Genomic DNA, 72,089 nt, shown 5'->3' with positions numbered 1-72,089 from the left:
CTTCTTTGGATAAACCACTCTTGTTGCGTTGTCCAGGAAGTCCTTGCGCTCGTATTGTTTTCTCAATAAACCAGACTTAACTTTTTGAGCGAATCTTGGTAAATCCTTTTTGACTAGATCAGTTAAAATCCATTACAATTGGCGACGGGGATGGGATTGGAGGTGGAGATGGAGGTTACCGGCCTGCTTCCCTACAGATGGGCGACACCTGTGGTTCGTGGGATGCAGGGCCAACGCCATGCCACCGACTCGCCGTGAGCGACAGATAAGTATGACATAGGGAAGAGACCATTTTGTCCGAAGCGTGCCCAATACTCTGTCCTCAAATGCAGAAGAGGGAAGTTTTAGATAATTGATGTTTTGTTAATTGTAAATGAAGCAAGTTCATTTTAGTGTTATTTTATTTGAGTAATGCATTTTTTCCCCCATCTCTGTTTTATCCTGACTTCAGGGAATTTTTCGTTTTCACCCTTAGGGGGTGTTGTTTTGTTGAGACGAGAATCTTTTTATTTTATTTCATAAAATCGCGAGAGAAATTCTAGAGCAAAATCCAATTGCCTTGATCACGACTGGGGACTGGGCGTGTTAAAGCAATTCTTACACTGCCCCTGATGTCACTGTAGGCTACTGCAGAGCCTAGGTCCCTGCTACTGTCCAATTCGGTAAATGGACAAAAGCTAGGTTCCCACTGACAAACTACATAGACTGACGAGCCCGACTGGCTCTAACGACACTTGAACAGACACCCTGTTTAAGTTTTTCCTGACTGACTAACACCATTTTTCCCCAAAGCAGGATCATCTCCTGCCAGGAAGAGGAGATGATAGAATGTGATTTGCACTTAACAATGTTTCTGAGTATCTTCAACAGACTGCTGATAACCGTTCCTGACCAAAGAGGGGCTTCCTGACCAAAGAGGGGAACAGGGAGACCAGACCAGACCAGAGGACTCTCCTCTTGCTCTTCTGTTTTGTCTCTGCTGTCTCTCTCATCTGTGGATTCACAGGTCTCTCCTCCCATGTCTCTCAGACATTGCCGACCTGCCCCGTATTAAGTCCCCACTAAGGGAAGGCGACCATTCCGGACGCCAGAGAGGGCTTCTTCTTATCATCTTCAACCAGGCCATTGGGTCCTGATCCGCGACCTGGGGCCGTACCAGATTCAACTCACCACGCAGACAGCTGCCAGAGTAGCTGAGAGAACTTTGTGGGTCCATGAGAGCCGTTGCGTCCCAAACCAAGGAGCAGATGAGCAGCCTGAGAAGAAGAGGCCAGAAGACATGGAAGAGAAGTAGAAGTAGCGGGGTGAACCTACCCGTCAAAGATGGAACAATCAGGACCATGGCATTCAGGCCTGTGTGGAATAGCTGTCAAAAGTAGCTGAGAGGACGGTCCATGCAGCCGAACCAGAGATCTCAAGGGCAAAGCAGTGGGCCGCCACACTGTCCTCTCCTCTGATGAGCAATCGGAGATTGACCTTGCCGGTCACCTCTTTCTCGTGGTTGTTGTTATGACAATGTGAACAAGCTAAACAGCAATGACTGCACCTCTAACCCCGCACACACTGGAAACTACATTGGACATTCAGAGACGCAAACATGGAAGCTACGATCCAGAAGAAATTACATTCGATTGTTCACAACAGGAGTGAATGAACTTTGAAATTATCTTGAAAAAATATCATATTTGTTTACAAGAGTTACAATGGTTGAAACATGAGTTGATAAATGAGTTTGAAGAGTTATTTCTTTGGGTTTTTCCTCTAAATTGACCAAGAGGTTTTTTGCCCTTTTTACACTGGTAACCATGTCATCTTTTTACCTTGTTTCTGTCAAACTTTAAATCAAGGTTTTTGGTGAATGGTTGTCCACTTTTAGACAAGTAATCATGTCATCTTTTTTACCTTGTTTCCTGTCAAATTTCTGAAACAAGGGAGTTTTGGTGCGTGATTTGCACGTGGAAAGAAAATAATCTAATTTTTGTTAAATATTTCACAATAAAGTTCTTTTTTTTTACTCTGCGCCACCTAGTGGACAAGAAGAGATTATTTCCTTTCCACATGTATAGCATAGCTGAATGTTTACACTTTGTGTTTGGATTTTTATATTTGATTTTTATGTGCCTGGTCAGGCACAAATGGGGGATTGTTATAGAATTTACACCTGGCCTCAAGACCTTCCTATTCCAAACACCTTAAACCTTTGTTGTTTCTCTCCCTTTTGTAATTCACCACCTCCTTCAACCGTTCACATAGACAGGGTGGCCTCCAGGAGGTCCACACACCTAGAAATGTCTACTCCAGAATAACCATCCTTTGTCTCCAAGAAATTGCCGCCTTTTCCCATGTCACAGACTTAACTTTTTGAGCGAATCTTGGTAAATCCTTTTTGACTAGATCAGTTAAAATCCATTACACAGTCTTCACGGAGGTGAGGGGTCTGCTCCGGGGGCGCGAAGGGATCCGCTATGGACTGAGCTACCCAGCAACACTGAGAATTACAACGGCGGACGGCCAGGAGGTGAGGTTTCAAGACCCAAGACTGGCCAAGGAGTTTGTGTGGAAGAATGTGTTGCGCACACCGTAATACTCTATACCAAAATAAGGTTTTGCTTGTCTGGTTATGCATGCACAACGGTGTAAGCTAGCTACATCACAGACAATATTGTAGGTGAGAAAGGATACGTGGGACAATTTTGATTTGGCACTTACTAGCTGTAGACTACTAATGTTATTACTGTAGGTTCAGTTGCTCAGATCCCCTAACACCATTTTACATCTGTGACCTGCTTAAAATGCTATGTGATCTGTTGCATACAGCATGGCTAAATCAGTTTGAGTCAAGAGCTGTTTTGGTTTAAAATTAAGTGTTATTGTTTTTCCTGCGTTGAGCTCGCATGGTAAGCAGTAGGAGAAGAGATTAACTGGAAGAGCAAGCAGTCTACATGCGAGAGACGTGTTTAAGGATGATAAGTTCGATTTGTGTGTAATGTTTAATGTTTACGAATGTGTATGTGTTCACGTTTTCACCCAACCATTTCTTTTTCTTTTTTTGCGAGCTACAACCCTATCACCAAGTTCAAGGGATTTTAATGGCAGTTTTTCAGGATGAGATTTCAGGAAAGGACATTGTGTACAGGTCCACTAGATGGCACCAACGGATAAGAACATAGGCAGGGCTGACACCACGTTGGTGAGTTGGAATGTCAGAGGAGTGAACCATCCCATCAAACGAAGCAAGGTATTTTCTCATTGAAAAAAAAAAAATTTTGAACAAATTGAAAACGGAGATAGTATATCTACAGGAAACTCACTTACTGCGTAAAGATCAATCTAAACTGTGTAGACGCGGTTATACGCAGGTTTTTCACTCAACAACTGTGTTGCGACTATAAAATACTAGCTAAGGTGCTGGCAAGTAGGCTTGAGAAAATCATGCCAAAACTGATACATCCGGATCAGACAGGGTTTATCGTGGGCAGGCAGCTATCCAGCAACCTTCGCCGTGTTTTTAATATTATATACCAACCCAATACCGTCGAGCCGGAGGTTGTGATATCCTTAGATGCTCATAAAGCATTTGACAGGATCGAATACTTCGAGACTTGTCAGAGGACGAAGCTCCGGTTTGGCTGCTTATGGAGCAGCATTCAAGTAACCCTGTAGCACTTGGTTCCCTGATTTGTGCCCCATTGCCCCTAAGTAAACGTCATTGGACGAATAACCCAGTTATCCAGGGCTCTCTAAAGATATGGTCCCAGTTTAGAATTCATTTTAAACTTAAACAGGCTCTCATTACTTCCCCTGTTCTGGCGAATGTCAATTTTACTCCATCTCTCACGGACCCTTCTTTTCGACTTTGGTATGGCAGGGTTAAGGACCTTTTTAAGGATGGGCATTTTATTTATTTTGAACAGTTGAGAAAGGACTTTGATATTCCCCAATCAGATTTCTTTAGGTATTTGCAGGTACAGAGTTATGACAAATCCCATTTTTCTCTAACAGCCCCATGGAGTACATGGATAGACGAGTGTTTGAATTTGGATCCAGGTGGCAGAGGCCTTGTGTCAGTACTGTATGAGAGAATTCAGAGGATCGCCTCCCCGTCACTTAACCATCTAGCTAGACAGTGGGAGGGAGAGTTGCGTATTACTATATCAGAGACAGACTGGCAGGCAGCGGTTGCGTGGGTGCACTCGTCATCAATATGCATTAGGCATGGGTTATTACAATTAAAGGTTCTACATAGATTGCATCTATCCCCGAGCAAGCTGGCCAAATTTTACCCAGGCCTTGACCCCACCTGTATAAGATGTATGGGGGACCCAGCTGACCTTAGCCACATGTTTTGGCTATGCCCCAAGCTGATCCGATTTTGGACAGCTCTTTTTGACACATTTTCATATACCTGTAATAAGATTATTGACCCTAACCCGCTGACTGCACTGTTTGGAGTAGTCCCGCAGGAGATATCAATAACAACTCATCAGGCGGAGGCTATAGCATTTTCTACCCTACTCGCTAGACGTCTGATTCTTTTTAGATGGAAGAAAGCTATGCCACCATCTCACAAGTGCTGGGTTGAGGAGCATCTTAAACTTGAACACCTCAAACATACTGCCCGAGGCTCCGCCCAGAATACTACAGGGTATGGCAACCGTTTATCACCTATTTTGAGTCTGAGTTCTCTGCCCACGAGGCCAGGTAGCCCGTCCACCTGTATCCCCGCCCCCCCCTCCTTGATGCACAGCCTAACCACGCAACCTGGAAAATGTTATTCTAATTAGATCTAACGACCCTTCTTGCTGCACAGCCTAACCATGCTCCATGGAAAAGGTTATTCTAATTTAGATCCAACGACCCTTCTTTCTTTTCTGTTCCTGACACTACAACTATTTTTGTACAACAACCCGTTTTTATTTGTATTGAGTGTATTGTGTTGCCTTGACATGCATTTCCATTTCACTTCATGTCGGTAATGGCTGACACTGTTAATTTGTGGTTTTGTTTTGTTTTGTTTATGAAAACGTGAAATGTGTGGTGTGGAGTTGAGCATGTTTTCAATGGCAAATGGCTGTACTATATGGTTCAGTGTGTGAGACTCTAAAGATATTTGGATAAATAATTTTTATGTGATCTTTGCCTAGTGTACAGTGTGAATGGATGTATTAATTGTGCTATGTTTGGTCCTTGGTCATATGTTTAATGTTATGTGTCTCTGAAATGGATACAATCAGGTGACATTACACATTATCCACAGGTTGCCCACCTGTCGAGTCTGGGGGAGGAAGTTAAGGGACTGTGTGACCAACAGAATGGATAGGTGTGTACAAAGGACTAGATTAATTCTGCCGTTTATTATGCAGTCGTAATGAAGTGTTGAGCAAAACATTGTATTAAAGCGAATTCAATTGAGCAAGTGAAGACGGCTTTTCAACTTTTCTGTGTTTCATATTGGGCGTGTTTCTGCTGTTTCAGGATGTTCACAAACAGCATGATGGCCTTGATGAACATGAGAGGAACAGGAGTGAAGATGGCCTAAAGCCTAAAGCTGTTTAACGTTCTTCTAGGTAATTGCATCAACTCTTATTTTCTGTCTGTTTTTCTTAATGTCTCTCTTTTTCTGTCTCCCTCTCTCTGTATCTGTCTCTTTCTCTGTCTCTCTCTCGTGTCTGTCTGAGTCTCTCTCCATCCCTCTGTTTCTCTCTCTGTCTGTTTCTCTCCCTCTGTTTCTGTCGGTCTCTCTGTCTCTGTGTCTCTCTGTCATTCTCTCTCAGGGATGTGATTTCCTGATTAAACAGGATTTCCTGCTTTTCTGACCTGATTGGCTAAATTTGTCTTAGGACAGCCCTGCTCTGCTCCACCATCAGTAATTGGCTACTATGTGGTCACTCAGAACATCAGTGTTCCTCCAGACACAAGTTCTGCCATCTCTGAGCAATCCATCCAGTGCAGAGTACAGTCAGGCAAACGATACTTACGATAGTCTGATGGTGACAGATGTTTCAATGATTCACTGGTCTGATGAGTTGACACGTTATCGTTGCCAGCTGCTGTTCTCTGGCTTCAGTCTCTAGCCCTAGTGGCCAGACCGATGGAGGGCTGAAGAGGTGGTATGTACTTTAGTAAAATTTTCACATATGCACAGGAACTCTGAAGTTCTTAGTGACCATTATGTAGCCTACCTCTCCCAGATGGTGGAGCAGAAAAGTGCTATCCACCTGAAGTGGAGGGTCCTGTGTTGATGTCATCATCAGATCTAAGAGAAATATATAACAGGCCCAGGCTAGTGCTATAAACTATTCAGAAAAATACACTCACGTATGAGTGTATCTGTCTCCCTCTGTCTCTCTCTCCATCCCTCTGTCTCTCCCTTCCTCCGGTCCTTCCTCCCTCCTGTCCTCCCCTCTCTCTGTCTCCCTCTGTCTCTCTCTCCCTCCCTCTGTCTCTCTCTGTCTCTCTCTGTCTCCCTCTGTCTCCCTCTGTCTCTCTCTGTCTCTCTCTGTCTCTCTCTCTCTCTCTCTCTCTCTCTCTCTCTCTCTCTCTCTCTCTCTCTCTCTCTCTCTCTCTCACACACACACACATACCATAGCCATATAACATGATATGATTAAATATAATTACATGTCCTCACATGCTCTGCACTCTTGTGTATTTTTCTGCTTTTTTATACGTAGCCAATCACATGCCTGCTCTCTCTTTCTCTCTGAGACTGTGTGTCTGTCTCTCTCTCTCTCTCTCTCTCTCTCTCGTGTATGTTAACACACACTGTGTGTCCGTCGGTCTCTCTGTCCCTGTCCTTCTCTGTCTCTCTCTGTCTCCCTGGCCTCTGTCTCGTCAGAGGGCCGCTGTGCCTAATCGCAAACAACATCACGCCCCGGCCGCCAGAGAGGCGCTGTGCCTAAACACTTTGATTGATGTGTATAGGCACAGCTTCCCTCTGATTGATGTGTTTAGGGACAGCTTCCCCCTGGCAGCCAGGGCGTCACTGTCGTCCAGCCATATGGACGGCCCAATGGTCAGTTTGCTCCTTTGATTTTGATACTTTATTTTTATGTTTTGCTTGATTGGGCTTAGCTTGAGTGGGCTAAAAAGCCAAGTTTGGTTTTAAAGTTCTGATAATGTTAATTATTATCTATTACAGAGGCGGTGAAGCGTTGGAGCCCGACTGCAAGAGACCGCGACATCGCATACTTCACCGGCGACTACCTGAAGCATGCCCCTGGACGGTCTGGGGGAGGGGGTTACAACCCCCGCAGTGCTGCGAATAGGGCAACATATGCTACGCCCTCCCCACCCCATAAGTCCTCTCCATACTGCCTGGTCATTAGAAATGTAGAGACTTGACACTGGAGATTTTCTGGAGATAATGAGTGATTTGTTTGTAGTGTATAATCCACAGGAATCACTGTGAGACAGGTAGTGAGGAGAGACTTGACACTGGAGATTTTGTTTTTGACAGTTCAGTCCATAAATTAGATGTTGTTCAATCTTGGATGGATGTTCCCTGGGTTCTGAAGGCATTTAGACGAGTTGTAATAAGCCTACACTGATTCAGACTGCAGAGATCTTAAGTTGTGGTTGTGGATTTTTCAACTGTGATAGCCTACTTGAAGTAATTATTTTATTTATTTTATGTATGTGTGTGTGACTGTATACAAATGTAGATTGGTACTCTGGGACATTTCTGTTATCTTATGAATGCAGACCAGAAAAAAAATAAAACATTTTTGTATTGTAAAATGTGTGTTCATTGCCCCCCTCAACGATTTAGTGACCAGTCCAGGTCATCAAGAAGTCATCCTGAATTTGTCCATATCCACATGTGATCTGGCCTATTCTGGGACGTCTCTGAAAGACGTCATGATGGCCTCATGACAACGTCTTTCAGAGACATTCAGGACTAAACCAGATCACGTCTGTTTTGGCGATTTTTTTAACGTCTTTTCAGGGCGCCATCATAACGAATTTTTAATTACCTAAAAAAAACGGCCAGTTCAGGTCATTAAAAAGTCGTTATGATGGCGTCCTGAAAAGACGTCTGACGATGGGGCGGACGATCTGGCTTAGTCCTGGACGTCTCTGAAAGACGTCGTCATGACGGCCAGTTCACGTAATTTAAAAGTCGTTGAGATGAGGTCCTGGAAACTACGTCAAAAAAATCGCCAAAACAGACGTGATCTGGCTTAGTCCAGGACGTTGCTGAAAGGATGAGGATCATCATGACGTCTTTTGGCTTGCTGGGCTCATATTCGCTCATTATTTGAGAAACATGCTAAAGCTCTCATAGATCTACAAACAAAGTCGAATGGTGAACGGAACTGCACTGCACACTGCGAGCACGTCACGCATTGAACAGCCAGACAATGTCCCTTCACCGCTTGAAAGAGGTTGCCTGTCATACAGACGGGCCTTTGAGAACACCGTGCGCTGCTGCGGAGATGCTGGGCGCCTACCTCTCCGCCGTCTCGGGCATCAACGGTTTTGACGTGTGGAGAGATTGGATAACTGCTGTGAGAAGAAAAGGAACGCTCTCTCTCTGTCTCTCTCTCCGTCTCTCTCTCCGTCTCTGTCTCTCTCTCACACGCTTTCTCTCACTCCGACGCAATCTCTCTCCTTCATTCTTTCTCTCTCCAACACACACTCCGACACTCTCTTCCTCATTATCTCTCTCTCTCTCCAGACGCTTTCAGACACACTGATCGCTTGCCATCTGCTGTTACACCACACACAGCCTGGAGGAGCAGGGAGGAGGCAAGCATGTGTGTGTGTGTGTGTGTGTGTGTACAGGTATGTACAGCATGTTTGATTTCTGTGCATTTGTGTGTTTGCGTGTTTGTGTGTGTGTGTGCGCGCTTGTGTGTGTGTCTGTGTGTGTGTGTGTGTGTGTGTGTGTGTGTGTGTGTGTTTGTGTGTGTGTGTGGGTGTGTGCGTGCGTGCGTGCGTGTGTGTCTGTGACACCTGCCAAGTATGGCTATTAGGAAGAGAGAGAGAGAGATCATGTTGTAAAAAGTATTTATTGAAGTCGAAGCCGCTGAACACTTGACACTACTAACAAATATATCAATCACATGATGTCAGTGAGATAGAAAAGCTGTGCATAGGACTGCAAGAGAGGGGGAGGGGGGGGGGAGAGGGGGGGAGAACGCAAGAGAGAGAGAGAGAGAGAATTGGAGAGGAAAAGACAGCAGGAGAGAAGGGAGCAGAGGGTGGGTATAAAGGTCAAGAGAAAAGAGCGTTGAGAGACTCACTTCTCAACTCTCTTTTTCTCTCATTGTTCACTCCACCGTGTTTACACTCAGCAGGTGTCATGACAGTCTCTGAACCGCCTTCAAAGAGGAAACTCCAAAGTACACAACCCTGTATTTATTATTGGTACCAGATTGACATGAGGTGCAGATGTGGTACGTAATCCCACTGCAGGGGTGTGTGTGCCACATAGCTGGAGGTAAGAGAGAGAGGGAGAAGGCGGCCCACCACTATCAGCTCACCACTGTCAGCGGGCTTCTGAGCAGCGAGACAAATTTAATTCTGCAAATGGCTTCTGTGTCAATCGCTCTCCTCACCGCCCCGAGGGTCTGGAAACGGCTCTTTTACCAGAATCGCGTGCCGAACTACGCCTGGGGGCTCAACGGTTTGTTGTTTCAGACGGCCTGTCATTGGGCTTGAAATAACGTTTATTTGATTACTCGGGCTCCCAGGTGAGGACACAATGAAAGATGAGCTTAATTGGCTAGCCGGCAGCTAGGTTATTATGTTCCTACATGATGGAGGGGTCGTCAAACTGGATAAGATCCTATCAGGCAATGGACAGTCTAGTGTGGGATCACATTTTCCATCACTGAGAGATTTACCTGTCTAAATAAAGGTTAAATAAATTTAATAAATAAAAACTGAATGGATCTAGTAATTGATTTAGACTCTGCCATTATAATTTCATGCAGCTGATCAGAGAGCAGCTCGTAACTAACAGCTACATGGTTGGGGGGGACAGATCAGATCCGCTGGCATGGATCTCTGGATTTCAGTCTGAAACCTGGAACCAGCCAGCTCCTATTTTCACACTGACATCCACAAGGACCACGGTTCAGCATCATTAGTCTTGCCTCTGCAGAACTTGGGAACTTAAGACCGATTATAGTTCCTTCCTCAACTTTTCCCCCTCCTTGCTAGTTGATAGTCATTGCTCTACTCTCTCCTTCTCTCCGCCCCCACCCCCACATCCAGGCCGGTGGCAGGGAAGCAGAATGATTAACGACAGAGAATAAGAGATGAGTGGGAAGTGCATATGAACGAGGTGGAAGTCATTCCCCATCACAGAAAGAGAGAGAGAGAGATAGAGAGAAAACATAACTTGTACCCTGAACCTGTCGTCCCCCATCCATAATGCTTGTCTTTAGTACAGTTGTTGAATTAAATATTAAAAGCGAATTCTCAGCTAATCACCATGGACCTCCAGAGTATACAGGAGCTTCGCAGAGCTGGGTTTCAGAACGCCGTACAGAGATCCTCATTGCGCCTGAAGCACAAGCTGCACATACTGTAGCCAATCAGCGATTGTACAAGCAGAGAGCACAGATCTGCATTCTGCGATCAGATCCCAGACTCCCCACCTAGTGGCATGACTAACTTTGTCATGGTTGGAAGGACACATATATGACCTAACCACACTCTATCTCTGATCTAACCAGCATGATCGAGCTACCTAAATAGGAGCAATCTGATCTATGTTGTGAATATAACGACTATAACGTCTTCCATTCAGTGTCCCACTATATTCTGCAATCTAACGGTCGGGGACATTGAGCAAACATCGAGAAGGGGACATTATTCGATTTGTTTCGGTCAACAGAATCCAGCAATTATGCAAACAGCGTAGTCTTGGTGAGCTCCCCTGCCAGCTAGTGGTGTGGCTTCGGTGTGATGAGCTCTTGATGATGTAGGAAGCATTCCTGTTTTACTTTGACTGGATTACAGCAGCTACCTCACCTCTGCTTTCTACCCCCAGAGAGACTTGATCTGAAACACTCTAGTTAAACTGGATACATACTATTTCACACCTACACTGTAGTTAGACAACATAACCCTGTATATTAGTATTTGTCATACCTGCTTTGTGTAGAGCATGAGTTAGTCATGTCAGTTTCAGTATGTCTTTATTATGATTATAATTTGAAACATCGATGGGGGCTTGCTGTAATTGCTGTCATGAGATTGTTGTATAATCAAATCAAACTTTATTTATATAGCACATTTCATACACAGAGGCAATACAATGCGCTTTACAGAGAGCAATGGGAGGGAGGGCATAGGTCCCACCCCTACATATTCCAGAGGGAAGCAAAAAAAAAACAGTTTCACCTGGGGGCCAGAAAAGTGAGCTGTAAAAATTCTTCCCTGACCTCTCTCAACGAGATGATCGAGCAAGCTCCTGGAAAATGTTTGTCTATTGGCTAAGAACAGAGCAGTAAACATGGGCTAGATACGTCATAAGAGAGACATGACTAAAAGGAGAGCGCACAAATAGTTACAGAGAAGTTGCCTACATGGTAGGCCATTATGTGTTAGCTATCCCTGTAGTCTCTAATATGATATTTGAGTTAATCATATAACAAAGCACAGTAAGCACTAAGCAGAACAGGCTCATAGAGAATGCCGCAAAGCAGAGGTGGGAACAGACAGAAAGCAAAGAGCCAAAGGTAAAACATGGTTAGGGTTGGCTGGATAGGGACAGCTGACGACAAAGAGTGGGAAGGACCTAGTCATGGGGGGGCAGCGGGCATAGGGCTGAGGACGGGGGGGGGGGGTCTCCGGAGCCTGCTACAGGGTGGCCTGCAGGAGACAGGGGGAGTCCACAGGACCTGTATAGAGTATAAGAGGGAGAGACTCTAGGGAGGAGGACAGGGTTAGTTGCTGTACTGGACATCCACAGCAGACACAGGGGTATCTATCGGACTCAGGGCGGTCTGTGGGTGACAGTGGGGCATCCATTGGACCTGTATGAAGGTAGGAGGGAGAGAGATAGGAACTAGGGAGAGGGGAGGCAGAAAAGGGTTAGTAGCATGCAGAGCCATAAAAGCAATACAGATATTAAAACATAAAGTGCCAGTTGCATGGCAACCAGCATCTGTATACACGTCTAAATATACACAGTGCAAAACAGGATATACACCGATGTATACAGAGGATTCACAGGCAGGCTGGAGGCTGCCTTTCTGTGTCTCTAGGTCCTGGCTAGTGATTGTAGGCTAGGCTGCAAAGGTACGTTTTGAGATCTTGCTTAAAGATTTCCATTGTTAAATATGTATAATGGATGTTCTTTGATGTTGTGTTATCAATCACAATAGGGATAGTATAGAATCTGTCTATAATAGATATTGGCTTGCGTATGCGAGGTAGCCTACTGTGATTTGTGTTCTTTTATCGCCATCTTGTGGCTGGTGTTTGTCAGAGGAGTTAATGCACTTAAATTAAATGGACTGAGAAATCATCGAGAATCATGTGAGAATTCACAAGAGAACACAAAAAAGAAAAATAGAAGAATAGAAAAAAATAATAGATAAAAAGAAATGTTAGATTCTAAATGAGTAGAGCGCTCTCTCTCTCTCTCTCTTTCTCTCTCTCTCTCTCTCTGCTGCTGCTGCTAATACAATGGAGTCAATTTTTGTGTGTGGCTGGCCTGGAAGTCAGCGCACCTAGTATAGTGTTTGTTGGGTTATCCCTCCCATCCCTCCCTCTCTCCCAGCACACCAAAATCAAGAAGGACACCAAAATCAACCCGCCGATCTCTACTGCACAAGTAGAGTAGTGGTCAGAGCATTGGACTCCCACCCGGGAGAACGGACCCGGTGGGGATGACTTTATGGGACTATACCAAGGGACTATACCAAGGGACTATACCCCTTTCACTCAAACCTTTACCCCATGCTTTATACCAGTGGTCCCCAAACTAAGGCCCGCGCTTCCACATTTGGCCCGGCCCCCTGAACAATACCAGAGACGCATTATGATTTATTTTTCAGTCTGGCCACGCGAATCCTAGACTAGTCCCTGTCAAATAGAACGGAATAATGGCGAAAAGGTTAGGTAAGAGAAAAGTTGATTCAGAATGCAGGGTATTTAACCTGCAGTGGTCAAACGATTATTTTTTTGTTCAATGCAAAGAAAAGGCTGTTTGTCTCATCTGTCAAGAGGCGGTGGCGGTATTCAAAGAATACAATCTGCGCCGACACTATGAATCCCGTCACAAAGAGAAGTATGATAACTTGCAAGGCCAAATGCGAGCAGACAAACTCTCAAAGCTAAAAAGTGGACTGTTAGCTCAGCAGAATACATTTGTACGCCAAGCTCAGCTGAACCAGTCATCCGTTCGGGCCAGCTTTCGGGTTGCTCAACTGATAGCAAGCAGCGGTAAACCTTTCACTGATGAGGGTTTGTCAAGAAATGTTTGAATGCTGTCGCGGAAGAGGTGTGTCCCGAGAAGAAAGATGTCTTTAATGCCGTGAGTCTGTCGGCGAGTACAATCAGACGCATTGAAGAAATCGGGGGTAATGTATATGCCCAGCTTCAGCAGAAGACGAAAGAATTTGACTTTTTTTCATTAGCACTGGATGAGAGCACGGACGTGCAAGACACAGCGCAGCTGCTCATTTTTATTCGTGGAGTTAGCGCAAACTTTGAGATGTGCGAGGAGCTGTTTACGTTTAGGCACCCCTGCGATCGTCACACTTTTTCTGTAACAAACTGACCCCGGCCCCCATCAGAGAAGGGAAAAGTTATGTGGCCCTCACAGGAAAAGGTTTGGGGACCCCTGCTTTATACTGTAGGTCAGATCCTGTCCCAACCCCACCCCTTATTCTAACCCCAACCCACACTAGGGACTGGAAGAAGGACACCAAAACCAATTTGCCGATCTCCACTGCATAAGTAGAGTAGTGGTCAGAGCATTGGACTCTCACCCGGGAGACCGAGGTTCAAGACCCAGTGGGGATGACTTTATGTTATCATCAGTGTAACTGCATTAGCCACTGACCGCTACCATTAATGTTATGGAAGCTGCTGCTAGTTGTTGTGAGCTCATGAGCTTACTGGCTATCCTGCTCTTATTGTGCTGGATTAGCATTGGAAGCATTGGAACTGATGTGTCCAGGTGACAAGACCTATCTTAATTTCAACCCAATATCACGGCTAAACGTAGAATAAATGAGTTGGTCCACCCTGTTAAACGTGTCTATGCTACGTTTGAGCCTTGCTCGAGCGTAGAATACACCTGTGCTGGAGTGTAGAATATGCCCATTTTAAAAAACATACATCAATGTGCCAGTAGTCCACATACCATGCATGCATGGAGGCACTCAGGCAGCGAGCATTGAGAAATTCCCCTGGCGCGCGGGCCCGCGCAGGGGTATTGCGATATGCGGAGTGCGCCCACTAAGCGCTGTCCGAGTAGCTCCACTCCTGGATCCAGTTTTGTATATTAGTCTGATCCCTGTGTCCATGTCTATTCCCTGTGTTGATGTGGATGGTGCTTGTGTACACTGTGAATAGCTAGCTCTTATTCTAACTCTAGCTAATGCTAGTATGCTAGCTAGCTAGTAGCTACAGGAGCGTGTCTATGTTGCCACAGCTCTATGTTCCCACAGCTCTATGTTCCCACAGCTCTATGTTCCCACAGCCCTATGTTCCCACAGCTCTATGTTCCCACATTTCAAATATTTTTTTTTCAAAATTAGGCCCTATGTTCCCACAGCCCTGTTCCCACATTTCTAAGATTTTTTGGGTGGGCTGTGTGTGTCTGGAAGCAGAATTACACGAATACTACTGTCATATTAAAAACTACTGTTCCCAAATTTGGTGGAGGCGTGTAGTGTGAAACACTTCTTGCTCAGATGGCTCCTGTTCATGGAAGCTTGATCCCTGGAAACCGTGGAGGAAAGGTTTAAGTGGTTCAGAACTTCTGTTTCCACCAGCATGAAACGAGGGGCGAAAAGATTCATTGGCATTTCTGGCATAAGAACTGCAGAGCAAAGGTGTAAACAAACCTGCTGAATGATGAGAATGAGGATGTTACATACACTATTTGAGTATGAAAACACAGCTTAATACATTATACGCATTAGCCTATTAATGAAGAACATAACCTATATAAATGTGTTTATTAATTGCTTACTAATGTTTATGAATGTATGAATAATGCTTTGATGAATTACTTAATAAATGCTTCATGGGTGAAAGTTATTATAAAGTGCTACCCAAAAATCTTGGTAATGTGGGACATAGGGCTGTGGGAACATAGAGCTGTGGGAACATAGAGCTGTGGGAACATAGGGCTGTGGGAACATAGGGTGTTTTTTGTTTTTTTTATAAGTCTTAGAAATGTGGGAACATATAGGGCTGTGGGAACATAGAGCTATGGGAGCATAGGGATGACCCCCTAGCTACGTTACATTTGCTAACGTTAAAATACGAGCTAGCTAATGCGAACAGTAGCCTACTGTAGCTATAAGAACAGTAGCTATCATCATCATCATCTTCATCCGCTTATCCAGGGTCGGGTCGCGGAGGCAGCTGCTCCAGCAGGGGGCCCCAGACATCCCTTTCCCTAGCAGCATCAACCAGCTCTGCCTGGGGAATCTTTAGCCGCTCACAGGCCAGTGCGGAGATGTAGTCCCGCCACCTAGTCCTGGGTCTACCCCGCGGCCTCCTCCCAGCCGGACACGCCTGGAACACCTCCCTAGGGAGGCGCCCAGGAGGCATCCTCACTAGATGCCCGAACCACCTCAACTGGCTCCTTTCGACGCAAAGGAGCAGCGGCTCTACTCCGAGTCTCTCCCGGATGACTGAACTTCTCACCCGATCTCTCAGGGAGACCCCAGCCACCCTCCGGAGAAAACTCATTTCGGCCGCTTGTATCCGTGATCTCGTTCTTTCGCTCATGACCCATCCTTCATGACCATAGGTGAGGGTGGGGACGAAGATAGACCGGTAGATCGAGAGCTTTGCCTTTTGGCTCAGCTCTCTTTTCCTCACAACAGTGCGGTAAAGCGACTGCAGAACCGCACCAGCTGCTCCGATTCTCCGGCCAAACTCCCTCTCCATGGCTCCAGGGTTGTTTGACCCTCCCAATCTACCCTTAAAAACGCTCGCAAATGTATACCCCTCTTCTATCACGTGTTCCAATGTGAACAACCAACCACAAAACTCTGTGTACAACCAATCAAAAACTCAGATTTCTGCTGCTATTTCACATTTTGACATACGTGTGTATTCTACATTTAAGCATGGCTACAATGCAGAGACAAATTACGGACCGGGCCAATGGGGCCGGCACCCAGCGGCCCTTGACTTCCAGTTCGCGAAGCCCATCAACAATCTTTTTTAAATATTTTATGCCCATTCTATAGGGCCCTCTGACTAACAGGGCCCCTGGCCGTCTATAGAGTCCTCTGACTACTGGGACCCCTAGCCCTTCAACTACCCGTGTGGCACAGGTAGTTGAAGGTCCCGGGGCCTATTCTAGTCAGAGGGCCTGAGACGGTGGCCCTGCTAGTAAGAGGGACCAGTAGAGGGCCAGGTGCCCTGGTAGTCAGAGGGCTTTATAGGAGGGCTTGGTGCCCTAGTAGTCATAGGGCCCTATAGGAGGGCTGGGGGCCCTGGTAGTTAGAGGGCTTTATAGGAGGGCTGGGGGCCCTGGTAGTCATAGGGCCCTATAGGAGGGCTGGGGGCCCTGGTAGTCAGAGGGCCCTATAGGAGGGCTGGGGGCCCTGGTAGTCAGAGGGTTCTAGTGCTCCTAGCCCTCCTGAAAAGCCCTCTGACCTCTCTCAGTTGTGCACAATGTCTCCAAGCTGTCTACAGCGTTGACGCCAACTAAATTCAGGGAATGCGCTGCACACGGGACATAATGGATCAGTGGGTTTTTTCGTCTAAGATGTGCTTGGACCCCATTGTACTTTCCAGACATGTTACTCGCATATGACTGCCCCAGTTGGACAGGTCCAGCTCCAGACTGTCCACCATAGCAATAAGGTGTTTAGCTAAGAATGGATCAAACTTTGCCAATAGCTCTAGGATGCCCATGAAATTTCCATTGTGAGGTGATCCCAATAGCTCATCATCCCCAAGCAAGCCCTCTCTCCCCTAAAAATTGTATCACAGCCACAACTCTTCTTAAAACATCCCTCCAGTACTGCTTCTCTCCATCAATTTGTTTAACTTGCTTAGCCGGCCTGAGCGCAGTTGTTCGGCGATATGACAATATCAAGTTCGAATTGTCAGTTGTAGGAGAACACCTGATTGCCTTGTTACCATAATGTCAAGCCAAGAGACAACGTTTATTCAGTATCTTGCCAGCGACCAAAAATATTGTAAAACAGTTAGTGCATCCTCCTTTTTATCTTGGCGTTGTATAATAGGCAATTACAAGCAAATAATAATACCAAATATATTGTAAATATATCATGTAAATCCTGTATGACAATGTCTACAGGTGCTTTCTGGACGCATAGGCTGCGTACTGAAGCTGATTTAATATTTATGTTTACGTGATACAAGCAGTTGATTTTCTTGCAGTCACAGGGCTGTTACCTTCAAGTGTTATTACTTTTAAAAAAGTAAGTCGCGGTGCGGAGGGGGGGGCACACGCCCCATAATCCGTCCATGCTACAACGTGAAACTGAGCCATTTCAACAAGTGCCTCTACTTGTCTATTCTACGTTTTCCTCGTGATACCGGGCTCTCAGACAGGCTTTATCAGACATTATTTCATGTAATTTCAATTCACAGCTATTTCAGTGGCATGACTAGCTTCTGTCCTACCAGTCCTGAACAGAAACAAGCCAGCCACGCACATAAGCCTGGCTGGACCTGGCCTGGTTCAGTGTCGCTTGGTTCTCTGATATCAACTTTTCAAATACACCTCGCAAACTGTCAATTTTATTATTGACCTGTTTCTCAACAGTGGACTACATACAGTACAGTCATGGCCAAACATATTGGCACCCTTTGCACTTCTGTCAAATAATGCACCACTTTTCCGAGAAAATTGTTACAATTACAAATGCTTTAGTATTCACATGTTTATTTCTTTTGTTTGCATTGGAACAACACAAAAAAAACACAAAAAAAGCCAAATCTGATTTCATTCTATACATAATTCCAAGAAAAAATAAAAAATGGGCCGGACAAAATTATTGGCACCCTCACCTTAAATATTTGGTAGCACACCCTTTGGAAAACTGAAATAAATCGCTTCCTGTAACCATCAATGAGCTTCTTACACCTCACTACTGGAATTTTGGACCACTGTGCTTTTGCCAACTGCTCCAGGTCTCTCAGTTTTGAAGGGTACCTTCTCCCAACTGCTGTTTTGAGATCTCTCCAAAGGTGCTCTATGGGATTTAGATCTGGACTCATTGCTGGCCACTTCAGAACTCTCCAGCGCTTTGTCTTAAACCATTTCTGGGTGCTTTTTGAAGAATGCTTTGGGTCATTGTCCTGCTGGAAGACCCATGACCTCTGACGGAGACCCAGCTTTCTGACACTGGGCCCTACATTGTGTTCCAAAATTATTTGGTAGTCTTCAGATTTCATGATGCCATGGCATGCATACAGTCAAGGCATCCGGTGCCAGAAGCAGCAAAGCAACCCCAAAACATCTGTGAACCTCCACCATGTTTGACTGTAGGGGCCGTGTTCTTTTCTTTGAAAGCCTCATTGTACACAGTACAATGATGTGCTTTACCAAAAAGCTCTAATTTGGTCTCATCTGTCCACAGGACGTTCTCCCAGAAGGATTTTGGCTTCCTCAGATAAGTTTTGGCAAACTCCAGTCTAGCTTTTTTATGTCTCTCTCTGTGTCAGCAGTGGGGTCCTCCTGGGTCTCCTACCATAGCGACCCATTTCATTCAGATGGCGACGGATAGTGCGATCTGACACTGTTGTACCCTGTGTCTGCAGCTCAGCTTGAATTGGTCTTGAAGTTGATCGAGGTTCTTTATCCACCATTTGAACAATCCTTCGTTGCAATCTTTCATCAATTTCTCTCTTCCGTCCACGCCCAGGGAGGTTAGCTACAGTGCCATGGGCTGTAAACTTCTTGATTATATTGTGCACAGTGGACACAGGAACATTAAGATCTCTGGAGATGGACTTGTAGCCTTGCGATTGTCCATGCTTTTCCACAATTTTGGTTCTCAAATCCTCAGACAATTCTTTGATCTTCTTTCTTTTCTCCATGCTCAGTGTGGTACACACAGACACACAACACAAAGGTTGAGTTAAATTTTCTCAATTTTAACTGGCTGTGTGTGTGATTTCTATATTGCCAGCACCTGTTACTTGCTGCAGGTGGGTTTAATTACTAAATTAAATGAAAGGAGCACCACATGCTTGAAATACTATAATTTTGAAAAGGTGGCAATAATTTTGACCGGCCCATTTTTTTAAAGAAAATTTTATTATGTATAGAATGATATCAGATTTGGCTTTTTTTCCCTGCTTTTTTGTTTTGTTCCAATGCAAACAAAAGAAATAAACATGTGAATACCAAAGCATTTGTAATTGCATCAATTTTCTGGGAGAAGTGGTGCATTATTTGACAGGAGTGCAAGGGGTGTGAATATTTTAGGCCATGACTGTAGCTACGTGTCCATTGTTCAAGAGTCTGGTAGCCTCGAGATACTGATTTTGACTAGCAGGGGGCACAAAGGCCATGGTGGCCGCAGGACCACTGTGTGTGTGTGTGTGTGTGTGTGTGTGTGTGTGTGTGTGTGTGTGTGTGTGCGTGCGTGCGTGTGTGCGTGCGCGCGCGTGCGTACATGTGTGCACGAGAGAGAGAGCGAGATAGATTTTCCCATGCCAATGAAGTCCTTTGAATTTAATTGAATAGAGTGAGAGAAGAGAGAACGTGTGTGTGGGGGGGGGGGCTTGTATGCATAGGTTTTATACCACTTGGGGGCGTCATTGTAGCATTCAAGAACTGTACTGCTCCACTATGCTAAAAAGTGAAGTGACAAGCATCAAATCGGTGGACGTCGCGGTCACCGGGTGGTGCTATCGCGCAACGGTGCCCTGCAACCCTGCTAGTGCTGTAATTTAATCCTTATTTCCCAACCGGTTGTTATGGATCAAGGTCCAGAGAGGGGTTAGCGCCTGTTGCTTATTTCCCAGTGCAGAGTGTTGCGCAGGGGGGGCTCTCACTTCAACCTCGGGGGTGGATGATAAATGGATGATCTGAAGACTGTGCGCCGCTACGAAGGACCAGTTTTGGAGAGTCTGTATCGGCTACGACCGCAGAGCGCCTGGCTCGGACACCGTGCAACACGATAGCGAGGGTCGTTTCTGCGTTCGAGGGGTGCCTTCAGCAGAATTGAACTTCTTGTGGTGGAATTTCGTTAGCAAAAGTGGATTTGTATCGTTTAAATGATCTGTCATTGTTGACAGATACTTTTAGAAGTAGCCTGCGCAGTAGGCACACAGGGATAACAGCATGTTTTTATTGTGAAAGTTGAGTGTCGGTCCATTGTTTTTGTTTCTGTGACAAGCGCTTCGGACTTTTGGAATACTAATTTCTATAAACTGTCTGGAGGAGCAAAACGACGGGGGAACATGTCCAGCGATTTGAAACCGCGGCTTTGTTGCATGGTGAAAGGAGACGGCGGGTATGGTTTTCATCTGCACGGGGAGAAGGGAAAGAGCGGCCAGTACATCCGTAAAGTGGAGCCCGCATCGCCCGCCGAGGCGTCGGGTCTGCGCGCCGGGGACCGCGTCGTGGAGGTGAACGGAGAGAACGTGGAGAAAGAAACGCACCACCAAGTGAGTCGCGCACGGGTAGCCAAGCCTAGGGCTGCCACAGACCAGCCCCATTTCCTCCCCTTCTTTTAGGTTACCCATACATATTTTATAAATGAAATACATTGACCTTTACACGCCATTCATCCAGGTGACAACTTTTTCACATGAGCCATATGGTTTTTAGGCCTACTGGGAAAGCAACGAAACCAGGCAGGCAACGTGATAACATTACATGTTGTTTAGTCTGAACTCTAGAATGTTCTGTGATGAGATGCAGACATGCAGTTGCGCTTTTCAGCGCAAGATAAGGCCTATACGGCTGGCTGCAGGTTCCTGGAATGTACAGTTAGACCTCAACCTCAACACGTCCCCAAAAAACACCTCAGCATTATGCACAAGCATAACACGGCAACATAGCAATACTTAAACAAACTGCACCAACCACTGTTTCAACAAGATAGTTTCACTTATCAGGGGATGCTTGTTGGTTTTATCTCGGAGGCACCGTCTGTTGGCGAGCTGTCAGGCGGTGACAGGAGGAGATAATGATTTTCCCAGCCGCACAGGCATGTAGGCTGCAGTAGGCTATGTGCAGTAGGCTAGGCTACCCATAGCACCCTTATCAACGGGTTTAGTTACAGGGTATCTGCTGATAACTGCTGTTGTGTTGTGTAATGTTGTAGGCTAGTATTGTCATTAGTTTGCAAAGACAACAGGTTTGGGTGGGGTGTCAACATTAACAAAGCCAGAAACACAGGAAAACCAAACGATCCTATAGGCTATTTTAAATGTTTTGCTTTGTTGTATCGATCAAACGTGTTATCTGAGACGTGTAAGTGAAAGAGCATGGGAGACGACCTGAGTTTATAACTGAGTTTATACCCAGCATCCTCTATGAGTTCCAGTCGGGGTGTGTGTGTGCGCGCGTGTGCGTGCGTGTATGAGAGAGAGTTTCAGTCTCTCCAGTGTCTGTGTTTACTATGAGCCATGGACGGCGCCAGGATTTTTTCTCTCCAGGGGCTAAGGAGGGGCTTGACCAATAGCCTACATGGGGGTGCTAAGAAAAAAAGTTGATTTTCATGACAAGGGCGTAGGAATGATTTTGACATTAAACAAGCCATATAAACACGCCGTTTTCATAGCTATAATAAGCCGTTGTTGCTTGTCAGCCAGCTTGGCCAGTTAAGTTAGCTAAAGTTAGACGTAAGTTACGCTAGTGCTAGTAGGCTAAAAATCAGTCGCAAGCCATCAAACGTTCTGATTCAAAAGTCATTTGTTGATTTAATTGTATCCAATGTCTAATTTCATAAATTTAGCTAGTTTAGCCTACCCTCATGACTGAGAGACATTTACCTCATCCAAATGCAATCGTCCTCAAACTCACAGCGGGAGAAAGGGTCACATTAATGCTCCACAAGTGAAAGTGAAGTGAAGTTGGTGGTGATTCAAACACTGTCAAAACGACCTACCCTCGTCCCTCGCGCCTCTCTACCTCTTGGCCCCCTCGTCTAGACCATGGATGTAATAGGTCTAGACTTAAGTCTCTTTTCTTTCGAATTAGAAATTCCATTATGAGCGATTGGCTAACTGCACAATAACATCAGCGCGAATAGTCTGGCGAGGCGAGCTGGTAGGCTCGTAGGCATAACCAGACCAGACCCCACCACGCGCATGTAAATCGCAGGGTACCTGTAGCACGAGCACGAAACCATGGGACCTGATTATGAAGAGAGAATGAATGGCTGATTATGAACTTTTACTTTTTATTTATTTATTTTATTTTAAAATAAAAAACATACCAAAATGTTTGAGGGGACTTAACCGGGGCTAAGACACACACTTTTATTATTATTATTATTATTAGTAGTAGTAGTAGTAGTTGTAGTAGTAGTAGTAGTAGTATTGTTGTTGTTGTTATTTTGTATTGTTATTGTTATTATTATTATTATTATTATTGTTGTTGTTATTTATTTAACCTTTATTTACCCAGGCAAGCAATTAAGAACAAATTCTTATATACAAAAGCAGCCTGAGGAAGGGGGAAATAGGAGGCTGTAAATAAACATGTTATGTGCACATCATTTACAACAACAATAATAAAATACATTAATATACAAAAACACACACATATTCTTGTGTGATCTTCCCTGTAAAAATGCCAGTGGTAGTTGGAGCACAGTGGATGACGTAGGGTCCAGTCCTCCTCTCCCTGTCCAGATCACCATCTGCTCTTGTAATAGGTCATTACCGATGTGTAACAGCACTAACATGGTCAATTACGCCTAATTACTGGCTCTACTTGTGGCTCAATAACGATCTATATCTCCCCTCCTCCTCCTCTCCTCCTTCCTTCTCTCCTCTCCTCTCTCCTTCTCTCCCTCCTCTCCTCTTCTCTCTCATTCTCTCTCTCCTCTCCTCTCTCCTTCTCTCCTCTATCCCTCCTCTCCTCTATCTCTCCTCCCTCTCTCCTCTCCATCTCTCCTCTCCTCTCTCCTCCTCCCTCCTTCTCTCCTCTCTCCTCTCCTCCTCTCTCCTATCCTCCTCTCCTCTCTCCCTCCTCCCCTCCTCCCTCTCCTCCTCTCCTCTCTCCTTCTCTCCTCCCCTCCTTCCTCTCTCCTCTCCTCTCTCCTCCTTCTCTCCTCTCCTCTCTCCTCTACTCCTCTCTCCTCCCTCTCTCCTCCCTCTCTCTTCCTTCTCTCCTCCCTCTCTCCTCCTTCTCTCCTCCCTCGCTCCTCCTCTCTCCTCCTCTCCTCTCCTCCCTCTCTCCTCCCTCTCTCCTCCCTCTCTCTCTCCTCCCTCTCTCCTCCCTCCCTCTCTCCTCCCTCTCTCCTCCCTCTCTCCTCTCCTCCCTCTCTCCCAGGTGGTTCAGCGTATCAAGGCAGTTGAGCAGGAGACACGGCTGCTGGTAGTCGACCGGGAGACGGATGAGTACATGCGCAGCCTCCGCCTCACCTGCACCGAAGACATGGCAGTGCGCCCCGGCCCCGCCTCCTTCTCCTCCTCCTCTTCCCCTCCCTCCCCCTCGCCCTCCTCCTCCACCACGCCCACGCCCTCCTCCGCCCCCTCCTCGCCCCCCGCCAAGCCTGGCAAGAGGGAGAACGGCTCCGTGTCCCGGCTGCCCGTCGGCCCGAGCGCCGAGCTCCCCAAGCCCACCCGCAGGACGCCATCGCGCGCCGCCAGGAAGGTACGTACAGTACAGTAGCACTCCCTTGGGTTTCGCCGGAGATATTTGTGGATTGTTTTTTGTGTTTCGCGACGTGTAACTATGTCAATAGATTGATAAAGTCCTATTGACTCCATGAAAGTACATGCAGTAGGCTTCACCTATAGCCTCTAAGATAAGTGCACACACCCAGCCTATTGAAACACAACACATCTACCTATAGCCTCTAAGATAAGTGCACTCACCCAGCCTATTGAAACACCAAGCTGCTTTCATGTGTCTACAGTAGCAGACATGTTTTCTCTCTCTGTCTGCTGGTATCTGAATGTGGGTCAGGCTGTCGGTGGCGTTCCCATCGGAGGAAGACGTCACCGTGGCTTCCTCACAGGTCCTGGGTCAGATTACCTGCCCCAAAACCAATCCTCTGCAACGACAACACACAACAACACACGACAACCTCAACACACAACTGATCTTCGGTCTGTATTGAGAGGGACACTGTTGTTGTACCCCTAGGTGGAAATCCCCCCCCCAAACACACACAGATACACATACAACCCCCCCACACATTACAACAATATGACAGGAGTGACAATTAACACAAAAACAAACAGCGAAACGAGAGTGACTCGGAGCGCGTCCACATAGTGACGCGCCATCCCACTTCCCCACCTATTGAGTGTGTTGAGTGATGACACACACACATACACACAGGCACACATGCACACACCTCCCCACACACATATGCACATACAGTTCATGCACGCACGCACACACACATCCCACACACATACACACGGATACACACACACCCCCCCCCTCCCCACACACACACACACACACACACGCTGTGATCAGATAAGCTTACCATGGTCTTGTTTTTTCTAGCTGGCAGACTTGGAGAGATCCCAGAAGATCTGATGGTGTTAGACGTTAGATTAGGTTAAATCAGGGCCGAGGCTGTTCAGTGTGACAGGGGAATCCTGATCTGATCAGAGCCAATCAGCACTCAACACTCATTCTATACGGCCGGTGTCTCCCCTGGGAACAGATAACATGACTGGACGGCTTGGTTCCAGATTCCATGTCAGGGGGTCAGAAAGGCTACAGGGGGGGTTAAAGGTCGCGATCTCTCGGCAGGCAGGGCTCGGACCGCAGACAATGAGGCGATTCTGTCGCCGCTGGCTCGTAGAGATCCGGTGGGCGGGGTGAACCCCAGCCCGTTTGGGTTTGAAGTCTTGTCACACGTAGGCACTTTTTCTTCGAAATAGCCTATATCTTGCTTTTCTGGCGAGTGGCGTGCTGAACTATCCATCTCTGAAATCAGATCAGAAATCTGATATCCTCGGGGTGGTGAAGCCAAAAAAAAAAGAGGGGGGGGGTGAATTAAAGCTACGTTCGGCGGTTCACTTTTGGATTTTTGGATTCCATGTTGATTTGCGAAACAGGATGCGTGTCCGTTTGGTGGAAGATGGGCTCTGGTTTAGTTTGAAGTCGGGCCCAGTGAGCAGCACCAGAACCTCTCCCCTCTGCTCTCTGCGTCCAGAGGACATCTGCTTTCACTCAGGCTCTCGGCCCGCCAGTATCTGAACCGACTCAGTCTCTACACGAGCACTGACAACACCGATCAGATCCTATAAAGAGAGAGAGAGAGATAGAGAGCATGTGTGTGTGTGTGTGTGTGTGTGTGTGTGTGTGTGTGTGTGTGTGTGTGTGTGTGTGTGTGTGTGTGTGTAAGATATCCCAGCAGCCCATGAGGTCAAAAAGCTCTGCTAAGCTCAGGAAATGTTTAGATCTCTCTCTCTTTCTCTCTCTCTGCTTGTCTGTAAAGAGACAAAACAAAGCAGAGAAAGTCTGGAGATCAAACTGTGGGGAGCGGAGCAGAGGAGGGCAGCTGATCCTCCACCAAGCCTTCAGGAAGCTTCAGTAACCTCAAAGAGAGAGGATTTGAAAGGCAAAACCCTGGTGTGTAGAAAGGATATAAAGCACTTTTCGGGAAGTTGTGTGTGTGTGTGTGTGTGTGTGTGTGTGTGTGTGTGTGTGTGTGTGTGGGTGTGTGTGTGTGTGTGTGTGTGTGTGTGTGTGTGTGTGTGTGTGTGTGTGTGTGTGTGGGTGGGTGGAACAGTGACCCCGGAAGCGTGGTGTGCTGCAGCTGGACATGCTTGTACTCATCTGTGATTGGCTGGAGAGCGGGGTCTATTGTATTTCCTGTGCTGTTTCTGAGGGATCAGTGCTAACAGACGTTTGTCTCCGTGTCTGTGGGTGTCGGTGTCTGTATGTCATCTAGGCTTCTTTCATTATCAGTTGCTTTCACAAACCCTAGTTTGTAATTAGTTAGCAATAATTCCCGCAAAGCACAAACCCTTACCCAAGCCAAATTGGGGCGCATTAAATGGTCAAACCCCAGAGGCAAAATTTATATTTTCTATAAGTTCTAATTTTCAGAAACCGTGTCAATCACGTGGCCTCTAGCCAACAGGAAGCTGCTCCTGTAATGACCCTCCACAGAACAGAGACTGGCTCTGGGAACAGAACACACACCAACAAACAATCAGGTCAGCTGCCTTGTAGAAAAACTGGGTGGATTTACTGAAGCAAATGCACCTGCGCATGAAGCAGGCTGCGTCTGGTCATTTGAATAGCCCACGGGTTGTTGACCTTCCCTCACAGGGTTAACTAACGGTCGGACTGTGACTCGCCGTTATACACTATCAATCACCGTTAGACAGTACTGTATATGTTTGGGGGATTTTGGGGGGGATTTGGATAGGGGAGCATGTTCTCCACCGGCATGTTCCTATGTTCTCCACCTGCCTGTTCCTATGTTCTCCACCGGCCTGTTCCTATGTTCTCCACCGGCCTGTTCCTATGTTCTCCACCGGCCTGTTCCTATGTTCTCCACCGGCCTGTTCCTATGTTCTCCACCGGCCTGTACCTATGTTCTCATGCTGTCATACGTGTTCCTGCCTGTTCCCATGTTCTCCTGGTGTCGGGCTTCTCACTGGGTGCGTCCGCAGTGTGTTTCTTCAATGAGAAGCGCATTACAATTTACAAATTAAAAACAAAATAGTATAATAGGTCATTATTCATACCATTAGTATTGTTGATTCAGGGCAGACGTGAGTCCTGTCTCTGGGCTGCAGCTCAGTCGCTTCAGTACAGTAGAGGACAGAGCAGAGGGAGAGAGAGAGAGAGAGAGAGGGAGAGAGAGAGGGAGGGAGAGAGAGGGAGAGAGAGAGATGGAGAGAGAGGGGGAGAGAGGGAGAGAGAGGGAGAGGGAGCAGACAGAGTGATTCAGAGCGAGGGGTTCAGGAAATGGGGCCCAGTATACAGGGTGAAGAGGTGGTGGTGGGGGGTCTTTACAGGAGGTGGGGGGGGGGGCATGAGTCACTGCAGGGGAGAGGATGGTGTGTGTGTGCGTGTGTGTTGGGTGGAGGGGGTGAAACATTGAGCAGCAGTGGTGGTCCCTGTAGGGACGGTACGTGTGTGTGTGTGTGTGTGTGTGTGTGTGTGTGTGTTGGACTGTGTCTGCGTGTCCTACTGTGTGTGCGTGTGTGTGTGTGTGTGTGTGTGTGTGTGTGTGTGTGTGTTTGTGGGTCCCTGAGGAACCCTGGACATCACACACCTCCGTTCGTACACACGTGTCTGCTTTGTGGCCCGGGTGTCCTTAGAGGGCAGTAAAACAGCCATTAACAAGCCTGACCGCCAGCTGGACCACAGCCAGCAGAGCCGCTCTCTGACACCGGGCCAACAGGGTCTGTATGCGGGAATATCCAGATTGGATGTTTGTCATATCCGGAGCATATATGGATCATATCGATATGCAGTGTGTTAGGACTCTGTATATGTGTTTGTTCTGAATATCATGAATATACGAAGTCCTAACATGCTGCATACAGATTTGTTCCCATTCCTGAGTTCTCACTTTTCGCCCAGTGAGACCTCATGTCTTCTTGACACAGATGAAGGATGGGACTCATCCTCTAGACATCTCTTAGTTTCTCTTTTCTTCTCTTCTTCTCCCCTCTCCTTTCTTCTCCTGTTCTGTCTTCTCCTCCTCTCTCCTCTACTGTTCTGTCTTCTCCTCTCCTGTTCTGTCTTCTCCTCCTGTCTCCTCTCCCGTTCTGTCTTCTCCTCCTCTCTCCTCTCCCGTTCTGTCTTCTCCTCTTCTCTTTTCTCCTCTCCTGTTCTGTCTTCTCCTCTTCTCTCCTCTCCTCTCCTGTTCTGTCTTCTCCTCCTCTCTCCTTTCCTCTCCTCTCCTGTTCTCTCTTCTCTTCCTCTCCTTTCCTCACGTTTTGCCGTCTCTTCTTCTCTCCTCTCCTCTTCTCTCCTCTTGTCTCCTGTCCTCTCCTCTCCTCCTCTCCTCTCCTCTTGTCTCCTGTCCTCTTCTCTCCTCTTCTCTCCTCTTCTCCTCTCCTCTCCTCTTGTCTCCTGTCCTCTTCTCTCCTCTTCTCTCCTCCTCTCCTCTCCTCTCCTCCTCTATTCATTGTACAGTGAGAGCGGTTTGCCGAGCGTTGCCAGGGCAGCAGGACTCCTAGGGTTACCTGAATTCCAGTACTTCCTGTCAGGGGGAGGAGCTCCAGGCTGTGGCCCCGTGTTCGGCAAGCCTGGCCCTCACAACCCCTGTCCCCACACATAATCACTAACACATTGGCCTAATAAACCTCCCTGGTGTGTATGCGTACGTGTCCATGTGTGTGTGTGTTTGTGTGTGTGTGTGCGTGTGTGTGTGTTGTGCATGTGCGTGTCCATGTGTGTGTGTGAGTGTCCATATATGTGTGTGTGTGTGTGTGTGTTGTGCATGTCCGTGTGTGTGTGTGTGCGTGTCCATATGTGTGAGTGTGTGTGTGTGTGTGTATGTGTGTGTGCGTGTGTATGTGTGTGTGTCTAGGTTATATGACACTGACTGTTGGTTTGGGTTCAGTTTTATGACCTTTTTTCATCCCCCTGGTTTCCTTCCCTACATTCCTCTCATGTTTACTCTCCTGCTGATTTGTGGAGCAGCTAAGATAGTTCATGCTGCCTGACTCAAAACCCCTGCGTCTTTACTCAGTGTGTGTGTGTGTGTGTGTGTGTGTTTATGGTTGTACCATGTGCTTGTGTGTGTGTGCTTATGGTCGTGCGCTGTGCATGCATGCTTGTTAGCGAGAGAGAGAGTGTGTGTGTGTGTGTGTGTGTGTGTGTAGCGGTGCACACGCTCTCCCACAAGAACAATGCCGCCGTCTATCAGTGCCCCGCGGTTACCGTGACAACAACCCCGCAACCACAAACCGCATCCCATCGCTGGTCCGTCTCGCTCGTCATCGGCGATCAGCGCAGCCCGAGAGTCACGGCCCGCTTCTGTTTGAACCCCCTAATAGAGCAGGACAGACAGGCCACTGGGAAGGAGAGAGGGGCTTATGGAAGTCAGTTAAGCAGAGATGGGAGTGTGACTGAGGCCTACTCTGTACACCAGCCTAGCCGTTTCCTCTGTGGGGAATAGATTTAGAATGATGTGGAGAACCTCGGAGGCCCCCGGCGGCCCTGTCTGGGCCCTCGCGTCCGCGCCACAGGAGACACCCTTCATTATTGAAGAGCTCCGTCCTTTTGAAGGCCTCTCCCCTTTATCTGCGCTCTCTCTTTCTCTCTCTCTCTCTCTCTCCCTGTTTCTCTCTCTCCCTGTTTCTCTCTCTGTCTGTCTCTCTCTTTCTCTCTGTCTCTCTTTCTCTTTCTCCCTATCTCTCCCTGTCTCTCTCCGTTTCTCTCTCTTTCTCCCTCTCTCTCTCTCTCATTCTCTCTCTCTCTCCCTCCCTATCTCTCTCCCTATCTCTCTGTCTCTCTTTCTCCCTCTCTCTCTCTGTCTCTATAATTCTCTCTCTCTCTCTCTCTCTCTCTCCCTCCCTCCCTCCCTATCTCTTTCTCTCTCTGTCTCTCTCTCTGTGTATCTCTCTCTCTCTTTGTCTCTCTCTTGTTTTGTCTCTCTCCTTCTCTCTTCCTCTCTCTTTCTCTGCCCTCCCTTTCTGTCTCCCTCACTTGTAGATTTGCATGACAGCCATTACATGTGCATTTACTCCTAGTTCCTGTGTTTGTGTGTGTGTGTGTGTGTGTGTGTGTGTGTGTGTGTGTGTGTGTGTGTGTGTGTGTGTGTGTGTGTGTGGCCTTAATGGTGCACTGAGGAGGAAAGAGAACATCACCACGTGTTTTCTTGAAGTATCCTCTTACCTCTCCACACACCTTAGGTGACAGCTGTCACACACACACACACACACACACACACACACACACACACACACACAGCTCTCTCCTCAAGGCCGGAGCGAGCTCTGCTAGTTTTGCATTGTCACCAGGTCCCAGTGGCAAAGTGTCAAGTGTCACTTTCTCACCACAAAGAAGGTGGCCTCAGCCCCCCCCACACACACACACTCACATAAACACACAAAAACGTGTGTGCACGCGCACACACACACACACACACACACACACACACACACACACACACACACACACAGGGCCTCTAGTCTTCTCCAGCCCTGACACAATGCTGCTGATGTGAATGAGATCACCTGAGTATGTGTAGACAGTTCTATTTACATCACTTTTGTGTGTGTGTGTGTGTGTGTGTGTGTGTGTGTGTGTGTGTGTGTGTGTGTGTGTGTGTGTGTGTGTGTGTGTGTGTGTGTGTGTGTGTGTGATCATGTGTACTCATCCATGCGCATTCACATTCGTGCGTGGGATGTTTCAGCCTATATGACCAGAAGTGTTTGTGTGTGTGTGTGTGTGTGTGTGTGTGTGTGTGTGTGTGTGTGTGTGCATGGGTGTGCGTGTGTGTGTGTGTGTGTGTGTGTGTGTGTAGGTGGGCTATGTACTTCTGAAACAAGCCAGAGGGACCTCACATGTGCATCTCCCTCAGTAACATTCACAAGCAGCACTTTACACAACATTACCCTACCACCCACCATACACACACACACACACACACACACACACACACACTGTACACACACACAGACACACTAAGGAACACCCTACAGACCACCACCGCCCGACACACACACACTAAAGAACACAGTACAGAACACCGAACACACACTTAAGAACACTACAGAACACCGCCCACCGCACACACACACACACACACACACTAAAGAACATACTACAGAACACCACACACACACACACACACCGATCTTAACACCACACTACTCTTAACACCACAGCGTCAGACCGCGGGTAGAACCAGAACCCACAGGAGGATGAGACGTTTCGATTGAAAACACGATGGGTGAATGAACACCTGACTGACCATCACTGAGAACATCTGGAGGAAAGACAGGGGGAGAGGGAGGACAGGAGGGAGAGAGAGACAGAGGGAGGGAGAGAGAGACAGAGGGAGGGAGAGAGTGACAGAGGGAGGGAGAGAGAGACAGAGGGAGGGAGAGAGAGACAGAGGGAGGGAGAGAGAGGGGAGGACAGGAGGGAAGGAGGACAGGAGGGAGAGAGAGACAGAGGGAGGGAGAGAGAGACAGAGGGAGGGAGAGAGTGACAGAGGGAAGGAGAGAGAGACAGAGGGAGGGAGAGAGAGACAGAGGGAGGGAGAGAGAGGGGAGGACAGGAGGGAGGGAGGACTGGAGGGAGAGAGAGACAGAGGGAGGGAGAGAGAGACAGAGGGAGACAGAGAGAGGGGAGGACAGGAGGGAGGGAGGACCGGAGGGAGAGAGAGACAGAGGGAGGGAGAGAGAGACAGAGAGAGACAGAGGGAGACAGAGAGAGGGGAGGACAGGAGGGAGGAAGGACCGGAGGAAGGGAGAGACAGAGGGAGACAGAGGGATGGAGAGAGAGAGACAGAGGGAGACAGAGAGAGACAGAGGGAGGGAGAGAGAGACAGAGGGAGGGAGAGAGAGGGGAGGACAGGAGGGAGGGAGGGTAAGGAGAGGTAAGGCAAGTTTATTTGTATAGCACATTTCAGCAACAAGGCAATAGGCTAGATGGAAGTGATTAATCAGGTGTGCGGCAACCCTGATCACACCTGATTAATCACTTCCATCCAATAGTATAGGACAGGAAATAAATATGCCTGTAGAGTTTCAGGAAGTAGTGGAGCTTGTGCAAAGAGCCTATTCAATGTGCTTTACATTAGACATTAAAGCATTACATTGCGATATTTGGACCTTTACAAACATGCCTGGTGCTAATTCTTCAATTAGATTTACTAAAAGTAAGCTGAATCGTCCAAACAGTCTACTCAGAAAGATAATACATTGACATTTATTACCTTTTAAAACTCGCGCCCCCGGGACGCAGCATTCAGTCGAAGTGCGCATGCGCAACGTTGTGCTTAAACAACACAGTAGTAGCTAACTATTCCGGCGTCTATGGATATCATGCATGGATGTATTAATAGAACATGCAATGATATCATGGCGGAGGTGAGAAAACCGAAGCGAAACATCACGGAGGAAGCCAGAAAAAGAAAAAGACAATCTGATAACTTTACGACAGTGCACTTACTCGCAGAGCCTGTGGGGGCGCAGTTCCGGGAAAACCGTAGAAAACCCTATGTATTGCTTTAAAAGCATCAAGACAAAGTGCAGGTAGAGAGAAAGTAGGAGAGGGAATGCGGGAGTTAGATTGAGATGCAAAGAAAGAGGGGGGGGGGTGCGTGAGACGACCTGCTCTGCACTCATGTCCCCCCAGACGAGGCGAGACAGGGGGCGTGGCCAGGGACCAATGTGGCCGTCCTTCCCACGGTCGGAGGACGGGGTATTTTTGTGCCAGCCTATGAGGATTTGCGACATTTTTGGGGGCAACCTCTCCCTCGCCCACCAATGCCCTCTCGCCCTCCCTCTCTCTCTGCCCCCTCTCTCTCTATCTCTTTCTCTCTCTCTTTCTCTCTCTCCCTCCCTCTCTCTCTGCCCCTCTCTCTCTCTCTTTCTCTCTCTCTTTCTCTCTCCCTCCCTCTCTGCCCCCTCTCTCTCCTTCCCTCTCTCTCCCTCCCTCTTTCTCTCCCTCTCTTTCTCTCTTTCCCTCCCTCTCTCTCTCTGCCCCCTCTCTCATTCCCTCCCTCTCTCTCACTCTCTCTTGCTCTCTCTCTCTCTCTTTCCCTCCGTCTCTCTCTCTCTCTCTCTCTCTCTCTCCCTGCCCTTCCTCTCTCTCTCTGCTGGGTATAAACACTTCACCACCAGCCCAGCTGGGTAGCAGAGCTCCACAACAGACAAACACAAAGTAGGTTTTGTTGTTGTTTTTGTTGCTGTTGTTCTTTTCTTTAATGGGTCACGCTCAGTTGCTCTCTGGGGCCAGTACAAAGACAGTAGTAGTTGCTATGGTTATGGTCAAATTTAGGGATGGCGAGTTGAAAATCATAACTAAACTTTGAAAAATTGACGTATTTAGGAGAACCTAAATATGTGTTGGGTGAGTCAAAGGACTTGCCGGCACTTGTGTATATGCGATCACCCACACACACACACTCACACACACACACACACACACACACACTCGAACAATCACAGCATCCACTGGTTACAATGGAAATGGAAGAGGTTGTAATGACATCCACACTGGTTTCCTGCCTGGCCACCAGCGGCCTTACAGCATTATCAATCTGAGCACAGCTAGCAGCACATAGCTCAGTTAAACACGCACACACGCATACCTGCACACACACACACACACACACACACACACACATACAGTATATTTATACATACACACACCTGTAAACCTCCACCACACTCAAGCCATAACTGACATTTTCCATGTTTTCCCAGCTCAGTTGTATACTGCAGCTGGAAATCTTTTTTTTTTCACCGAAAAAGTAACTTACATAACTTATAATTTAAAAACAAAATGCATGTTGGTGTTGTTAAGGATGTGAGTGCTCTGAGAAACATGTATCCTCGGTCTGACCGGTTCTCTGAAGCTCTGGATGTGCGTGTTGGACTGGGCCAGGAGCTTTAGGTGGGATTGACCCACGTGACCCACTTCCTCTTTGGGTTGAGACGTCTTCCTGGAGCCTCAAACCCTGGTCTCTCTCTCCGCTGGTCTCTCTCTCCGCTGAGAGACAACATCATTTTTGAAGACCCAGCAGAAAACATCTGGCCTGGCCTTCTGCATTCGCACATGTGTAAACAACGATGCGTGTGTGTGTGTGCGTGCGTGCGTGTGTGTGTGTGTGCGTTTGTGTGTGTGTGAGCGTGAGAGTATGTTTGCCTGCACGCATGTTTGTGGTTAGGTCCGTGTGTGTGCATGCATGCGCGCGCGTGTGTGTGCGTACATGCTCACGCATGTGTGTGTGTGTGTGTGTCCCAGGTGGTTTACTCACAGGCTCTGGTTTGCATTTAAACACCGACGGAGACTAAACAACATGGACGAAGTGCAGGCAACAGAGAGAGAGGGAGATGAAAGTGCGCTACACACACTCTACACACACACACTCTGAACAGCAGAGCCACACACACTCTACACACACACTCTGAACAGCAGAGCCACACACACTCAACACACACACACTCTGAACAGCAGAGCCACACACACTGTACAAGAGGCGTCTGATCCACGTTCATCTGACCAGCTCAGCGGAGAGGAAGGAGGGGGGGGGGGAGACCACGGAGAGAACGTGGTGTCTCCTGGGAGCGATAGAGAGAGAGTGGGGAGCGGAGGGAGGAGGGGGGGATCGATGATGGGGAGAAGGGGGGGGGGGGGGGGGGGGGATCAGAGATGGAGAGAAGAGGATGAGGGGGAATGGAGAGAGAGAGAGAGAGAAAGATAAAGAAACTGAGACAAGGTCATTGCTCATTGGCTGAGATTTTTAATAGAGAAAGCTCTGTCCTAAGTGCCTCATCTCCTGGTAGCTCACGATGCAGAGCGGTCCAATGATCGCAGGGTCGGCGGTTCGAATCCCGGCTTCTCCTGTCCACATGTCGGAGTGTCCTTGGGCAAAGACACCCCAAATTGCTCCCAATGAGCAGGCTAGGCCTTGCATGGCAGCTGCTGCCATTGGTGTGTGAGTTGATGAATGAGAGGCCATTGTAAAAGCGCTCTGGATAAAAGCGCTTTTACCATTTAGCAGTGTTTTAATACAGCAAAGCAGAGAGGGGCGCGCTCACACACACACACACATACACACACACATACACACACACACACACACATCCGTGACCCCTCGCCTCTGTCCAATGTGTTAAAACAACGTTTTTCTCTGAGTCAGCTTGAAAAACACACAGACGCTCTTCTCTCCCTCTTCCTCTCTCTTTTTGTCCTCCCGAGTTCCTCATCCCTCCACCCCCGTTGGTTCGTGCCTTTGTTCCGTCGTGGTGTCTGGGTCTCTGAGGCTCCGCTGGGGCTCCGCGCCCTTCAGTCCTCTGTCTGTTCTCACCGTGGCAAAGCCCTGTTTCCTGGCTGCCCTCCTCCTCTCTTCCTCCTCCTCCTCTCTTCCTCCTCCCCTCCTCCTCCTCTCTTCCTCCTCCCCTCCTCTTCCTCTCTGTCCCAGTTTAGCACTTCATTCTGTGATAGAAAATGAATTGTCTTTCCCCCTCCTCTTCCTCCTCCTCCTCCTCCCTTTCTACTCTCCTCCTCCTCCTCCCTCTCTACTCTCCTCCTTCTCCTCCTTCTCCTCCTCCTCCCTTTCTACTCTCCTCCTCCTCCCTTTCTACTCTCCTCCTCCTCCTCACTCTCTACTCTCCTTCTCCTCCTCCCCCTCTACTCTCCTCCTGGCTCTCCTCCTCTCCTCTCCTCCTGGCTCTACTCCTCTCCTCTCCTCCTGGCTCTCCTCCTCTCCTCTCCTCCTGGCTCTCCTCCTCTCCTCTCCTCCTCTCCCTCTCTTCAGGCCTAGATGTGTAATAGTTGCAGCCTGTCTGCTCCAGTGACAGGAGGAGAGGGTCTGGAGCAGCTCTGCTGAGAGGAGGGGTTCAGCAGGGGTGCAGAAATACCCCCCCTCCCCTCCCAGGCTGCCTAACACCCCCCCCCCCCATGCTGACTAACACCCCCCCCCCTAGGCTGCCTAACACCCCCCCCCCCAGGCTGCCTAACACCCCCCCCCCCCAGGCTGCCTAACACCCACCCCCAGACTGCCTAACACCCCCACCCCCAGGCTGCCTAACACCCCCCCCCCCCCAGACTGCTTAACACCCACCCCCAGACTGCCTAACACCCCCCCCCCCCAGACTGCCTAACGCCCCCCCCCCCCAGGCTGCCTAACGCCCCCCTCCCCAGACTGCCTAACACCCCCCCCCCCAGACTGCCTAACACCCCCCCCCCCCCCGGCTGCTTAACACCCCCCTCTCCAGACTGCCTAACACCCCCCTCCCCAGACTGCCTAACGCCCACCCCCAGACTGCCTAATACCCCCCTCCCCAGACTGCCTAACACCCACCCCCAGACTGCTTAACGCCCACCCCCAGACTGCCTAGCACCCCCCTCCCCAGACTGCCTAAGGCCCACCCCCAGACTGCTTAACGCCAACCCCCAGGCTGCTTAACACCCACCCCCAGACTGCCTAGCACCCTCTGGAGTAAAACACCACAGAACATGGGGGCGGAGCAAGTGCCTAACTTTCAAATCCAGCTACATTTGAACATATTTCCTCAGTAACGTATTAGTCAGAACTAAATGAAAAACTCATTCAGCCCAGAAAAGGAGAAAACTGTAGCTAGCCAACTCCGTGAGGTGAGTTAACGTGGAAGAAAGTCCAAATCGCACGTTACAGTATGTGCCAGATATGTTACCGACAGCTCGCACAAATGCAGGAATCGTTAGCAATACTTCAAAAATGGAAAACTACGGTCAGTGACCAATCAGAGAGCAAATCAGCCTCCACGCACAGCCAACTACTGTATCTGCGCGAGCCAATCATCCGCACACAGAATCCAAGAGTCTCATCGCTTTTTTCCCCAGAAGTTCTTGCCGCGGTTCTCACCGGTTCTGGGTACTCCAATTACCTAATGGACAAATTCCACTGGGTCCAGCTGTGGCATGTTCCAGCTGCCGGACAGCCGGAGTTAACAGTAGTCACTCAACACTTGTAATTAGGGTTGCAAAATTCCCTAAATATTCCCCAAATTCCCAACGGGAATTTATGGGAATTAACAGGAATAAATTGGAAATTGGAATTAATGGGAATTCATTCTGTTTTTCAGTTTATTCCCCTTAATTCCCATAAATTCCCGTTAATTCCCATGGAAAGTTTGTGAGTATTCCCGAATTTTGCAACCCTACTTGTGATTCCACCGGAAGCACTGCAGCACATTCCAGAAGCGTCCCAGAACCCTCTTTCCGCTCCAAGTCTGTTTTCGACAGAAACCCGCTTCTGGGACGAATTAAATTAGTAGAAGAAACGGGTAGTTCGGTCCCACCCACCCTCCCCGCGTGGAGGACGGAGCAAAACCGGAACGCTTCCGGAACGCCATGCAGCCGCAGATAGTGGAGTCCCGCCGTAATGCTTTCAGCCTGAACGCATCCCGCCCTGGTCTCACTAAACTCCTGCCCCCCCCCCACATCCCCATCCACCCCCACCCCAACTCCTCTCTCTCTCTTTTTCTCTTAGACACAGTTCATCAGTCTTAGGCTGTTTATATTGCGATGGAGCGCTGAGATGTTGAGTACTGTCACGGAATAGTAGTAGCTGTCATAGACTAGTGCTGTCAGGGTCATCTCAGTGTCCTCAAACTTCTCTCTAACATGTGGGCCAAGTGTATGTCTCTCCCCTCCCCTCCTCTCCTCCCCTCCTCTCTTCTACCCTCCACTCCTCCCCTCCTCCTCCTCTCCTCCTCTCTCCTCTCCCCTCTCCTCTTCCTTCCTTTCTCTCCCACCCCCCATTTGTGTGCTGAATGCCAGCTGTGTTCTGTCCAGATGTGGGGGTCTGGTTGGAGGAATGCCTGAAGAAAAGGATCTCATGTGTGGAGGGGGAGGGGGGTCTCCAGGGTGGGGGCTAGGGGTTTGGAGGGTTTGGAGGGAATATGAGTGGAATTTGGCCCGGTGTGGAATTTGTGTGTGTGTTTATATGTGTGTGTAGGTGTGTGTGTGTGTGTGTGTGTGTGTGTGTGTGTGTGTGTGTGTGTGTGTGTGTGTGTGTGTGTGTGTGCAAAAACATGAGTGTGTCTCTTATCTCCCACTGGCGCGACTGTGTGGTCAACACTGGGGTCATTCCCCCTATTAACCCGGTACACAGAGATCTGACTCACACACACACACACACACACACACACACACACACACACACATACACACACATACACCGGGGGAGGCTCAGCTGTGTGTGTGGAGTCTGTCTTGGATGAAGAACAGTCAGGATTGCGCAGGAAGCCGTTTATTTCACTGAAATTGCCATGTTCCGTCGCTCAGCGAGTAGGAATGGTGCCTTTAAAACCTACGCTGGAACATTAAGTACTAGACCGTATAGTTCCTTGACAGTACACTGTATATTTCTGCATCTGTGTTTTTCCATTCACAATAGTTACTGTAAGTGGGTCAAACAGCTTACTTGTCCTTGCACACCATCTTCCAGTGCTTTTTAAATTTCACTTTGGGTCTGTAGTAGTATCAGTACCTGTACAGTAGGTACTTTATTGATCCCGGGGGGGAATCGCACTGTTACAGCATCAAATTAGACCACAAAGTAACACAAAACCAGACTGGATACAAATGTGCCATGTTTGTAAAAGTAAAAAGAGGCTTAGGACCCTAGGAGCTGACTCCAGAGTGTCCTGCCATTCGGGGTCAGGGTTGAACAGTCTGATAGCGCCTCCGGAAGCGCTGCGTTGACCAGCATCTGCTGCTCCTCTGCCTCTGAGCAGCCTGTCTGAGGGCTGGAGCCAGGACTAGGACCAGCGTCTGAGGACTAGGACCAGCGTCTGAGGATTAGGACCAGTGTAGCCAGGACTAGGACCAGCATCTGAGGACTAGGACCAGCGTCTCAGGACTAGGACCAGCGTCTGAGGACTAGGACCAGCGTCTGAGGACTAGGACCAGTGTAGCCAGGACTAGGACCAGTGTAGCCAGGACTAGGACCAGCGTCTGAGGACTAGGACCAGCGTCTGAGGACTAGGACCAGTGTAGCCAGGACTAGGACCAGCGTCTGAGGACTAGGACCAGCGTCTGAGGACTAGGACCAGTGTAGCCAGGACTAGGATCAGTGTAGCCAGGACTAGGACCAGTGTAGCCAGGACTAGGACCAGTGTCTGAGGAAAATTTGAAGTCTCATTTACAATTAGGGTTGGGCATCGTTTGGATTCTAACGATTCTGATTCTGATTCTGCCTTTTGATTCTGGCTCTTAACGATTCTTGATTCCGGTTCTTTGTGGAGCAGGGTCAAAACAGGTCACATGCTTATTTTACAAAAGAAAAATTAGTATTTTTGTAAACCTTTAGTCATATTCATATTAACAATGTACTTCATACAGTTCCATCCATCTTCATCCGCTTATCAGGGGTCGGGTCGCGGAGGCAGCAGCTCCAACAGGGGGCCCCAGACATCCCTTTCCCTAGCAGCATCAACCAGCTCTGCCTGGGGAATCTTAAGCCGCTCACAGGCCAGTGCGGAGATGTAGTCCCGCCACCTAGTCCTGGGTCTACCCCGCGGCCTCCTCCCAGCCGGACACACCTGGAACACCTCCCTAGGGAGGCGCCCAGGAGGCATCCTCACTAGATGCCCGAACCACCTCAACTGGCTCCTTTCGACGCAAAGGAGCAGCGGCTCTACTCCGAGTCTCTCCCGGATGACTGAACTTCTCACCCGATCTCTCAGGGAGACCCCAGCCACCCTCCGGAGAAAACTCATTTCGGCCGCTTGTATCCGTGATCTCGTTCTTTCGCTCATGGCCCATCCTTCATGACCATAGGTGAGGGTGGGGACGAAGATAGACCGGTAGATCGAGAGCTTTGCCTTTTGGCTCAGCTCTCTTTTCGTCACCACAGTGCGGTAAAGCGAATGCAGAACCGCACCAGCTGCTCCGATTCTCCGGCCAAACTCCCTCTCCATGGTTCCCTCACTCGTGAACAAGACCCCCAGATACTTGAACTCCTTCACTTGGGGTAAGGACTCATTTCCTACTCGGAGCGGACAGGCCACCGGTTTCCTGCCGAGAACCATGGCCTCAGATTTAGAAGTGCTTATTCTCATCCCAGCCACTTCACACTCAGTTGCGAACCTATCCAGAGAGTGCTGGAGGTCGCAGGCAGATGATGCCATCAGGACCACATCATCTGCAAAAAGCAGCGACGTGATCCCCAGCTCACCGAACTGCAAACCCACCTCCCCACGGCTACGCCTCGATATCCTGTCCATGAAAATCACAAACAGGATTGGTGACAAAGCGCAGCCCTGGCGGAGGCCAACCCCCACCGGAAAGGAAGACGACTTACTGCCGAGGACCTGGACACAGCTCTCGCTCTGGGTGTACAGGGATTGGATGGCCTAAGTAGGGACCCCCTCACCCCATACTCCCGCATAACCCTCCACAAGACCTCTCGAGGGACCCGGTCGTAAGCCTTCTCCAAGTCCACAAAACACATGTAGACAGGTTGGTTCAAACTCCCAAGCCCCCTCCAAGATCCTTGCGAGAGTGAAGAGCTGGTCGGTAGTTCCACGACCAGGACGAAATCCGCATTGTTCCTCTTCGATCTGAGGTTCGACTATCGGCCGGAGACTCCTTTCCAGCACCTTGGAGTAAACTTTCCCTGGGAGGCTGAGTAATGTGATGCCTCTATAATTCGCACACACCCTCTGGTCCCCTTTTTTGAATATTTGGACCACCACCCTAGTCAGCCACTCCTTTGGCACTGGCCCAGACTTCCACGCAATGTTAAAGAGGCGTGTCAACCAAGACAGCCCCTCTACACCCAGCGCCTTCAGCATTTCTGGACGGATCTCATCAGTCCCTGGGGCTCTGCCACTGTGGAGTTGTTTGACTACCTCAGTGACCTCCTCCAAGGAAATTGACGACCCCCCATCATCTTCCAGCTCTGCCTCGATCGTAGAGGGTGGATTAGTCGGGTTCAGGAGTTCCTCAAAGTGCTCCTTCCAACGCTCAACAACCTCCTCAGTTGAGGTCAGCAGTGTCCCCTCCTTGCTGTATACAGCTTGGATGGTCCCCCGCTTTCCCTTCCTGAGGTGTCTGATGGTCTTCCAGAAACACTTTGGTGCCGACCGAAAGTCCTTCTCCATGGTTTCTCCGAACTCCTCCCACACCCGCTGCTTTGCCTTGGTCACGGCCGAAGCCGCAGCCCTCCGGGCCAGTCGATACCCTGCAACTGCTTCTGGGGTCTCCCGGGCTAACATATCCCGGAAGGCCTCCTTCTTCAGTCGGACAGCTTCCCTGACCACCGCTGTCCACCACGCTGTCCGAGGGTTACCGCCCCTTGAGGTACCTATGGCCCTCAGGCCACAGCTCCCAGCTGCAGCTTCAGCAATGGAGGCTTTGAACACCGACCACTCATGCTCGATGTCCCCAACCTCCACAGGGATGCCTGAGAAGCTCCACCAGAGGTGGCAATTGAAATCTCTCCGGACAGGCTCTTCCTCCAGACGTTCCCAGTTCACCCTCACTACACGCTTGGGTTTTCCAGGTCTGTCCAGAAGCTTCCCCCGCCATCGAAAACAGCTCACCACCAGATGTTGATCAGTGGACAGCTCTGCCCCTCTCTTTACCCGAGTGTCCAAAACACATGGCCTCAGATCAGATGATACAATAACGAAATCGATCATCGACCTTCGGCCTAAGGTGTTCTGATGCCAGGTGTACTTGTGGGCATCCTTGTGTTCGAACATGGTGTTTGTTATGGACAAACCGTGACTAGCACAGAAGTCCAACAACAAAACACCACTCGGGTTCAGATCGTGGTGGCCATGCCTCCCAATCATGCCCCTCCAAGTTTCTCCATCATTGCCTACGTGTGCATTGAAGTCCCCCAGTAGGACCGTGGAGTCCCCTGCAGGAGCCCCCAATAGGACTCCACTCAGGGTCTGCAGGAAGGCCGAGTACTCTGAACTGCTGTTCGGTGCATAAGCACAAACCACAGTCAGAGTCCCCCCCCCACAGTCCTAAGGCGCAGGGAGGCGACCCTCTCGTCCACTGGGGTGAACTCCAGCACAGAGGCGCTCAGCTGGGGGCTAGCTAGTATAGCCACACCTGCCTTATGCCTCATACCGTGAGCAACTCCGGAGAAGAACAGGGTCCAACCCCTATCCAGGAGTTTGGTTCCGGCGCCGGTGCTGTGCGTGGAGGTTAGCCCCACCAGGTGTAATTGGTATCGCTCCACCTCCCTCACAAGCTCCGGCTCCTTCCCCCCCAGTGAGGTCACGTTCCATGTCCCCAGAGCCAGCCTTTGCTGGCCGGGCTCCGTGGTAAGCCCGGCCACCAGGCGCTCGCAGGCGGGCCCTCCATCTGGGCCTGGCTCCAGACGAGGGCCCCGGGCTTCCTCCGGGCCGGGTCTCTCTTCCTTTTGGTTGTTTTGTCATCAGGGGATTTTACCTGTAACCCGAGGTAGAGGGGCTAGGGGGTACTACCACTTGCCCAAGGTGGACCCCCAGACTAGTGGAGGGAAGGAGGCGTCTTACTTCTCCATTCTAGTTTTGCACAGAAAACTAGCCACTTCCCTGTACTTCATACAGCTGAACCTGTAAATTATTGCATACAGTTGAATTTGGTTTATGTTATTAATGAAATTTATTTTTTCATTCACTGTACTTAACCTGCCGAAATATTGGTTAACTTCCACCTTACATCTCGTCTTTGTTGGACTGGAGCTTTGGCACGTACAGTACCAGACCAGATCTAATGATCGTCTTGTTCTCAGTGTTCCTCTAGTGCATTCTGAACTTGGAAGGGCTGCTTTTTTCCATGATGCTCCTTATACTTGGAATACCTTACAACAGACTAAAGCTTGAGGTCCTTCCTTCAGTCACAGAGTTTAAGTCCATGGCTCTAGACCTATGTACTTCAATCTGTAACTGTTTTAATTATTATTATTATTATTATTATTATTATTATTATTGTACATTGCATTAGTTTTGTTGATTTGTGTCTCTGTGTGAACTCGTCATCACTGTAAATGAGGGAAACCTCAGTGCTTCATGAGTATAAATAAAGGTTTATATATAAATAAATAAATAATGGTGAAATGAAATGACAACAGGGCAAAACAAACTCATTTACAAAGCTATCGATAAGCAGAATCGAAATACATTTTCTAGACGATTCCTTTGGAACTGGAATTTTGGAACCAAATATCGGAATGTAGAATCGGTTCACGATCCCCAACCCTGTTTACAGTGGTGCCCTGTTTACATAGCATACACACACACAACACACACGCACACACACGCACACACACGCACACACACACACACACACACACACACACACACACACACACACTGAGACTTCTGCTCAGGAGGACTGTACACTTATGGTGATTCAGTCTCAGAGTCGATACACTGCCCACTCGTGACCTGACTGGGAGAATGAGAAAAAGACAGCGATGGAGAGAAGGAGAGAGATGGAGAGAGAGAGAGATGGAGAGAGAGAGAGATGGAGAGAGAGAGAGGTAGAGAGAGAGATGGAGAGAGAGAGGGATAGTCGGAGGGGAAAAGAGCAGGAGCAGGAGAGAGAAAGAGATATCAGTGGGAGGGAATGGAGAGAGAGAGATGGAGAGAGAGAGATGGAGAGGGAGAGATGGAGCGAGCGAGAGGTGGCAGAGAAAGAGAGCAGGAGAGAGGGGGAAGAGGAGGAGAGAAAGAAAGAGAGGGCGCAAGGCATTGTTATATTTAACATATTTTACAATGTATATCCTATACCGTACGGAAAACACGGTCCCGGTGGGCGGTGGGAGGAGCCGTGTGAAAAAGCGTCCGTCTGAAAGAGTCTTTTGTTGATCCGACGCCGCGTGGGCCGCCACGCCGACGCCTGTGTGATGGAATGTGAAGTCCAGCTGCAGCCGTGTCTCACAGTCCCGCCCCTACCCGTACCTCCATCCAACATCCAGCCTCTCACAGCCCCGCCCCCACCCGTACCTCCGTCCAACATGCAGCCTCTCACAGCCCCGCCCCCACCCGTACCTCCGTCCAACATCCAGTCTCTCACAGCCCCGCCCCCACCCGTACCTCCGTCCAACATCCAGTCTCTCACAGCCCCGCCCCCACCCGTACCTCCGTCCAACATCCAGCCTCTCACAGCCCCGCCCCCACCCGTACCTCTGTCCAACAGCCAGCTTCCCACAGCCCTCCGTCCGCCTCGCCGTCCACAACAACGCTCGCGGTCTTGTGATTCGTCTAAACAGCTGCCGTGCGAGTGATGTGCTTTAGGCGCACACACGTACGCACACACACGCACACACACATGCGCAGCAGTCAGGTGTTTTCTGATACTCTGATCTATCTGATTTCTGATCTATCTCACACACACACACACACACGTTTCTTATCTCGGCGCATCCGTCGGTCTGTGTGGGCCAGCGTGGGCGTTCCTGGATCAGCCTGACTCGCGCAGCTCCGGGATCAGATGAAAAAAACACCGGGATCAGATGGGAATAACACCGGTTTTCCCTGCGGCCCAGATGGGAACGCTACAGATGCTCAGCTGCTTCCCAACCCCGTTAACACTTGTGTGTGTGTGTGTGAGTGTGTGTGTGTGTGTGTGTGCGTGCGCGCGCACGTGTGTGTGTATGTGTGTGTGTGTGCTTGTGCTTGCATGTGTGTGTGTGTGTGTGTGTGTGCCGTTAAGGTGACCTGCGTGGATTACCTCGGCCTCGGTGTTGTGTGATGGGAGGTCATGTCGTACACAGAGAGGAATTCCATCTACTGTAATTGATTCAACATGCTGTGAGAATCTGAGAAGGGCTGGAATTAATGCGGGTGTGTGTGTGTGTGTGTGTGTGTGTGTGTGTGTGTGTGTGTGTGTGTGTGTGTGTGTGCGTCCGTGCGTGTTTGTGTGTGTGCACACGCGTGTGTGTAAACAGTATGTTTGTCTGAAAGAATGAAATTATTTACATGAAAATCATGACCTCACTGGGAGAACAAGAGAAAGAGATGGAGAGAGAGAGAAAGAGATGGAGAGAGAGAGAAAGAGATGGAGAGAGAGAGAAAGAGATGGAAAGAGACAGATGAAGAAAGAGAGAGAGAGAGATGAAGAGAGAGAGGACGAGAGAGGGAGAGAGAGATGGAGAGAGAGATGGGTCCATTGTTTTGTCAGTTGAACTGAGTGAGTGAAAGGAGTGATATTGGAGCTGCTGTTTGCTGGCATTGATAGAACGTCCCCCTCTCTCTCTCTCTCTCTCTCTCTCTCTGTCTCTCTGTCTCTCGCTCTCTCTCTCTGTCTCTCTCTCTCTCTCTCTCTGTCTCTGTCTCTCGCTCTCTCTCTCTGTCTCTCTCTCTCTCTCTTTCTCTCTGTCTCTCTCTCTCTGTCTCTCTCTCTGTCTCTCTCTCTCGCTCTCTCTGTCTCTCTCTCCCTCTGTCTCTCTGTCTCTGTCTCTGTCTCTCTCTCTCTGTGTCTCTCTCTCTCTCTCTGTCTCTCTCTCTCTCTGTCTCTTTCTCTCTCTCTCTCTCTCTCCTGCTCCCTCACTCCTCTCTTCTCCCATCACGCAACAGACCGTCCAATCGGGCCTTTCACATTTTTTGGCAGAGGGAAGGACAGAAACACACACACACACACACACACACACCAGGGGGTAGGACAGAAACACACACACACACCAGAGGGTAGGACAGAAACACACACACACACACCAGAGGGTAGGACAGAAACACACACACACACACCAGAGGGTAGGACAGAAACACACACACACCAGGGGGTAGGACAGAAACACACACACACACACACACACACACCAGGGGGTAGGACAGAAACACACACACACACACACACCAGAGGGTAGGACAGAAACACACACACACACACACGAGGGGGTAGGACAGAAACACACACACACACACGCACACACACCAGGGGGTAGGACAGAAACACACACACACACCAGGGGGTAGGACAGAAACACACACACACACACACACACCAGGGGGTAGGACAGAAACACACACACACACCAGGGGGTAGGACAGAAACACACACACACACCAGGGGGTAGGACAGAAACACACACACACACACCAGGGGGTAGGACAGAAATACACACACCAGGGGGTAGGACAGAAACACACACACACACACCAGGAGGTAGGACAGAAACACACACACACACACCAGGAGGTAGGACAGAAACACACACACACCATGGGGTAGGACAGAAACACACACACACACACCAGGGGGTAGGACAGAAACACACACACACACACCAGGGGGTAGGACAGAAACACACACACACACACACCAGCGTTCTTACAAGTACTACGCAAACCTTGAGGCCTGTCTCATAATTGGTGGGCCCCACAGAGGTGTTTTTTTCTGTCCTGATGAGATCACATGCTCCCCCCATTGCAGGGGCATCTCTGCAACACACTGATAACAGAGGCCAAGGAACTGCTCATGTCAATATCACCCTCAGCTGCTGTCACACACACACACACACCACACTGACACATAGAGAGATTGAAGAGTCAGAGCTAGAGAAATGTAAAGGGTGTCTGTTGGATTCTGCGTTCCGCTGAGGGGATATAGAATGAGGAGCGAAGGGTGGAGAAGAGAATGTGTGGAGCTAGCGAGGGCAATGACCCCTGCTCTGCTTGATTTAACCCAAGAAACGCGTGACATACATTACCGACCATGTCATTCACAATGACCATGAAAACACATGCAGCATGTCTCTCAAAGAATGTGTGTGTGTGTGTGTGTTAGTACAGTATGGATGTACTCTCCTTGACATATTGTGTATGTTCTCACGAAAAAAAGGATTTGTGGTCATTTGGCCAACAGCTGTGTGTGGGTGTGTGGACACACTCACACTCCTTGATCGTTCTTACATGTACAGTACTCCTCCTGTGTGTTTACATGAAAACCAAGGATATTTATATTGCCACTACTTGTTTGTGTTTGCTGTGTGTGTGTGTGTGGGTGCGCACACGCATCTATGCGTGCGTAGTGTGTGTTTGCTGTGTGTGTGTGTGTGTGTGTGAGTGTATTTGTACACAGTGTGTGTGTGTGTGTGTGTGTGTGTGTGTGTGCACGTGTATGTGTGCATAGTGTGCAGTGTGTGTGTGTACGCGCACATGTGTGTGTATAGGTGTGTAGTGTGTGTTTGCAGTGTCAACCCAGTTGAAGAGGTTGGGACAGGAAGATGACACAGTGTGTTAGTGGGTGACACACAATGGGACCGTGTGTCTCTGAGGACGCCTTCGCTCCCTCGTCTGGGCTTCTCACCGCGGCTCGGTCCTGATTCACCGCCATGGCAACGCGCCGGGAAGATAGGGGCCGCCGCTGAAGACGCTCTTTAGGGTTCCACAACGGCTCCGCCTCCTACAGGCTCCATCTCCTACAGGTCTGCTCTCTCCTACAGGCTCCGCCTCCTACAGGTCTGGTCGCTTCTACAGGTCTGTTCTCTCCTACAGGTCTGGTCTCTCCTACAGGCTCCGCCTCCTACAGGTCTGGTCTCTCCTACAGGTCTGCTCTCTTCTACAGGTCTGTTCTCTCCTACAGGTCTGGTCGCTTCTACAGGTCTGTTCTCTCCTACAGGTCTGGTCTCTCCTACAGGCTCCGCCTCCTACAGGTCTGGTCTCTCCTACAGGTCTGCTCTCTTCTACAGGTCTGTTCTCTCCTACAGGTCTGGTCTCTCCTACAGGCTCCGCCTCCTACAGGTCTGCTCTCTCCTACAGGTCTGGTCTCTGCTACAGGTCTGCTCTCTCCTACAGGTCTGGTCTCTCCTACAGGTCTGCTCTCTCCTACAGGTCTGCTCTCTCCTACAGGCTCCGCCTCCTACAGGTCTGCTCTCTCCTACAGGCTCCGCCTCCTACAGGTCTGCTCTCTCCTACAGGTCTGGTCTCTCCTACAGGTCTGCTCTCTCCTACAGGTCTGCTCTCTCCTACAGGCTCCGCCTCCTACAGGTCTGCTCTCTCCTACAGGCTCCGCCTCCTACAGGTCTGCTCTCTCCTACAGGTCTGGTCTCGCCTACAGGTCTGCTCTCTTCTACAGGTCTGCTCTCTCCTACAGGTCTGCTCTCTCCTACAGGCTCCGCCTCCTACAGGTCTGCTCTCTCCTACAGGTCTGCTCTCTCCTACAGGTCTGCTCTCTCCTACAGGTCTGTTCTCTTCTACAGGTCTGTTCTCTCCTACAGGTCTGCTCTCTTCTACAGGTCTGGTCTCTCCTACAGGTCTGCTCTCTCCTACAGGTCTGCTCTCTCCTACAGGTCTGCTCTCTTCTACAGGTCTGTTCTCTCCTACAGGTCTGGTCTCTCCTACAGGTCTGTTCTCTTCTACAGGTCTGCTCTCGCCTACAGGTCTGCTCTCTTCTACAGGTCTGCTCTCTCCTACAGGTATGCTCTCTCCTACAGGCTCTGCCTCCTACAGGTCTGGTCTCTGCTACAGGTCTGGTCTCTCCTACAGGTCTGCTCTCTCCTACAGGCTCCGCCTCCTACAGGTCTGCTCTCTCCTACAGGTCAGGTCTCTCCTACAGGTCTGCTCTCTTCTACAGGTCTGGTCTCTCCTACAGGTCTGCTCTCTCCTACAGGTCTGCTCTCTTCTACAGGTCTGTTCTCTCCTACAGGTCTGGTCTCTCCTACAGGTCTGTTCTCTCCTACAGGTCTGGTCTCTCCTACAGGTCTGGTCTCTCCTACAGGTCAGGTCTCTCCTACAGGTCTGCTCTCTTCTACAGGTCTGGTCTCTCCTACAGGTCTGCTCTCTCCTACAGGTCTGCTCTCTTCTACAGGTCTGCTCTCTTCTACAGGTCTGCTCTCTCCTACAGGTCTGCTCTCTCCTACAGGTCTGGTCTCTCCTGTGTCGCATGCAGCTGTGATAGGATGAGCCTGACAGGCCAACTGGCAAGATCTTGAGCTGATGTCTGAACTTTCTCTGAATATCTATTAGAATTGTATTCTAACAAATTGTTAATGCTTTGAACTATTGACTTTAGTTGTTGTGGGAACTTTTCTTCTCACTCTGTATGTATTTGACTGGCTGTAGCACCAGTTCCTGTTTGAGTAATTAGCTTGATTGTCTAATCACCTGGGAATTACCCATTATATATTAGGCTACACTTTGCATGTATTTACCAGGTAAATGTTTTGTTTTTTCAGATTGACTGGAGAGATAAAAACGTTGTTGTTGTTTTTTAAGGAAATGTATAGTCTGTTTTGCAGATGAATTAACTGTGTAAAACAGATTGTGCCACCAAAAGACGCAGTGATCCCAGAACACCAAAACAAAAACACTATAACATCACACACCCTCCAGATTCTCTGTGGTGTAGTGGATAAAGTTCCTGACTCCCATGCCAAAGGTCTAGGGTTCAACCCCAGGTGTGGGAGGTTTTTTGTCACTGGATGTTATAGAAGCTATGTAAATATGTGGTTACCTGGTGGTGCTATGTCAGTTATTGAATTTATGTGCAGTAATTGAACATTTTAAATACTCCTGTTTTGAAATTATACCTACAGTACAGTATAGGTGTCTCAGTAATTACCCATTATATATTAGGCTATACTTTGCATGTATTTACCAGGTAAATGTTTAGTAATTGGGGGACTATGAAAGGAAGGGTTACCCAAAAAATTTTCAGAGTAAGTTCATTTAGCAATAGAAATCCATAAGCCTAGGGCCAATGGGCCTGGGATATAGACAATAAACTACCAGTGGTAGTTGGTGGTGGTGGAGCAATAGCAGGAGCATTTCGGATTACTAGCGGACCGCTGTCCCTGACGCTAATAATCCGCCAGAGGTCCGCTTGCCATTCGATGTGCAAATGGCCAGGAACCAGCCAGCAGATTCGGCCAGAGGTCCGCCAGCTCGTCCATCGGGGACCCGCTGTAGGTCTGCTAGCCTTGTGTTATCTGGGTTTATCCCTTACCTTTGTCCAGAAAAAAGAAGTTGAACCAATTGCAGCAAAATAGCTAACGTTACAGGATTCATCAGTGTAACTGCTTTAGCCACTGACCGCTACCATTAATGTTATGGAAGCTGCTGCTAGTTGTTGTGAGCTCATGAGCTAACTGGCTATCCCGCTCTTATTGTGCTGGATTAGCATTGGAACTGATGTGTCCAGGCGATCTTAATTTATCTGACATTATTTCATGTCATTTCAATTCACAGCTATTTCAGTGGCATGACAAGCTTCTGTCCTACCAGTCCTGAACAGAAACAAGCCAGCCACGCACATAAGCCAGGCTGGACCTGGCCTGGTTCTCTTCCAACAGAGGTAGCTGTCTGTTATCCCAAACAGTCTGGTGCCTGTTCATCATTGTCTACTAAAGCAATAGGAGTTGAAGTTTTTACACATTCAGCAACACTGATTGATGAGCAGGTGAACTGTGGGAAGTGTAGTTCCTGCTGGCAGTGATTGGTCACGCCAGTGGGGAGACTTCCTGGTTCTGTCCCAGCGGGGGGGTTTCCAGACCTGTGGTTCAACACGGAGGCAGAATGTTGATGTAACTCACACCAGATGAGGAGTACTGGCACCTGAGGAGAGGGGGGAGAGGGAGGGAGTAAAGACGGAGGGGAGGAGGTTGGAAACTCGAGGACGGGTTGAAATCAGCGTGAATTCGCAATAGCTGCGACCACATACGCACGTGTGCAGCCAGACCGAATTCTTGTGGACCGAACGACCGACCATCAGAGCGAGCAACAGAGTTGCTTGTTGCAGCTAAAAAGAGGGATGTGAGGATCGATAATGGAGGACAGAGAGAGAGAGCTTAATGACAGAGTTGCCCGGGTTTATCTGGCAATTTTGCACAAGACACATTATTTTGTTTTGACTTCAGCTCAGTTTGCGGGTTGAATATTTGCCACCGTCATCCATCAATCAGAATTTAGCCTAAATCCCAATTTTAGTCTGGGGCTGATTTCCACTCCACGCTCACAGTTTCATCCCTGCTGAGTCGGCCCGGCCAGAAGTGGCTTAATTAGCTCGCTACGACGCTCGGGTGGATTCTGTTGTTGCCGGCACACCAGGGTTCGCGTCGCGCCCCAGCAGTCTGTCTCACGGCTCATTGGGGATTTGAGTCTCTGGATGCGGGACAATGAGACAGCCCTGACGACGTTAAGATCTCCTGCTAGTCCAACATGGCCGCTCTCTGCCGGCCTCTCTGACTCCTGCCTTCGTTGCTGAGGCACAGAGCTCTCAAACTGGGCTCAGGCACACTTGATATTTATGACGTCATCAAAGGCTTGGGAGGGAAAAATGCGCTGCTGGGTAGATGAGTGAGTTCTGTAAATAAAATGTAAAAAAATAATAATAATAATAAGATTGGTGATTTTGAAGCATTGCTCCAAGCATACAGGGTATTCATATGGATATATTCATACAGTATATTCATATGAATATATTCATACAGTATATTCATATTAATCTGTGGTGGGAAGGGGGTAGATTGTATATTGTAAGTGCTTGTTTGTGTGTGTGTGTGTGTGTGTGTGTGTGTGTGTGTGTGTGTGTGTGTGTGTGTGTGTGTGTGTGTGTGTGTGTGTGTGTGTGTGTGTGTATCCCACATCGGTCCTCTTCCCAAGTTTTCTCTGTCCATGTGCGTGCTCAGCAACAGTCTTTTTTCCTTACCATGGCCATGGTTTAAACACAGTAACCAGTACACTACCTCCTATGTCTTTCCCTTTTTTTTGTTATGGTTGCAGGTATTCTACTGTACCGTACATGGAAAGAAGCTAACAGAGCTAACATGCTAGGAATAGAGCTAACATGCTAGCATTCTCGTGTTTTAGTCATACTGGGCCCCAAAGTAACTTTTTGTACCCAGAACGCAAACCTTTCTTTCCCCTTCATTATTTGTTTCACCCCAATGGCTGTTCTTCCTCAACGCAGGAGTGGGTGAAGGTTGGGCTCTTCCTCCCAAGAGGAGTGGGTGGAGGTTGGGCTCTTCCTCCCAGGAGGAGTGGGTGGAGGTTGGGCTCTTCCTCCCAGGGGGAGTGGGTGGAGGTTGGGCTCTTCCTCCCAGGGGGAGTGGGTGGAGGTTGGGCTCTTCCTCCCAGGGGGAGTGGGTGGAGGTTGGGCTCTTCCTCCCAGGAGGAGTGGGTGGAGGTTGGGCTCTTCCTCCCAGGGGGAGTGGGTGGAGGTTTAGCTCTTCCTCCCAGGAGGAGTGGGTGGAGGCTGGGTTGAAGCTCTTCTCCGTCAGAGAGAGAGGGTTCGTGTCGGGCGAACATGAGGTACAGCCTGGAGACGGCACTCCAAACAAAGCACATTGATGAACACATGTCACTATGAAACACTTGGAAGGGCTGTGGAGAGCTTGGCGAGGACACACAAACACACACACTCTCTCTTTCTCAAAACACACAAATACACACTCTGTCTCTCCCTCTCTCTCTTTCTCTCTCAAACACACACAAATACACACACTCTCTCTTTCCCTCCCTCTCAAACACACACACAACACACAAATACACACTCTCTCGTTCTCTCTCAAACACGCACAGCACACACACATGCACACACACACACGCAAATACACACTCTCTTTCTCTTTCAAACACACAGCACACACACACACACACATGCTGTACACAAACTCTCTCTGTCAAACACACATAAATACACACACTCTCACTCTGTCTCTCTCGCACACACACACCCACACACAATGCAGACGGAGAAGGAACCACACTAATAGGCTCATGTTGAATCCGTTCCCCTGGCGTGCTGCTGACAGATGCATGTATCTCATTCTAGAGGAGAGAAGGGCCATCTGCCTACTGTGTGTGGAAAACGCTGAGGTTGATGCCAGCAATGGGGGGCGGCCATAGCTCAGGAGGTAGTCCAATGATCGGAGGGTCGGTGGTTCGAATCCCGGCTTCTCCTCTCTCCACATGTCAGTGTGTCCTTGGACAAAGACACTGAACCCCAAATTGCTGCCAATGAGCAGGCTGGCACCTTGCATGGCAGCTGCCGCCATTGGTGCGTGAATGCACGTGTGAATAGGCGAATGAGCGGCCTTCATTGTAAAGCGCTTCGGATAAAACGACACTCTCATACCGAGTCTCGTCGTGTTACCGAAGCCGCCCCGCACGCCGCGGTCGACAGCGCCGCGCCACAGCCCGTACCGTGTGGAGGACGGGTGTAAATGTCAGTCTCCGCCCAGGCTTAGACCGATGCAATCTTTTCAGATCTACCGGAGTGTGGGGGATCTATTAGGAGGAGTGTGGGGGATCTATTAGGAGGAGTCTGGGGGATCTATTAGGGCTCAGTTTAAACAGAAGGCAGACAGCTGTAGTTTAACCAGATGACTCGGGTGCTCCTGTTCTCTGTGCTCTACTCTACTGTGATCTACTGTACTGTACTGTACTCTAGTAGCCCTGCCATGTTCCTCCATTAACCTGGCTGATAAGGAGTTCAGTCAGAGGTCAACACCCCCCCCCCCCCCCCCCCCCCCCAGCCCTCCAGAGCAGAGTTACAGCCCCCCAGGACAGGCTGCACTGCTCCTATCACCCCTCTCTCTCCCTCTCTCTCTTTACCTCTGTCTCTCTCCCTCTGTCTCACTCTCCCTCTCTCTCCCCCTGTCTCTCTCTCCCTCTCTCTCTCCCTCTCTCTCTTTACCTCTGTCTCTCTCCCTCTGTCTCACTCTCCCTCTTTCTCTCGCTCCCTCTCTCTCACCCTGTTTCTCTCTCCCTCTCTCTCCCTTTGTCTCTCTTTCTCCCTCTGTCTCACTCTCTCTCCCTCCCCCTCTCTCCCCTTGTCTCTCTCTCCCTCTCCCTCTCTCTCCCTCTGTCTCTCTCTCCCTCCCCCTCTCTCCCCCTGTCTCTCCCTCTCTCTCTGTCTCTCTCCCCCTGTCTCTCTCTCTCTCTCTCTCCCCCTGTCTCTCTCTCTCTCCCTCTCTCTCTGTCTCTCTCTCCCCCTGTCTCTCCCTCTCTCTGTCTCTCTCTCCCCCTCTCTCTCTCTCTCTCTTCCTCTCTCTCTGTCTCTCTCTCCCCCTCTCTCTCTCTCTCTCTCTCTCTGTCTCTCCCTCTCTCTTTCTCTCTCTCTCTCTCAGGCTGCATTGCTTCTAGTTCCCCTTCCTACCCCCCCTCATCTGGGGATAATACAGGGGCGGCGGTGGTAACGAACCCCGGCGTGTAACAGTCCAGACACACGGCCAGCTCGGTCACGCAGTGGAACAGGCAGTTACACAACACACACACACACACAAACACCAAAGCTTGTAGGAAAAGCAATTACCAAGACATCAGGCTGGTCTCTTTCTCTCTCTGTATGCGCTCTCTCCATCTATCTCTCTCCCTCTCTCACTCTCTCCATCTTTCCCTGCCCCCCTCTCTGCCTGCCCCCTCTCTCCGGCTGTCTCTCTCCATCTCCATTTTGCTGTTTATCTCCACTCTCTCATGTTCTTTCCCCTAATCCCTCTTTTCCTTCGCTATCGGTATCCCTCTCTCTCTCCCTCCTCTCCTCCGTCTCTCTCTCCCTCTCTCTACACCCCCACTGAGAGTTCAGCTCTCTCTCTCCCTCTCTCCCTCTCTCTCCCTCTCTCTACACCCCCACTGAGAGTTCAGCTCAGCTCTCTCTTTCTTCTCTGGCAGATTGATGACACCAGTGCAGCTGTGTGTGGGACAGACACACTGACGCACACACACACACACACACACTGAGGGCAGAGCTGCTGTGTGCGTAGACTTTTTCCGAGTCACGGAAACCGTACAGATTCCGACTGTTCCCACCAAACCATCCTCTTCTGGATTGCTAATCAGCTTAACCAGCTTCAATCGCGCTCCTGAACACTCGACACAGACGAGCTCACAGATGAACATGACGTCACAGTCACAGTCTCACAGTTACACCCTCCGGCCAGGAGTTGACCTGGCTTCACCCCCATCCACACACACACACACACCTGTAAGCCATGCGTGCCGCGTGCATTGTCCGTTCGGCTAGACTTTCAGCGGCGTCTCGCTGTGGGGGGGGTTCACACAGAAAACACCAGAACAGTCACATGACCAAAGCCAGCGCGGGCTGGATATCAGCCCCCCAGGAGAGGGATAATATGATATCATATGTGTCCGTACGCCTGCATTTCTGTGGCTGTTAGGACAGACTGGATGGTGTGCCTTCGCTGTAGGGCCACAGAGGACACTCGATCCATTCGCTGAGCAGAGTTGGATATTGAGTTTGCTATAATCCCCTCTGAAGAGAAAACAGATGAACACATTGATGACAGCACACACACACACACACACACACACACACACAGGGTTAGGGAATCCCCTAGTTTAAGAATGACACCCACACACACTTACACTTATTCATGCAATATATACACTCACACATAGTACAGTACACACGCTCGCTCAGATCAATACACACACACACGCACACACACGCTTTCATGCACACCGCGGTCGCCACAGACCGGTGGCAGACCAGGAGGCAGTGATCCCTGGCTGAGGGAGGGTTAACGCCGGTCGTGATCCAGCCAGCCCAGCAGTGCGTCTGTGAATAATTCAACAGCCGCTCTGGTTTCACCAACCCCAAACAGCCACGGCCAGTGGTCGCGTTGGCAAAAACACACACACTCACAGGAAACATGCACACAGAGGGAACATACTGTACACACACACACAGAGGAAACGTACACACAAAAACACATACTGCTCATGCTCATACACTCGCTCACACACACACACACCATATACTGTACAGTGGAAACACATGCTCCGGGCACATCTCCCGTACCAGCCCTCAGACAGACAGACAGACAGGCAAACAGACAGACTGAGAGACAGACAGGCAGGCAGACAGACAGACTGAGAGGCAGACACACTGACAGGCAGTCAGACAGATAGGCAGACAGACGGCAGCACAATGGCTGCTTGTGACAGGAAATTGGAAGAATGCGCATCAATGGCAGCCGTCCATGCCGGGGCGCCCGGCCCCCATAAACAAGTGGTGCTCGGCCGAGGGACAGGGCGAGGCGGGGGCCGAGCAGAGAACGGGGCGTGGCGGAGGGGAGGGAGCGGGCAGCAGCCCGGGACACCGTGGATTCCAGTCGCAGGGCGTGGAGGGGCCTGGAAAACGAGAAGAAAAAAAAGAAGCTTTCCATCTGCTTTTTGGGAGTCATCCCTGATTTATTCCCAGAACTTTCCGCCGGCCTTGTGCTGCGCAGAGCAAAACACTAACGTACCCATGGAAGCAGGAGCAAGGGTTTGAACGAGGCCTGCTGTTCTTCCTGCCAGGAGAGAACACTGTTTTCCTAAAACTAGTTTTTCATTTCTTTTTCTTCCCCCCCTGGAAAAGTGATTTCCTGATTATAGGCTAGTTTGCTGACAAAGGGAGAAACATGAGACTGTTTTTAAGGTTTTTTTCTGTTCCTCATCAAAACATTTCGTAAAAAAACCACAGACCCATGGAGAAAGTGAATCACAGGATCCCTCCAGGGACCCAGAGAACTGCTCCTTCCATTCTAACGTGGTTCGGTCTGAGCATCTTACTCAGCTAAGGAGACGGATCGCTCCATGTCTCCCCCTTAAAGGAGAGGGGGGGGGGGGTGGGTTGGATGGCTACGCCGCCTAAGAGAGCTAATCTGGTCAGAGGAAATTGAGTTACCACACGTTCGTATACCCCCAGATGTCGTTAACCTGGAGGAAATGCCTTCTATTCTTGTTCTTCGGCCCAATCGGTCCCGTGTCTCTGTGCTCAGCCCGGGGAAGGAGAGCGCGCCCTGGAGGAGGGGTTCTGGCCGCCTGATTGGTGATTTCTCTCCTCGAAGTCGCAGTCTCACCCGGCACCTCCCACCGCACGCCTCACCTGTGTACTGTAGGAGTCATAGTAACTGGGGAGGGTCTTGTCAGTGTACTGTAGGAGTCATAGTAACTGGGGAGGGTCTTGTCAGTGTACTGTAGGAGTCATAGTAACTGGGGAGGGTCTTGTCAGTGTACTGTAGGAGTCATAGTAACTGGGGAGGGTCTTGTCAGTGTACTATCAGTTGGCCCACAGTACTGTATATACTGTATATATTACATCCCCAGATATACAGTGTCTTGTGATAAACAGTATGTTAGTAAAGAACTCCACCTTTTTGTGTTTTATCCAGTCTTCCCCTCATTTACGGTGAGTAGATAGATAGATAGATAGATAGATAGATTGTCAGACAGACAGACAGACAGACAGACAGACAGACAGACAGACAGACAGACATAGATAGATAGATAGATAGATAGATAGATAGACAGACAGACAGACAGACAGACAGACAGACAGACAGACATAGATAGACAGACAGACAGACAGACAGACAGACAGACAGACAGACAGACAGACAGATAGATAGATAGATAGATAGATAGATAGATAGATAGATAGATAGATAGATGGATGGATGGATGGATGGATGGATGGATGGATAGATAGATAGATAGATAGATAGACAGACAGACAGACAGACAGACAGACAGACAGACAGACAGACAGACAGACAGACAGACAGACATAGATAGACAGACAGACAGACAGACAGACAGACAGACAGACAGACAGACAGACAGACAGACAGAGAGATAGGGGAGTAACAGTGGAGCACTGAGGGTCACTCGAGCTCATTCTGTTTTCCTGACAGCAACATCTGAGTATCTCAGTCTGGCTAGCAGGCAGTCAGTCAGTCAGTCAGTCAGTTGTGGTGTACTGTTACATTTTTACTGGGACCCTTGGTCTGAAGGAGGTAGCCTCTGACTTCAGGACCAGGCTGAGTCCACCTGGACCAGGCTCAGTGAGAAGCCTGCTATCTGCCCCTCACCCCCACCTCTGAGACTCCCGCTATCTGCCCCTCACCCCCACCTCTGAGACGCCTGCTATCTGCCCCTCACCCCCACCTCTGAGACGCCTGCTATCTGCCCCTCACCCCCACCTCTGAGAAGCCTGCTATCTGCCCCTCACCCCCACCTCTGGCCCTCTGCTCCAACACCGGGGTATTGATTCACCTGTATAGATTCCTGCTGGCTTGAGTAGAGCTAGGGGAGCACACACACACATCTCTCTCTCTCTCTCTCACACACACACACACACACACACACATGCATGCACACCGAGGGACGGTCCGCTCGGCGGGGGGTGATTGGAGCAGGGTGAACGGGCTCTAAGAGGCAGTCAGAGGTTGGCCTGGCAGAGACGGACGGCTCCCCACACTAATGTCTACCAGCTGTGCTTCTCCCTCTGTTTATTTACACTCAGCCCTTCTAGCTTTCTCTCTCTCTCTCCCTCTCTCTCTCTATTTCTCTCTTTCTCTCTCTCTCTCTCTCTTTTCCTCTCACTCTCTCTTGTTCTCTCTTTCTTCCTCTCATTATCTCCTCTTTCACCATCTTTCTTACTCAATCAACCCCCCCCCCCCTTCTCATTGTCTATTCCTCCCTCTCTCTCTCTCTCTCTCTCTCTTTCTATCTGGATCCTGGGCTGGTCCCAGGGTTCTAATAGCTAAGTGACTTCTAGCCGGGGGGCCACTCCCCTTCCTGCAGCCTGGCGGACCCCCCCCCCCTCCCCCCTCGGTGTGGATTGGGAAAAACTGGAACAGGACTGAATCATTCCATTGTTCTCTGGACCCGGGCCTGGTCTGGTCCGGCCCATCCGGGCCCTGTCTGGACGGCCTTCCCAGGGCAGACGGCCCAGTTTATTCTCTGTCGGTTTAAAGAGGTCTTCAGCGTGTGAAATAAGCTGTGTTTCATGTTGCTGCGTGGTTCTTATGGGCTAGTATAAATGTGATTTAACATTTTCCCTGTGTCGTCTCGGGACAGTTAGCACACGGAGGAGGGCAGAAAGAGAGAGTATGGAAACATATGTTTTTCCAGATACAACTACCACTGACATATTTAACAGCAAACAACCCTGTACGCTAGCACACGTATAGACTCTCCTTTCCTCATCTGTCCCTCCCGCCTTCTCTCTCTCTCTCTCTCTCTCTCTCTCTCTCTCTCTCTCTCTTTCTCTCTCTCCCTGCTTAAGCGCACCCACACACAACGGTGTGGTGAGGGCTCACATGTTCGAACAATAGCAGGGCTGAATTTCCTGTCAGAAGATCATGGTTGCATAGTGGCGATGGCCTGTGGCAGGTCGTCATCGTCACTGGCTGTTTTCTGGAGAAGAGGGTCCTGATGGATTCACCCGACAACCTCTTTACCCTGTCCCTAACTGTTAATTATGAGGTGGGGATACGCCACAGGTCATCAATAACTGCACACACACACACACATACACTTTAGCCTGCAAGGGATTCTATTTACAAATGTCGAATGAGAGACAATCAAAGACATTCACTATACAGTAACCGTTGAGTGCTAATTACAGTAGCACTCGAAAGTCGTCATCGCTGATTACAGCCGTCCTTTCTCTTCACGGTTTAGAGCTAAGAACCAGTCAGATGACTTGGCAGTTCAGGGAACGTTTTCTCACCTTTAGCAAAGGGCTTTGGCATTCCTGCGCATGACCAGTCCTTTGTACCGCTGACAGACACAATAGTCCCGTCACGATACGCTGTCACTGCGGCTCTTAAGGTGCCTGCCCACTGCCCCAACCAACGCCAGCGTTGGATTGGTGTGCCATCTTTCGTTGGTGAACTGAACATGCTGAATTTTAAACTTCCAACAGTCTAACAGCAACTGCCAACTTTAGAATATTGGGTGTTGTGAGTTCACTGGCGATGGTTGGAGCTGTGTGCACCTTGGAACATGCCTGGTTCGGTTCGCTGCCATTTCATGATCTGTGTCGTGTGTCTGCTTACAGCTGAGGAGTTTACTGGTGAAATGAGTGGCCAGTGAGAGAGGGAAGACATTGCCTTCCTTTCAAAAATCCTCCATGTACTGTATATGCATATTACTGAAACAGGTCTTGGTGTAGGTGGATATTCCCTGGACGAAAGGTACATAATAATAAAACGGATGACCGCTCTGATATGACGTGTGTGTTTGAAGGTCCATCTCTCTGGTTCTTCCAGGAGGCCTTGGCCCAGGCCCAGGCGGAGGCCAAGGCGTACGCGCGTCCCCGGCCACCGGTCGACCCGTCGGAGCTCCTCCCCCGGCTGTGCCACCTGCTGCGGGCCGAGACAGGCTACGGCTTCAACCTGCACAGCGAGCGCTCCCGGCCGGGCCAGTACATCCGCTCGCTAGACCGCGGCTCGCCCGCCGACCTGGCCGGACTCCGCCCCCAGGACCGACTGGTGGAGGTGAGGGGGGGCGGGGTGAGGGGGGGGGGCGGTAAGTTGGGTTCTAGAGGGGATGGTTGGGGGGTTGAGTTGGGTTCTAGAGGGGATGGTTGGGGGGGTGAGTTGGGTTCTAGAGGGGATGGTTGGGGGGTGAGTTGGGTTCTAGAGGGGATGGTTGGGGGGGTAAGTTGGGTTCTAGAGGAGATGGTTGGAGGGGGGGGGGTTGGGTTCTAGAGGGGATGGTTGGGGGGTGGGTTGGGTTCTAGAGGGGATGGTTGGGGGGGGTGAGTTGGACTCTGAAGGGGATGGTTGAGGGGAGGCGGGAGGTGTACTCAGAGAGGCAGAGTGGGTTGGGGGTCACATCGGGGTCACCGATCAGCCGGTGTGGTCTGATGCGGAGGGTTTGCTGTTGGACCCGGGGGGGAGCAGGAGGGCGGAGGAGGGAGAAATGGAGAGGCTAATGAAGTGCTGGTGGATGGAGGGATGAGGTCGGGACGCAGGGCTGGGACTCCCCAGGGGAAGGGGGGTTCAGAGGGCTGTTTAGATGAGGCAGGAGACGGGGGGGGGGGGGGGGGGGGGGGTCAAAAGGTATGAGATGACAGGAGAGGGGCTTTCTGACCCCCCTTATCTGTGCCTGGTCTCCCCTGGTACGTGTGTGTGTGTGTGTGTGTGTGTGTGTGTGTGTGTGTGTGTGTGTGTGTGTGTGTGTGTGTGTGTGCGTGCGTGTGTGTGTGCGTGCGTGTGTGTGTGCGTGCGTGCGTGTGTGTCTGTGTGTGTTGACTTATCTATAAGTTCACTTATTTATCAACATAGACATACAGTACTCCTTATTTGATTTGACTGACATTGTAGGTATGGCACTCTTGTGAAGGGTGAGATTGTACAGTAGACTTTGTTGTACATTTCATGTATAATTTTGCATGTTCTGTGCTCCTACCTTGTGCCTTTTTTTGTTGTCCTTACCGCTGTAACACAACAATTTCCCCACCGGGATAAATTAAGTATCTATCCATGTCTGTCTGTCTGTCTGTCTGTCTGTCTACAGTATCTATCTGTCAGAGTGTGTGTGTGTGTGTGTGTGTGTGTGTGTGTGTGTGTGTGTGTGTGTGTGTGTGTGTGTGTGTGTCTGCAGCGGGCTGGATGGTCATAGTGTAGGCTGCAGGTTATCAAACAGACTCAGAACGTGGGGAGAGAGAGAGCATGGGAAGAGGGACAGGAGGAGGAAGAGGAGGAGGAGAGAACGGGACGAGGGGTGAGATGAGACCCTGGATGAGACACGTCAAGCGCAGATCTCAGACACTCAGGGATGATAGATTAGATTAGATTAAAGTAGCATGGGTCAGGAGTGCACAGCACTCACTCACTCTCTCTCTCTCTCTCTCTCTCTCTCTCTCTCTCTCTCTCACACACACACACACACACATACACACACACACATACACACACATACTGTAAATGTTTATCATCAGTACCACATACAGTGCACAGACAGCCTGCAATCCCTCATCTCTACTAACTCCAGATGTTTGTGTGTGTGTGTGTGAGTATGTGCCTGTGTGTGTGTGTGTGTGTGTGTGTGTGTGTCTGTGTGTGTCTGTCTGTGTGTGTGTGTGCGTGTACATGCGTCTGTCTGTCTGTGTGTTTGTCTGTATGTGTGTGTGTTTGTCTGTATGTGTGTGTGTCTGCATGTGTGTGTGCGCGAGTGTGTGTATGCATGCTTATGTATTGTATGCGGGTGTGTGTATGCATGCATGCGTGTGTGTGTGTGTGTGTGTGTGTGTGTGTGTGTGTGTGTGTGTGTGTGTGTGTGTGTGTGTTTGTTTGTTACCAACACCCACTCAATCCAGACGGGGGGCGTGTTCCCATGAGTTCTACTCCCCAGAGAGCTGTGGTTCAGACTAACCAGGACCATCCCAGATGAACTGGGCCTAAAGAGGTCTTACAGGAGGCCAGACCAGGCCCCCCACACTAGGTCAGAGAGGGCCTAGTCTCACATAGCCACACCTATCTCCACATTTCCTTTACGCTTCGCCAGCGCTGGAGAAAGGTCTGGCTGGACTCATTACCATTCGGGGATAGGGGGGGAAAAACACAATATTTCTTTAAACCAATCAAATTCAAATAAGCTTATGCATGACAGATGAAAAACATATGCTGCCAAAGTACAGTAGTATAGATAAATTATAAAAATGTACAAAGAATAAGATCACAATCACAATTATCCGGCAGAGCGGTTGCTAGGTTATGGCAGCGCTGCGCTAGGTTGTTGTTTCAGTAGTCTGATTGGCCGGCCAAATGAATCGGGCGCCACTGATTGGGCAGTAATAAACAAATGGCAAGGCTTATTCCCAAAACCTACATCCGCTGAGTCAGACTAGAGACATATACCCAAACAATGCTTAAAAGTGTTTAACCACATTCAACAATTAGAGGGAGAAACAGACCCACTATTTGTAAATGTACCCACCAAGTCTACCGCTGGGTTAGAGTGGTACAGGGTGGCACCAGGGTGGCACCAGAGGCAGGGATGAACCCCGTCTCTGATGTTCCACTGCAGCAACAGGAAACCAGCGTATGGGAACTTCCTGTGGTCTGGGCTGTTGACGGCAAAAGCAGACTACCACTCCCCGTCCCCCGTGAGCTCCTGAATACACTACTAATCATAGAGTCCCTGCCCTGGCCTCAGACACGCACGCGCACACACACACACACACTCACACACACACACACACACACACACACACACACACACACACACACACACTCTCACACACACGCACACACACATTCTCTGCTGTTTTTCTGCCTCAAGAGAACCTGTAGATCATCCTCAAACAAAGGTTCTAGAGTTTCCTGGGCCAAACTCCTCTGAGTCATTTACCTCTCCTGAACTCAGCCAAGGCTTTGGTCCTGAGATAGCTCTCCGGTATTAGCTTAGCATGGGCCTGTCTTCTGTATAGATAGATAGCTCTCCGGTATTAGCTTAGCTGGATATCTCTCCGGTATTAGCTTAGCTGGATATCTCTCCGGTATTAGCTTAGCTGGATATCTCTCCAGTATTAGCTTAGCTTGATATCTCTCCAGTGTTAGCTTAGCTTAGTCCTCTCTCCTGTACAGTATAGATAGCTAGCTCTCCAGGGTTAGCTTAGCATGGCCCTGTCCCCTGTATAGATAGATATCACTCCAGTGTTTGTTTAACTTGGTCTTGTCCCCTGTATCTCCAGTGTTAGCTTAGCGCTGTTAGCATTGTTGGGACAGAGCATAGTGAGAAGGATTTCCAGTGAACACAGTGTGTGGACAGTCCATGCTGTGTGTGTGTGTGTGTGTGTGTGTGTGTGTGTGTGTGTGTGTGTGTGTGTGTGTGTGTGTGTGTGTGTGTGTGTGTGTGTGTGTGTGTATGCTTGATTAGAGCTAAACTGCTTTGTACTAGGTAGATAGGTCACTACGGAACTGTACTCTGAGCCCCTGGTGTTTGGCATCCGTAGGCTAACCCCTGGAGGGCTGGCCGACAGCGAGTCGATTAGCCGTGTGTGTGTGCGCGTGTGCGTTCGTGTGTGTATGGTAGTTAATTGAGGCTCTGACCGACCGTCGCGACCATGCTTGTCAGCTGTCAGCAGCTCGTTAGAGAGGTGAGGACCCATGACAGACCTCTCTCGCCCCACTGACGAGCACCTCTCTCCCTCTCTCTCTCTCTCACACACACTCTTTCTGTCCCTCTCTCTCTCTCTCTCTCTCTCTCTCTCTCTCTCTCTCTCTTTCTCTCTCTCTTTATCTCCCTCTCTCCATTATATGCTCCATTACATTGGAACTGCTGGGATTGTAGTGTCATCATCACTCACTGCAGTGTTAAGGTTTTGGTGTAGTGATCATCGATGTAGTGTTTGGCACCGAGACACTGTGGTGTCCCTCTCTGCTGAGGGGGGGCTGAATGTTCGAGCCCCCCCTCCGTACCAGGGGTGTGCAGAGACCTCTATCTGTTCCACCCACAAAATGATCTGGATCTGGATCAGTATTCGGATTTTAAAAAGTGGGCGTGACGGACATTAAGAGGAGGGCGGCTGCTTTGTCACTTGCGGCGGAGAGAGAGACTCTTCCAATTCCGGTCTCTGTCTCACTCTCTCCACGGCTCCGACACCCGCAAGTGTTCAGGAGAAATGCAGAACAGAGTAGCAATCCATGACAGGAATAGCCCGGAAGGCAAATTCAGTTCCCCAATGTCATTGATCAACTTTTCAACTATTGATCAATGATAACTGTGTACACGCAATATCTGTGTATTTACAGTATCTGTGTATTCAGATTCTGAAACACGTACTCCAGATTTCAAATAAGATATAGCACACACACCTTCTTGAGACAGGGACACACACACACACACACCTGTGCTTTCACATGTCTGATATTGTGATGGCCCATATACAGTCTTTTGAACTTGCCATGTGTGATGTGAACAACAGTGTGGGAATTGGTCATCATCAGTCCTACAATCAGCTGCCTGTTTCCACATCCTATAGGGTACACATTGTGAAAACATAGTTACACACACACACACACACACACACACATTCTCCACCTGACTGAGCCCTATAGGACAGGGTGTGCTCTTCCAAATGGGTACAGCCTAGCAACAATAGACACACACACACACACATCAGCAGCAGGTATCCATTGGAACTGTGCCAGGAGTGTCAGGCCTGAGCCCAAACAATGTGCAGTGGAAAACCACCTTGAGAAGGAATGGCGGTGCTGTGGTTAAATGGCTGTAACACATTTGGCGTGACGAACGCACCATTAAAAGAGCCTATACTGTAGGACTAATTAAGCCCAGTTGGTTGTTGTTGTTTGTGTTTTTGTGGTTTAGTAGGATTGTTAAGCGACGGCTATGAAACATGACACAACACCTGGTCTCCTGCCCCCCCTCCCCCCCCCCCCCCACACACACACACACTTTTTTGTTTTTCCTTGGCTGCCATGTTGCCTGACAGCAGAACTGCTCTGCACCAATCTGTCACAGACTCCCCACTTCTCACTCCCTGTGGACTGGAGGAAGGGAGAAGGAGGTAGAGGAGGAGAGAGAGAGAGAAAAGGAGAGAGAGAGAGAGAAGGGTAGAGAAAAGGAGAGAGAGAGAGAAGGAGAGAGAAAAGGAGAGAGAGAGAAGGGGAGAGGAAAGGAGAGAGAGAGAAGGGGAGAGAAAAGGAGAGAGAGAGAAGGGGAGAGAAAAGGAGAGAGAGAAGGGGAGAGAAAAGGAGAGAGAGAGAGAGAAGGGGATAGAAAAGGAGAGAGGGAGGAGAATGAGAGAGAGAGAGAAGGGGAGAGAAAAGGAGAGAGGGAGGAGAATGAGAGAGAGAGAGAAGGGGAGAGAAAGGGAGAGAGAAGGGGAGAGAAAAGGAGAGAGGGAGGAGAATGAGAGAGAGAGAGAAGGGGAGAGGGAGGAGAATGAGAGAGAGCAGCTGCTGTCAGTTCGGCTAATCGCTCTTTCTTCCCAACGATGGTTTCACCACTATTATCCTCTCTCTCATGCTCTCTCTTATTCTCTCTCTCTCTCTCTCTCTCTCTCTCTCTCTCTCTCTCTCATGCTCTCTCTCTCTCATGCTCTCTCTCTCTCTCTCTCTCTCATGCTCTCTCTCTCTCTCTCTCTCTCTCTCATGCTCTCTCTCTCTCATGCTCTCTCTCTCACGCTCTCTCTCTCATGCTCTCTCTCTCTCTCCCTTGTCTCTGGCACACAAGTTCTCTCCTCTCATAGTCTCCTCTCGCTCGCCCATGTCTCTCTCTCTCCCTCTCTTTCACTTTGCATGTCTCATTTTCTCTACCGCTTTCTCTCTCATCCCTCTTTCTCTTTCTCTCTCATCCCTCTTTCTCTTTCTCTCTCATCCCTTTCTCTCTCTCTCTCATCCCTCTTTCTCTTTCTCACTCATCCCTCTTTCTCTGTCATCCCTCTTTCTCTTTCTCTCTCATCCCTCTTTCTCTTTCTCTCTCATCCCTTTCTCTATCTCTCTCATCCCTCTTTCTCTTTCTCTCTCATCCCTCTTTCTCTTTCTCTCTCATCCCTCTCTCTCTATCTCTCTCATCCCTCTTTCTCTCTCATCCCTCTTTCTCTTTCTCTCTCATCCCTCTTTCACTCTCTCTCTATCTCTCCTTCTATCCCACATGCTCTCTGTCTCAGCTCTATCACTCTCAGGCCTCTGTCTTGTCCTAGAGGGGTTAACGATAAGACCTGATCCTCTAGAGCCTCCTCCATTTCATAATCAGGGAGAATTTTAAACAAATTTCCCTCCTGATGACATCGATACCTGAAATCCACACTATAGCTGGAGCAGAAGCTCGCCATCAATATTTGATGGTGCACCAGTGCTACACGGCCAGCTCTGTGCAAAGCTACAGCTACCGTGCTAGCGAGCTAGCTTCACTGCAGGCCCGAACAAAATGACCAGCCCTCAGAATCTCTTGACATCTAAGTTAGGACCGGCAACGACTCAATGAGGTTTGGGACCGGGTTTAGGTGTAGGGACAACTACATACTCTGTCTCTCTCACGTAGTCCTCTTGTGGAGTTTAGCTACAAAGTGACTCTCTGCAGTAGCTAGTCAAACAACTCAGAGAGCAGATAGCAAGGCACGGTAGTGAACTGTGGGTGAAGGAAGTCAGGTGTACCGTTGTACCGCTGTGGGAAACAAGTAACTGTTGTCCTCTAATTCCTGTCGGAGGTCCCGAAAGTACGGGAAGAATGTTGGGGACACTAGAGCATGGTGCCTAAGTGGAGGAACTGTGATGAACAGACTGTGACAAGCTCCTGAAGTAAAGATGTGTGACTGATACCTGACAGGTTTTGGTTCTCCCTGGGTCCCATGTACAGTATACTAGTTTGACTGATGCACAGTGCCATCTAGTGGCTGAATGACGTTACTATTAGCTGATTCAGTCAGTCTCCTGTAGCATGTTGTACAGTATACAGTATATAAGTGTGTGTGTGTGTGTGTGTGCGTGTGTGTGTGTGTGTGCTAAGTTGGAGCATAGAGGTTTATGGGCATATGTGTGGCATATGTGGGTATATTTAGGCAGAAATTACATTTAAATGTATTTTTGCCCTTCCACTTCTGCACTCACTATGACATGAAATAATGCCACATTAACATCATCTTCCATCTCTTTCTCTCTCTCTCCTTCTTTCTCTCTCACCCTCTCTCTCTCCCTCCCCTCTCCTCCCTCTCTTTCTCTCCACCTCCCTCTCTCCCCCTCCCTCTCTCTCTCTCCTCCCTCTCTTTCTCTCCGCCTCCCTCTCTCTCTCTCTCCCTCCCTCTCTCTCTCCTCCCTCTCTTTCTCTCCGCCTCCCTCTCTCTCTCCTCTTCCTCCCTCTCTCTCCTCCCTCTCTTCTCTCCGCTCCCTCTCTCTCTCTTTCTCTCCCCCTCCCTCTCTCTCTCTCTCCCCCTCTCTCTCCCCTTCCCCCCTCTCTCTCCCCCTCCCTCCCTCTCTCCCCCCTCCCTCCCTCTCTCTCTCCCCCTCTCTCTCCCCCTCCCCCCTCTCTCTCCCCCTCCCTCCCTCTCTCCCCCTCCCTCTCTCTCTCTCTCTCTCCCCCTCTCTCTCCCCTCCCCCCTCTCTCTCTCCCCCTCCCTCCCTCTCTCTCTCCCCCTCTCTCTCCCCCTCCCCCCTCTCTCTCTCTCCTCCCTGCAGGTGAACGGGGTGAACATCGAGGGCATGCGTCATGCTGAGGTGGTGGCATTCATCAAGAGCGGAGGGGACGAGACCCATCTGCTGGTGGTCGACCCCGACACGGACGAGCACTTCAAGAGGATGGGCCTCATCCCCAACGCCAGCCATGTCAAAGGTAGACATTACTGTCACTTAGCTGACGCCTTTATCCAAAGCGACTTACAATATTTGCATTTTAACGTAGGAAGCCAGTGTACTACTACTCACCAGAGCTCACAAGTGTGTCTCCTTTCTAAACAAGTGACTAAGAGCATGATCTAGTGCTGAAGGCAAAGTAGCAAACTAAAAATACAATAGGTGCTTAAGAGGGAGGATCGTTGTAGTACTTCTTGAAGAGATGAGTTTTGAGTCTGTGGCGAAAGATGGTACGCAGAGCGTAGTGGTGAGGAGGGGGTGCTGCTGAGACCTTGCCAACCAGGGCTGATTCTGTCAGTGTGGTATCATATGTCCTCTGTGAAACCCACCTTTGGGTTCTGGAGAAAGGTGATTGTTTAGAATCTACCACCACTCTCTTCTGGAATGTTTCAGACAGTACTGTTTAGGGTTTGGGGCTCTCTCAATCTGTCTTCTTTTGTTGTCCAGTCAGAGGGGATGATTTCATTACTAAGAGAAAGGCCTGTGTTAAACTGACTCAGTCTGGATGTCTGCATGTCCCCCTTCTACTAGAGATGGGCCAGTGTGTCGTTCTGTGATTGGCTTAAGATGGTAATGTGGGCGTATCCCTAGTTGTATATTTGTCAGGGTGTTCCTGGGGAGAGAGAGAGAGGTCACTTTTCAGAATGATCTCACCGACAACGCTGCTGCCATGCTTGTAAACCACTCTCCCTTTGCATAAGTTTGAAGAATAAAATGTGATGTAGAATCAAGGCTATATCTCAAATGTATTTGAATAATTCTACGACACCCTGTCGAACTAGGAAACACAACAGATCAGAAAGGTAGATGATTGTATTCCATTGTAATGTTGTAATGTGTAGAGGTCAGTGGGTCCTGACCTGTGTGTATCTCTGCCCCCCCCCCCCCCAGGCTACGCGGGCCCCCCCATCACTAACGGCTCCAGCCCCAGCCCCCAAATCAACGGCAGCTCCACCAGCCAGTCCATCAAGTCCACACACTCCGACCTGAGCAGCCAGGGCAACAGCACACAGGTACAGTAGCGCGTGTGTGTGTGTATGTACATTGCATACAGTCAGTGCACTATTACATCTACAGCACCCTCACCCTTATTTACCCCCTCCTCCCTCCCTCTCTCCTCTCCCTCTCTCTGCCCTCTCTCTCTCTCTGCCCTCTCTCTCTCTCTCCCTCTCTCTCTCTCCCTCCCTCCCTCTCCCCCCTCCCTCTCTCTGCCCTCTCTCTCTCTGCCCTCTCTCTCTCTCCCTCTCTCTCTCTCCCTCCCTCCCTCTCCCCCCCTCCCTCTCTCTGCCCTCTCTCTCCCTCTCTCTCTCCCTCCCTCCCTCTCCCCCCTCCCTCTCTCTGCCCTCTCTCTCTCCCTCTCTCTCTCTCCCTCCCTCCCTCTCCCCCCTCCCTCTCTCTGCCCTCTCTCTCTCTCTCTCCCTCTCTCTCCCTCCCTCTCTCTCCTCCCCTCACTCCCCTCTCTCCCTCCCCTTGTCTCCTCTCTCCATCTCCCTCTCTTTCCCCCTCTTTCTCCCCCCCTCCCTCTCTCTCCCCTCTCTCCCTCTCTCTCTCTCTCTCTCGGTCCTGTCCAGCTGTGTGAGGACGAGGTGGGCCGTCTGCTGGACCCGTTCGGTGAGATGGGTCTGCGTCTGAGCCCCACGGCGGCGGAGGCCAAGGAGAAAGCCCACGCCAAGCGCGCCCGCAAGAGAGCGCCCCAGATGGACTGGAGCAAAAAACACGAGCTCTTCAGCAACTTCTGAGAACACACACACGCCCACACACACACACACACACACACACACCCTCCACCCTCTGGAAAACGATTATAGCTGGAACTCCATCCAGCTTTTTTTTGTCGGTGGGGAGCATGGAGATGGACAGTACGCAATAAGCTCTGCTCTTTGTCAACCTCATATGCTTGTTCCAGTCTCTCCTCCTAGAAGAGAGAGCCCAGCGTAGACGCCCACGAGGGGCCTGCGTTCTCCTCCCTCTGCCTCGACCATTAGATACCCCTCCCCTTCCTTTCTCAAGACGCAGGAGGCAGATATTTTTGTATTAAAACGTATAAAACGACCATAAAGAAGTGGTCTCACCCCTCCTGAGGAATATGAACTACGTGCTAGGATTTATGAACACTGGGACTGGTAAGATGGACACTGGGGGCAGTTTTTTTGTTGTTGTTGTTTTTTTTAAAGAATATTAACCCCTGAAGTTAAGACGCCCAAAGACGGACGGACAGCCCTCCCTCCCTCCTTCCATTCCTCTCACATCCTCTCCTCCTCCAGAGTTGTATTTCATTTTATTATCACGCTGGCTCGGACTTCAAAGCATTTGCTCGACAGAAAAAAGAACAAACTACTACAGAATAGATGGTCTCATCCACACAGAGATCATCCTCATCCACACAGAGATCATCCTCGTTCACACAGAGATCATCCTCATCCACACAGAGATCATCCTCATCCACACAGAGATCATCCTCATCCACACAGAGATCATCCTCGTTCACACAGAGATCATCCTCATCCACACAGAGATCATCCTCATCCACACAGAGATCATCCTCATCCACACAGAGATCATCCTCATCCACACAGAGATCATCCTCATTCACACAGAGATCATCCTCATCCACACAGAGATCATCCTCATCCACACAGAGATCATCCTCATCCACACAGAGATCATCCTCATCCACACAGAGATCATCCTCGTTCAGTGTTGTCATGTATTTATATCTTTTTCTCCCCTGTCTGGCTTTTATGATTCCCCTGCGATGAAAAATGTGTATCTATTATTTTTGTATTGAGCTAGAGAATGCATAGACAATCAAATGCTTTTGGCCATCTCTTAAGCAAGCTACGACATGAACTCACCTGACGTAGCTCAAAGACAGTCATAACATTTAGACACATTTTCACCTCATACTTATGCCTCTAAGCCCCGGTCTGGCCTTCCCATTCTAAAAATGTTAGTATGAGGGAATCACCACTAATGTACCAGGCCTCTGGTGCTGAATGGGAATGTGTGCGACTGGAATCAGACAGAGTAGTGAGAGGCAGGACCGATTCGAGGGGTTGCAGCGGCGGGCATTGCCCACCCATAATTTCATGTTGTCCACAAAGATCATGTCAACAAACATCAACAAAAAGGTTTGCTGTTAATTAGCTTGATAAAATGTAAAGAAAAACGCAAAAAAGCACACACATTTCTGTCTGGCCACCCAAAGTCATCCCCTAGAACCAGCCCTAGTGAGAGGCGAAGAGTGGGCCACTCCAACAAGAAGGCAAACGGAGATGCAGTAGTAGTAGTAGTGTTATGTTATAAACAGCAGAGGGTGCTCTTGAGTCACGCTCAGCCTCATACTCCTCCAACAAGACGTCTGTATTGGAAGAGACAAGGACATGCGAGTGTTATCATCTTGAAATCATTTAACCACTGTACTACAGTATGTTTATCTGCTTAACACATTTCATGCATAGTTATAGACTGAAGAGAAATAAAGAGATCCTGAAGAGAGAATGGATGTCGTACTCCCTGGAGAGAACAACCCAGTGTTGGTTTTGAAATGGATACAGCATGTGCTGGGAACAGTACCAAGGAAGGCCTAACATCAGCATTGATGTGATGCTCAGATGCAATGGCTGTTATAATGTCACTGTTACACCTGTTGATATTGGGGTTGTATGTGTTTGGCACAAGGTGAGGCTGTGACAGATTCTTTATTCTTTATTTCAGATCCCCATTAGCCACTGCCTCAGCAGCGGCTATTCTTCCTGGGGTCTGGGGTACAATATAAACAATCAGATATCAATAAAAAATCAGATATCAATAAATATGATATGAAAGATGTGATTACCTGGCCTATTTTCAGTGAAATAAGTGTGTTTATAGAAAGAGAGGGCTTGTGGGGGGGGCAGGAGGGCTGAGGGAGTGAGAGACGGGGGGGGGCAGGAGGGCTGAGGGAGTGAGAGACGGGGGAGGGGTGGAGGGCTTGTGGGGGGGGGGAGGAGGGCTGAGGGAGTGAGAGACGGGGGAGGGGTGGAGGGCTTGTGGGGGGGGGGAGGAGGGCTGAGGGAGTGAGGGAGATCCCTGGAGGTCAGAGAGAGAGAGATGCTCTGTATGTGA

General features: G+C 49.5%; 1 protein-coding gene across 1 annotated transcript; it reads left to right on the top strand.

Annotated features, from left to right (window-relative positions):
• Positions 1-20,207: 20,207 nt before the first annotated feature.
• On the top strand, positions 20,208-71,699 carry LOC311309394 (Na(+)/H(+) exchange regulatory cofactor NHE-RF2). The gene is made up of 6 exons (XM_084438663.1): positions 20,208-20,808; positions 23,648-23,971; positions 59,934-60,161; positions 67,809-67,962; positions 68,874-68,995; positions 69,554-71,699. The coding sequence occupies exons 1-6, from the start codon at positions 20,602-20,604 to the stop codon at positions 69,719-69,721; spliced, it is 1,203 nt and encodes a 400-aa protein (XP_084294789.1). The 5' UTR covers positions 20,208-20,601; the 3' UTR covers positions 69,722-71,699.
• The last annotated feature ends 390 nt before the right edge of the window (positions 71,700-72,089 follow it).

Source organism: Borostomias antarcticus, assembly GCF_949987555.1.
Source record: "Borostomias antarcticus genome assembly, chromosome: 5".
Taxonomy (NCBI): domain Eukaryota; kingdom Metazoa; phylum Chordata; class Actinopteri; order Stomiiformes; family Stomiidae; genus Borostomias; species Borostomias antarcticus.
This window is presented reverse-complemented; position numbering and strand designations above follow the sequence as displayed.

Bases quoted from the DNA above. Each gene is read 5' to 3' on its own strand.
- LOC311309394 (XM_084438663.1), top strand. From the start codon at position 20,602: ATGTCCAGCGATTTGAAACCGCGGCTTTGTTGCATGGTGAAAGGAGAC. The intron at 20,809-23,647 runs GTGAGTCGCGCA...CCTCTCTCCCAG, and splicing joins AGAAAGAAACGCACCACCAA to GTGGTTCAGCGTATCAAGGC. The intron at 68,996-69,553 runs GTACAGTAGCGC...GGTCCTGTCCAG, and splicing joins GCCAGGGCAACAGCACACAG to CTGTGTGAGGACGAGGTGGG.